The sequence below is a fragment of the Papaver somniferum genome, chromosome 8 (genome assembly GCF_003573695.1).
Source record: "Papaver somniferum cultivar HN1 chromosome 8, ASM357369v1, whole genome shotgun sequence".
Classification (NCBI taxonomy): Eukaryota; Viridiplantae; Streptophyta; class Magnoliopsida; order Ranunculales; family Papaveraceae; genus Papaver; species Papaver somniferum.
The window spans coordinates 14,769,473-14,841,561 of record NC_039365.1 but is presented as its reverse complement, the minus strand read 5'-3'; the positions used below and the strand labels follow the sequence as shown (position 1 = coordinate 14,841,561).

Below are 72,089 nucleotides of genomic sequence, written 5' to 3'. Positions count from 1 at the left end.
TGATGAAGAAGAAGCTGAAAGTGAAATGGAATAAGAAGAAGAAGAATCTAATAAGCAATGTGTTGTGTATAAACAAGGTGCGTTGAATTCCTATTATGCATCAGTTCATAAAATTTTCTTATCATTTACGTGCTTATTAGATTATGTATGCATGATATGTTATGCACTTGACTGTGCGTTTATGTCATTTTAAGAAGTAGTGCATTATAGGTTATGCAGGGTAAACAAAAACCATGCTTAACACTTTGTCATTTTTACATAAGGCATAACTAGTCATGAATTCACATTTGCAGCTGCATAACTAGTTATGCAATTATTTATAGAGGTGCATAACATATTATGCACCTTGTTTCAACAATTATTTATAGTACATAACTGTTTATGAAGATGCCTGAAAAGTAGGCATGAGTAGTAATGCAGTTCTAGACAGCAGTTCTAAAAATGTATTTTTTTTTTGTTCTTTTGTTTATGCAGTAAAAACTAAATCAGCAGTTCAAGTAGGTAATTTTAGAGCAGGTTTTCTAAGGGCAGGTCACTTGTTTGGCAAGATAAGAGAAAGAGGTGATTTGACTCCGTTGCAGGCTAACATGATGAATGTGTTTCCGTTGGGGAAATTCTATAACTGGTTATATGCTGCAAACATGGCGTAATTGGATGGTAAGAGAAACCAGCTGATGGATGAAGTCCTTCTATCATATGACCATAATAATTTGAATCAACATTCATTCAAGGTGTCCGAAAACAAGTCGATACAGTCAACGTCTAGTGAGCTTGCAGTTAATTTTCTGATTCCAAGAATTAAGGAATGCAAAGGAAATGATATTCTTACTTCAAAGAAGGAGATGGACCTGACTCAGTCACATTCCCTCGTCAAGCAATTCCCATTCAAAACAAAGGCAGGTTATATCAGTACAGATCCCAAAGAACAGGTGACAAAAGTGTGGATAAATGATATTGAAAGGCTGGTGTTGGAAAAACTTGATATGAAAGGTCATGAAGAGGAAGTTGTCTGCCTTTACATGCTAGTCGTATTGTTCTTTCGTAGTTCAATGAGATACAATTTGGACGTCTCGTATGTTGGTTTGGTTAAGGATTTGGAAACCATGAACTCTGTATCTTTTCCTAATCTTATTCATGAACACCTGATGAATGGCATAAAGACTGTCAAAAGAAAGAATCACCGTATAAGAAATTGCAGTGGCTGCACTATATATTCTCTTGTGAGTTAGTTTTTTTTTTACTCTCTTAATAAACTTGCATTGTATATTAATTTACAGAATATATTATTAGTTATTGTTTTTCGCAGCTTTGGTTGGCTGAGCACTCCAACATAGATGAGATATCATCCAACATCGTCAAGGTCAGTCCCAATGCTACACCAGGAGTTGCGAAGTGGGAGTTGGCAGCAATGAAGAAAGCAATGATCAAGAAGCATATTACAAGCTTAAAGGTACTTGATTATGAACTTAAAAAAATGAATGCATACTAAGTTATGTTAGCAAAAACTGAAAGTGCATAATAAGTTATGCACCTTAAGAAAAGAATGGATAACATCTTATGCAGCTCAATTATGAATGTAGGAGTAGTTATGCATTGTTAATCAGGGTTGTGTTTTTCAAAAACTATGAATGCATAATAAGTTATGCACCTTAATAAATCAATGTATAACATCTTATGCAGCTCAATTATGAATGCATGAGCAGTTATGCATTGTTTAGAAATGAAAAGTGTTAATCAGGGTTGTGTTTTAAAAATCTATAAATGCATAATAAGTTATGCACCTTTATAACTCAATGCATAACATCTTATGCAACCTAATAAAAATGCATGACTAATTATGCGTTGTTTAAACTAGTTGCATTACAAGTTATGCATATAAAAAATGTTGTTATATTAGTTTTTCATTCCTTTAATGAGTGTTATAAATCATGTCGCAGTTCCATGAGAACTTTAGAGATGAGTACAGTGCAATGGAGTTGGAACTCTGTGAACCAAGAGAACCAAGGAAAAGGTTAGTGATACTTGAACTCGTTGCAATAAATCTTGAAGAGAACAGGGACAAGTATGAAGAAGCATTTCAGAATGCAATAAAGATAATTGAACAAGAAAATTATCTCGCCGAGAGTGCAGAAGCAAGATTGCAGATCATTCAAGCAAAACTAAAAGACATGAAGCAGACTCAGGAGAGGAACAGACAGAGTGGAGGAGACTTCAATGAAAAGTTGTATGATTACGTGAAGGAATTGCTTGTTGATTGTGGGAACGAAGAGGTGCAGGTGGATTCGTCAGTTGGCCATAGCGTTGATGTATCATCAGATGAGCCAAGCGTCCCACTGAGCCAAAACTTGCAAAGGAATGAGACTCTTGTTGAACTGGTATCTTCAACTGAACAACCTACACAAGAATCAGTGCCATAAGTCATCTGACTTGATAGCCAAGAACAAATGGCTAGTCAAGGAATCCAGTCTTCACCTTTCAAGTTCATGGACTTGGAAAAAGCTGTTAATCTCTCCAGCGACGACAAGGAAACAGAAACTCAAGAGGAATTGGAGACAACACCCAATATAGCAACAACACAAGAAATAATTGAATCACAAGAAAAAGATTTTCAGGCCGGTGGTGATGATAACATTCTTCCAGAAACTCAGAATAAAGCAGAACAATTTGAAGTGCCCACATTTAACCTGCATTGTTCACAACCTGTTGCTGCAACTAAAGATGATGCTGAAGAACCACAACAACAACATAAAAATGAATAACCACAACAACCAGAAGATCCAGTGGCTGAAAAGCTACAACAATCAATTGTTGAGACGGTCGTTGAAGCAGAAAAGGAGATGGTTGTTGAGACAGTCGTTGAAGCAGAGAAGGAGATAGTCGTTGAGACGACCAGTGATGTCTTGAAGTATCTGGCAGAGAATCCTCTAACTCCATCCACACAAGATGCTGAAAAAGAAAAAAGCTCGAATGAAGATGCAAAGATAAATACAAAAAACCTGGTACATAAAATATAAACAGATTATGTTTTTTTTTAAGAAAGCAGCATAACATCTTTATATGTTTTTTTTAATGTCGAATGAACTATGTACTATTTATTATTTTAATAAACTACAAACTATTTACTATGTTGCTATTTTGCACTTAATCAACTATTTCAAAATAAATTGTTTATATGTAACATATTTTGGTTACATGAATCTCTAGGAAGAAGAACATGGAGGGGAATTTATACCAAGAACATAATTTTCCAAGAGGTCACTAGTGAAGAAAAATCCAGCAGCAAAGCGAACAGACGATGGGAAGCAGGAACAGAAAGATGAGAACCAGGTGGAAATGGGAAGTAAGATAAAAATAATCAAGAATAGGACATCAGGTGAGGAAAGAATATCCAGTGTACTCCTCAAAGATTGTTATCTAGGGAAGCAGCCGAAGAAAATAGACAAGCCTGCAGATGATAAATTTGAAGAAGTAAATCCTCGTAAATCTGGTAATCCGTTCACAAAATTACCTTCACTGGAAACAATGGAATTCTTTCAAGATTACAAAGATACATTAGAACCAGCCAACGTGGAAGTAATGGAGAGATATTTGAGCATGCCAACATCCTGTGAGTACATCAAACTACTTTATATGCTTGTTAAAAAGTAAAATGCATAAGAAATTTTGCGTTATAAACAAACAATGCATAATAGATTATGCTTTAAAAACATCAATGCAGCACAAGTTATGCAACAAATTATGCTTCTAATATTTCAATGCATAACAAGTTTTACGTACAAAAAAAATCAATGCATAACAGTTTATTACATTTTTTGGGTCACTTAAAAAAAAAAAAACTTATTGTGTCTTCTGCAGCAATTCGGCTTGGTTTATCAAAGAAGGAGAATCAGATGAAGACCCGTACCTATGGGATATTCGGATTCACGGAGATGTAATAATGCAATTGCTGAACAATCAATACCTTAAATAAAATGTATTACGCTTCTACAACTATATATTGTTCCGTAAGCGGAAAATTGAGAAGGATCTGGTGAGTTATCAACATAGGTATACTGAGACGGCATTCATGAGGCCAGATGCTTGGGTAAGTTAAAGATCTGTTACACCCATTTGCTTCAGCTACATAACAACTGCTTTTGCTGCATGAAAAATTATTCATCATTGTTTTACTGCATAACCTGTGATACCCACATTGTTTCTTCTCCACAATAAGTTATTCAGCATTGTTTAATACATTTGTTGTGCACTATTTTGTTAGAAGCAAGGACCTAGTTGGGATTTCCAGGTATGTTGAACAATTCATCTTAAATCTACCTATGAAGGTTGAGAAAATGTTCACTCCAGTGAACTATATCACAAAGGATATCCCTACTGGTTCACACTGGACATTGTTAGAGTATGACTTCTCTGAGGGTGAGTGGAACTTCTTCAATAGTCTGTCGAGCTATAGAGTTAAATGCAAGCATCAAGCCGTTCAGATGGCAACTGTTTGTATGCCTTATTTGATCCAAAGATATGACAACCTGAAACTATCAGCAAATGTCGTGTATATAAAGAGAGAGAAACTTGTATACAAGGATATAGTTTTAAACAAGGTCCATGAACAAGGTTCTTACCCCGACTGCCTCATATTTGTCTGCTACTATATGAATATGAGAATGAAGTTAGAAGGACAAAATAAATGGCAAAAGTTGACGACTGAAGAAGCAATAGCGAAAGTCAACAAGAAGAGACTAAGTTTGGCATTGAAAATGCTGACAGATATTGGTAACAGTTGGGACATAGATGCCAATGAAGACTTCTGGGATGCAATATATGATCTTGGAGTTTGAACTGGTATCTATTTATAACAAGTAAAAACCTTCAGTGGTGTTATGTGTAAAGTTTAACTTCAGTAGTTGGTAAAGCTTAACTTCAGTCTATCAATATTAACTCGCAAGTAGTTGGTGTAATGTGTTAGTTTATCTTGTTATATTACTATGAATATTAGAAAAACTAAATATCTTGTTATATTACTATGTTTATATATATATATTAATGCATGTTTCAGTCCATCTATTTTTTTTTTCAAAACTTAGTTAACAAGGGGGCGCTGTGATGGTATTTTTGATAGTGGTAAATAGAGTTGTCATTCATTCGGACTTAGTTGAGATTGATTCTAGGCTTAAATATAAAAATAAGAAATTGTATACAAAATATGTCACGGGATGAAGAATTCACTTGGGACTCGAGATTTCATTGTTTTTCATATTCAAGTGGTTCAGAAATTAATCCTAGGCAATTATAGCTCCAAACACAAGAAATATTAACTCTATTCTTTGCCAAAATAGATTTCGTAAAACATCAATTGTAAATTACAAGCATAGTGTATCAAAAAAACCTAAGACTAAGCATACACTATCAAACAAGATAACAATTGATTAATAGAAATCATAAATCATTTATAATCGGTGCAAAAAGTAAATAAGAAATTAATTAAATTTACCACATGATGAAATTCAGCTTCGTCCGTCGTCCCAGCGATGGGTTCTAGCTCATCATGTTGAAAACCCTCTCAAAGAATTTATTTATGCTCAAAAATGGTTTACAAATGATGAAAAGGGGAGAAATGATGAAAAACCGGGTTTTAACAATTATGCCTGTTACAAAATAACTGTTACAAAGAACGATACAACTAATATGTCACTGTCACTGTAGCATGAACGACTGTCTACAGGCGTCTTATGTTCTTCGTGTTCATTAATGGAAGCAGCAGCAGCAGGTTTCTCAAACTTGATTTCTCTCCATTCTGTTCTTCCCTCTAACGCTCCATCCTCTTATCTGACTCCAAACTCAACTATATATACACCACAGAACCATAAATCTCTCGAGTAAATACCAGAAAATATCGTAATAAAGTTTAGGAGATTTTATTCTCATTTCCTCTATTAACACGTCTGAGTTGTCCGAAACATTTCAAACTCTCTCTGGATTATATAGAAACAAATTTTCAGAGAATATATCCTCTTAAATCCCACGTAATATGCTCTTATAACTCAAGTGTAATCCAAGAATATTTGTTACCCTGTTTAACGCAACAACCATTCATGGGCAGATTTTATTCCTTGTTTTCCTTCCAAAAACAGGTCCTGCGACCTATTGATTAAGTGACAACATAATAGCAGCATAATATCCATGAAAATCTCCCAGAAATATTTCCCAAAATCTCATCCAGTGGTGATGAAATATTTCCCGCCGAAAATGATTTTCAAATGAAGAAGAAGGGGGTGCCCCCTATCCAGAGTAGGGGCGCCTTTAACAGCAGGGGTGTCCTGGGGTGGACCTTATCCAAAATGAGGGTGCCTTTAGTACTTTCCCGGGGGTGCCCCGATCAACTTTTCGAGCCGAATTTTTCAAAAATACCTACAAACACATAAAATACCATAATAAGTACGAAATCGAGTACCAACAATACAGAACATTGATTACAAATTAGACACAAAAATGTGTCTATCAAATATCCCCCAAACTTATTATTTGCTAGTCCTCGAGCAAAACTAATCTAGAAAAATAAAATCCTTACTCGCTAGGTGGCCCTAGCGACCGAGTTACTCTCGGGAGGGTTTACCAGAGGTGTACCCGCAAAACCTTTACTCCAGACCCTAGCTATCTACGAAAAACCTTGGAAGGCACTAAAGAATCTCCTTGGTTGGCATACTCTCATTGACTATAGGAGGAAGTAACCTGATGCGAAATTCCAATTGTTGTACACGAGTTTGCACTCAACATACTAAAATTCATATATAAGTGACAGAGCTCTACTCAGATAGTTTCTGGACATCATAACCGGAGTCAACCAATCACATGGAAAGATTAAGAAAATGGATAAAGAGAAAAGTAGATGGTTTAAAGTGAACGGTGTTTCCCATATCTGTCTAATATCAAGATGAACCTATCCTAATGGACTGAGATACCGGTCTGACTAATATCAACACAACTGGCATATACAAGGGGACCAGTGGTCGATAAACCTAACTCTATGTCAATACAACTGGCATATACAAAGGCACCAGTGGTCGACTTTATTGAATTTATGTCGGTTGGTCTGGTATGTTTTTTTTTTTTGGTATCTCAATCACCCTAATTCACAATAGCAAAGGTAACAACTTGAATCGTGTGCCCCACCAAGTCACTTAAAAATAAAATAAAAACAGAAGTATTATGATTCAACGAGATATGGCGAAACTACCATGTTTTTTTTTTTTTTAAATTCTAACACCTGAGCTCTGTGCTTTTATGAATAGACTCTTTAGATGTTTCCATCTAATCAGATTGGTTCCTCAACTCCTACAATCTAGATTTTCCCATCCACTTAGATTGGTTAGTGCCAACCTTAATAAGCATAAATTTCTAGGCTTTGGAGTTTATTTATTGCAACTAAAAAGTTTCTCTGATACCCCCAAACTTAAATCTAACATTGTCCTCAATGTTCTAAATATAATATTAAAAGCATGAACAAGGAGAAATTGTTACCATTCGAAACAAAAGAGTTAAGGAAAGATATTACCGTGTTGCATGAGATTTGGTTACCTCCCAAGAAGTGCTAAGTTCAAAGTCTTCAGCTAGACATCGGAAGGAATTAATCACCTCATAGAATCATAAAGTAATAGCCGGAATAACTGCGGATCACCAAAACCAAATAGAGCTATCAAAAATAAAAGGAATCTGCAACATGCCAAGAAAATTAACAAATAAAGAACAACCTTGTCTAGTTTCCTGTTTAAGACAACTACATCTAGTTGTGGTTCAGGTTCTATAACAGGGTCTAGATAAAATATTTCCATGGGTTGCATTTCCTCATAAGTTAGATCCGAATGTTCAGGTTCTAGAGTCTGGAAAAACTCAAATACAAACTTAGAAGAACATAATAATAACCTGGATAACTGGGGATCCTCTAAGTCACTCATATTTGATTCACACATCTGACCACAATGAGAGTGGTGGTGTTCCTTAAACAAATGTGTTGACCCTAATCTCCTAAAGTAATTAGGTTTAGTCTCAAAACTCAATAACTGACACATTTCAAATTCAAACGTTCCCACAATTGGAATAAAAGTTTTTGGTGGGAAAACAAAATCAATCTGGGAATCATAGCCTGGGTAAACCACATCAACCAGAGGATGGGTTTCTAACAACTAAACTTCTTCCTGGACATTATTAGGTTCGGGAAAACGCGTATGAAGATAATCTTGTAAAATGGTTGAGGCACATATGTCAAGTCCCAAGTGAGGGACCTTTCTAAGAGTTAAAGCACATGGATAATGATGATCACCCACAAACTTAGAGTTTCAGTGTGTCTAGAAAGACTAGTCATAACTTTCCTAATTTCTAGGTCATCAGATTCCTGGAAATGATCAATTGATTCTTCTAAGCCAGGTTCATCCTCACTCAACTCTACGAGTTAATTTTCTTCTAAGAGTAGAGTTTCTAAATTTCTAGACTCGAAAACAATATTCTCAGGATAAACTAGTTCCTCTAAACCATCATTGGATTCATAATCAAAAGGAAGTAAAACTTCGTCTAAAACGGTATTATCTCTAGTCAAATTCCCGTCATTTTGAATAGGTGGATAATAATTAAAATTATCGGGATTTGAACCAGAAATATCATTATCATTATCAATCTCAATAGGAGTAACAAATTCCTGATCACCATGCCTAAATACTTCAGATTCTTCATCAACATTGTCCACATCATACTCATCATTATCATAACATGGAAATGGCTGAACCTCATCTACACAAGGAGTATCACCAATTCTAACCTCGATATCTTGATTATGCAAATAACTATCCTCATTTTAAAGAGTATTATTGGATACACTATATTGGAAATTCAAGTCATTTCGAGCAATACTTTCGTTCGTCTCTAACTCAAGTCTACGTGTCGACTCAACTATCCTCTCAAGGGTCTCTTCTAAATAAATCTCCCTAAGTGTTGGATCTAAGTTTTCACTTAACCTATTGAGGATATCTTCCAAAGAAGATTCAGTCGTTCCTGCAGTTCTTTTTTCCATAACTACGTTGTTCACCTCATCTAACTTGTATGTCGATTCAGCTAACTTACGTGATGACTCAGCTAAATTCCTGAGAGACTCTTCTAGAGAAGGAATAGTAACTGAAGGATCATAGAAAGGACTACTTTTCAATAGTTTGATTGTATCCTCTAAATACGAAGAACTAGTATTATAATCTTCTTTCTCGTATGACCGATGCGCGTATGGATAGTAATTGGGCTCACCATGGTATGACCCAAAACCTTGAAAAGTTTGGTGTGCCAAACCACTATTCACACTATGATCATAAGAAGAGTAATGTCCATGTTGTTCAGTTGGATAATCATTGTATTGGGTATACCAGTTCGACATCCTAACTGCAAGGGAATTCTAAACAAGCATAAACAAGGCTGACTCGACCACAACAAGCCTATTTTATCTAGCGAACAAAAATCATGATGGCTCCACTTAGATTGTTTCTAGACTAGCTTCTATTCTTTTGAAAAGTATTTCGTTACAATCTGACCAAACCTCTCTGGAATCAATCCGAGTTGAAGTAAGTTGAATAGAGACGAGGGAAGCTCAGTGGAGCTCTGATAACCAAGGCCTCACCGGCGTTACAAGGCGGCGTATTCAACTCAGAGAAACCATGATGAACTTCAAAGTATGCTCAAAAGAATAACCAATATTTTTCGAACGACTTTCCTAATAAGCTCGTTACCCTATCGGTCTCGTTCTAGTCCAAATTTTAAGGCTTAGGTTCGCGTAGGTTATGTGTTCCTAAGGCGGGAAGAAGGAAATGGTGATGAAATCCGAGTCCTTATCTTGATTTGGCCAGGCCTTGCCCTTTACTAGAAAATTAAATCCGATTTCAGGTCCTCAACATATATGCATACAAAATCATCCAGTAAACCCGCTGACAGGGGATTCGCGGGTGTTTAGAATTATTACCTTCCGTTCCAGACGGGGGATGAACCGTTGAAGTCGACTCGGGCCACCGACTCCAACGTCAGTGTACGAACCCGAGGGACCGAGGCGATATCGTAATCGCCGTCATTCCCTGTGCAGTTTATATTTAAACTAACCCTTCCTTAGGGTTTTAAAAATAAAGTCCAATGTTCAATGTCCAAAACAAATCCGCGTCGGCGCCTTCAAAATGATGGTATTTTTGATAGTGGTAAATAGATTTGTCGTTTATTCGGACTTACTTGAGATTGATTCTAGGCTTAAATGTATAAATAAGAAATTATATATAAAATATGTCACGCGATGAAGAATTCACTTGGGACTCGGGATTTCATTGTTTTTCATATTCAAGTGGTTCAGAAATTAATCATAGGCAATTATAGCTCCAAACACAAGAAATATTAACTCTATTCTTTGCCAAAATAGATTTCGTAAAACATCAATTGTAAATTACAAGCATAGTGTATCAAAAGCACCTAAGACTAAGCATACACTATCAAACAAGATAACAATTGATTAATAGAAATCATAAATCATTTATAATCGGTGCAAAAAATAAATAAGGAATTAATTAAATTTACCACAAGATGAAATTCAGCTTTGTCCGTCGTCCCAGCGACGGGGTCTAACTCATCATGTTGAAAACCCTAATAATGATGTTACAAAGAACGATACTAATAATGTGTCACTGTCACTGTAGCATGAACGACTGTCTACAGGCGTCTTATGTTCTTCGTGTTCATCAATGGCAGCAACAGCAGCAGGTTTCTCAAACTTGATTTCTCTCCATTCTGTTCTTTCCCCTAACGCTCCATCCCCTTATCTGACTCCAAACTCAGCTATAAATACACCACAGAACCATAAATCTCTCTTGTAAATACCAAAAAATATCGTATTAAAGTTTAGGAGATTTTATTCTCCTCTCCTCTATTAACACGTCTGAGTTGTCCGAAACTTTTCAAACTCTCTCTGGATTATATAGAAACAAATTTTCAGAGAATATATCCTCTTAAATCCTACGTAATATTCTCTTATAACTCAAGCGTAATCCAAGAATATTTGTTACCCTGTTTAACGCAACAACCATTCATGGGCAGATTTTATTCCTTGTTTTCCTTCCAAAAACACGTCCTGTGACCTATTGATTAAGTGATAACATAGTCGCAGCATAATATCCATGAAAATCTTCCAGAAATCTTTCCCAAAATCTCATGCACTGGTGATGAAATATTTCCCGCCGAAAATGATTTTCAAATGAAGAAGAAGGGGGTGCCCCTATCCAGAGTAGGGGCGCCTTTAACAGCAAGGGTGCCCTGGGGTGGCCCTTATCCAAAATGAGGGTGCCTTTAGTACTTTTCCGGGGGTGCCCTGAACAACTTTTCGAGCCGAATTTTCCAAAAATGTTTATTTCCGAAAAATACCTACAAACACATAAAATACCATAATAAGTACGAAATCGAGTACCAACAATATAGAACATTGAGGACAAATTAGACACAAAAATGTGTCTATCACGCTGCCCCCTAGACCCCAGATTATAAACATAACATGTTAAAAATCTTACAAAGTATTGAAGTGAAAACAGGATGCTAAAAGAATGAACACATAACAGGTTATGCAATACAAAAAAAGAATGCATGACATATTAAACATTGTAAGAAAAGAATGCATAACAAATTATGCATATTTTAAAAAAAAGCATAACAAATTATGCATCTAAAAATAATTGCATAATAAATTATGCATTTGAAAAACAAAAATGCATAAGACGGGTTGTGCATTTATAAAAAAAAGGCATAACACACAATAAAAAAGAAAGTTCTTTTTCATAAAATCAATACGTAAATGAAATATGAATTAGGTTCAAACGTAAAAGTAATAGTCTGAAGAAACCAACAAGCTAAATGCTCTCCCTTAATTTCCCTTGGGCTTCTTCTGCGTCTTTGGCGGCTTCTTGTAACATGTAGGCTTTGTACAAGTTTGCTTGTTGTGATGGACAATCTCACAACAATTACCACAGCGTATAGTTCTCCTGGGCGGCTTCTCGTAACGGCTCAAATGTCTATTAGCTTGTGGTCTCCCTGGCGGCCTCTTAACATCAGGTACATCGATAATATCATCACCTTCATAAGCTTCAGGCCTGTTGTAGTTCGGAATAGAATGAATTGCATGTCTGTAGGAATTATTGAAGTATGCAGTAGTGAAATAAGGTTTAACAAAATCATATGGATTAGAACCAGACATTGTTATCGACGCAAAAGCATGCACACATGGAAATCCATAGATGTGCCACCTCTGACAGGTACATTTCCTTGCCTCAAGGTTAACACTATGAGAACGTTCGCCTACCTCCACTTCATAAACATGAGTATCGGATTGTATAACCATCCAGGTTAAACCCTCATCAATAAGAGCCTTCATCTTATCTTCATTCTTCGATGTGAGAATTGTTATGAAACTTTTACCAGTATTCCGCCTTTCTGACATCATACTCATCACATCCTTCCTTATCTGATCCAGAAGAGCATTTGTAGGGAGCTTCTTGTGTACCTTCATCCAACTATTGAAGGATTCAACAAGAGTAGAAGATGTCCTACCATACCTACAACCCTGAAAAAAAGGCATTTGACCCCTTCTATGGAGGGATATCTAATATATAGTATGCAACCACAACCAAGACCCCTAATCGTAGCGATGGCAGTTTGGAAACCGTCGGGACTAAGAGCATACGCAGCAGCTTGAAATGAATCAGTAACGGCACCATACCTTTCGTCAGATGCATTAATAGGTAAGTTCATCTTAAGATGATAATAACAGAAACTATGGAAGGATCCAAGAAAGTAAAATGGAATCACTCTCTTTAATCCTTCTGCACGATCAGATAAAAATGTGATTGGCCTTTGATCATGATCAAGAACATTACTCAAATTCCTCATGAACCATTCCCAGTTATCATTATCTTCACCAGGTACCAGGGCCATGGCTAGTGGAAAGAACCCTTCACAACAAAAAATATAAAATCAAGCCAGCGTCTACATGAAGTATGTGCAGCTAAAATGCATAATGTCTTATGCATCTAAACTAAATGATGCATAATACGTTATTCACTTGCATAAAAATGATGCATAAGATCAGAAAAGTGAAAACAATAATGCATAAGACATTATGCAGCTAAAACAAAATAATGTATAATGTCTTATGCATCTAAACAGAAATGATGCATAACCAAAAAAGTGAAAACAAAAAATGCATTAGTGTATTTGAAAAAGAGGGGGTCTAACAACACCACCCAATATTTCGCTTAGCAATCTGTATGGATAAACTCGAATATACTTTTAACAGAATCAACAAGACTCAATCAATTAAAAGTACATCAACGAGTTTATATATCTCTCTCTTGATTTGATTTCCTCAAACAGAAACTGCGAGTACTAATCAAATACAAGTAATAACTTGGATGGTACCAAAGACCAATATCCAAAGATCAATCAATGACAATCAACAACCAAAGGTTGGATTACTCTAATTGATGATCTAACGCATAACCTGTATTATTTCAATTATAAAGATAAAACAATATAATGCGGAAACTGAAATAACACAGACACCAGAAATTTTGTTAACGAGGAAACCGCAAATGCAGAAAAATCCCGGGACCTAGTCCATATTGAACACACACTGTATTAAGCCGCTATAGACACTATCCTACTCCAATCTAACTTCGGACTGGACTGTAGTTGAACCCCAATCAGTCTCCCACTGATCCAAGGTACAATTGTACTCCCTACGCCTCTGATCCCAGCAGGATACTGCGCACTTGATTCCCTTAGCTGATCTTACCCACAACTAAGAGTTGCTACGACCCAAAATACTCAACTATATTAATTACAAGAGAACCCATAATTAATCTAATTGGAATACACAACCAAGCTAATTACAAAAGCAATAAATTTAATTGTCATTTGTTTTGCTCGACATAAAAAAGATTTATGGAGCAATAACTAAATAACCAAACAAGATGATTAATTTAGTTCAAGAATGCTCAACATAAAGTACCTTACAGAACAACCAACAAAGCTAATCAAAAACTAATCAACTTGGTTTTATCGTGCTCAACATAAGACACATTACAGAGCCTCACAGTATTACATAAAATATGAATCAGTGAAGATCAATATTGTGGAATACACAAGGATTCATTCTATCTTCCATCACTAGTTGCATAACGATATTTAATAGACATAATCCTTGAACACAAAAGATTTTAACCTATCTTCCATCAAAGAATTGACAATATAGGCTTAACTATTGTATGCGTCAAAAGTATATTCATCCTTAAATCAATACATGAATACCGATCATGAACGACTTTACTTTTGACATATATGGGACAACATAGTTCACGGACGTAAACACCAATATCCCATAACAACTTGCAATATAACAAATCATAAAGATTAAATACTGCAAACCATCATCCTCCAAATATTTTTAGAATTTAAACCAATAAACCTAAAAAAAAAGAACAAGAAGATGAAAAATAATAGCTATGTGTAGTCACAATCATTCCTATTCAAGCATTAGTTATTCTTCCAACTAAACCAAAAGGAAGACATACTAGGCAACAATATCATTGAGAAATTCCTTATCATTCCCGAACTCCTTGTCGTCAACAGCCATCGGAATATAAGGTTCGTGGAGGAAGGAGTCAATACCAACAAACCGTCTTGGCTGATGATTTCGAACCAGGGACTTTTGAATTTCCAAAGATCTTAAAACGAAAGCCTTTATTTCACTAATCTCCTTTCTTTCTTCCTTCAACTCATCAAAAACATCGGAAAACTTCTGAGAGTTAGAAGGGACAACCCTTGGCTTTCTTGTATTCCCCCTCTTTCTTTTCAATGAAGGAGTTACTGGAGATTTCTGTTTTTCCTTGATTGATAGCTTAACAATCATGTTGACATCTTTTCCATCCAAAGACATGATGCTTAGAGAACAGTTATAAACAACTGGTTTTTGCGAGTGGAGTTCACAATCTCATCAAGCACTCTTAAGATATAAAAGATATCAGAGAGGAAAAAGGAATGTAGGGTTCGCAACCTTTAAACAGGTTCGTGGACGCCCAATTCTAAACCCTATAAAGAGTGGAATTTTCGATAATAACCCTTTACTTTATTTGATAGACAGGAAAAAAAATCCCAAGAAAAAACTTTTCGTAAAGCCTGAGCGGTACACAATCTTTTCTATTTTTGATCAGGCACATGAGACAAGATTTACCAAACAATACAATTAATTTGTGTTGTGGTGAACAAAAATTTGTCCACCATTTTCCTCTTGAGAGGAATCCTCAGACTTCTGTCTATCAAAGCGATTTGACCATACCTTCTTCTCTAATGGTCTTATTTTGTCTTTGGAAACACACTTCTTAGAAAAAGATAAAATCCTACTTTTGATGGTGGTTTTTAGCTTAGGGTTAAAATCGTAAAACCTTGCATCTGGCATGACGTCACTACAACCACTAGCGCATTTATTGAATTATTCAACATACCTACGATAAGATACCAGGGTACCATGTTCCACGGCATAACCCTTAGTATTGACCGACATCATCTTTGTACATACCAAACCCTAATTCTCATGCTACCGCGCCAAGGCATGCCAACCATGCCATCCGCACCACTGTGCCAATGGAAAACCATGCCAGCCACATCTCCGCGCCAAGGCATGCCAACCATGCTAGCCGCAACACTGTGCCAATGGCAAACCATGCCAGCCACATCTCCGCGCCAAGGCATGACAACCATGCCAGCCGCACCACTGTGCCAATGGAAAACCATGCCAGCCACATCTCCGCGCCAAGGCATGCCAACCATACCAGCCGCACCACTGCGCCAATGGAAAACCATGCCATCCACATCTCCGCGCCAAGGCATGCCAGCTGCACCACTGTGCCAATGGAAAACCATGCCATCCACGTCTACCGCGCCAAGGCATACCAACCATGCTAGCTGCACCATGCGCCAATGGAATTCCAAACCCTTGACTCCACCATGCCAAGCCAACCGCATCTTTCCTTGTCCCCAACCATGCTAGCCGCACCATGCACCAATGGAATGCCAAACCCTTGGCCCCACTATGCAAAGCCAACCGCGCCTTGCCCTGGCCCCAACCATGCTATCCGCACCATGCGCCAATAGCATGCAAAACCCTTGGCCCCACCATGCCAAGCCAACCGGACCTTGCCTTGGCCCCTAACCATGCTAGCCGCACCATGCACCAATGGCATGCCAAACCCTTGGCCCCACCATGCCAAGCCAACCGCGCCTTGCCTTGGCCCCAACCATGCTAGCCGCGCAATGCGCCAATGGCATGCCAAACCCTTGGCCCCACCATTCCAAGCCATCCGTACCAAACCCTTGGCCCCACCATGCCAAGACATCCGTACCAAACCCTTGGCCCCACTATGCCAAGCCATCCGCGCCATTGGCCTTGGCCCCACCATCCCGTCCTTCCTTATGCGGCTACCAAAACGAAGGCGTGCGACGATCACCGGACACCCTTCCATCCTTGATGCAAATCCTAGCCGTCCAAGGTCGCCAAACAACGCATGGTAACCTTTGTCCCAAAACCCTAGTTTTGGCCATGCCAAACCGCACCAAGGCATGCCATGCCACATGTGCCAATGGCATGCCAACCACCTTGGCGCCATACCATGCCGACCTTCTCCATGCGGCTACCAAAACGAAGGTGTGCAATGATCAACAGCCACCCTTTCATCCTAGATGCAAATCCTAGCCGTCCAAGGTCGCCAAACAACGCATGGTAACGTTTGGCCCAAAACCCTAGCTTTGGCCACGCCAAACCGTGCCAAGGCATGCCATGCCACATGTGCCAATGGCATGCCAACCACCTTGCCGCGCCATACCATGCCGACCTTCCCTATGCGGCTACCAAAACGAATGCCTGCAACAATCAACGACCACTTTTTCATCTAAGATGCAGATCTTAGCCGTCCAAGGTTACTAGCTAACACATGGCAACCTTTGGCCCTAGTTTGGTCGCTCCTAAACAAAGCCAAAGGACTAACTTTTGGTCGCGCCTAAACTGGGACATATTAAAGCCATACTGATCATACTTTCATGCCACTGGCTACCAAACAAAAGGTTGCAATAATCAACGGCTACCTTCCTCTTAAAATGCAAAATCTCGACCGTTGAAGGTCGCCACCGAGCCGACAAGTCTCCCAAGCTCAACTTTCCAGACAACAACAACATGCTACCTGTTTTCCACGAAAACACTTGAGACATCAACACATGTCACAAAATGGAGGATGCTCATTGGGTATTGGTTTGGAGGTTTACATCTTGCGGCGTACACTACGCTCGTTATAAGAAAGTGTAATAACGATGAGGCGGTTAGTAAATACATGGAGTAATGATGAAACACTTTCTTTTATGGAACATCAATTCCAAGCTTTATCGGTTACCACCTCCTCCCATTTACTCACCCATTTTCCATTTCTTAATGAGACCAGAGTACGTTTCACTTCGACTTGTATAAATAGGCACTCTTTCCACCGAACAACAAGTTCTGGTCAGGAGCATACAACAATCAGAAAACGTTTGCTAGCTTTCCCATATGTTAGATTCCCACTTTCTGATACAAGTCACAAAAAAACTACTCTTCCAGAATCAACTATTCTGGTCTCAACACTCTCTTCGTTTCCCTCCCCAAAACCAACCCTTCTCCTCCACTTTGTGACCGAAGTAAGTATGGAACGACCATTTCTTGGTTTAGGCCGGATTGTACAGATTGATCTCTCGAATCTAAAGTACTCCCTTGCAGTACATTGTTTAGGGTTTAGATTTGTTTCTCAACCATATCACACGAAATTACCGAAACCAGCAGAAACTGTTTTCACCCTCAAACAATTGGTGACCACAGTGGGAGATTGGTATTTCGGTTACAATGTCAATTTTCAATCCTCGATCTCATACTTCGACCCAGACGTCAAGACGGTAGAGGAAAACGATCCACTCAGGGATCGACGAATCAACTACCAGATAGCCCGATACGATCCGCTCAGGGATCGACGACTCAGTTACCAGACGACCCGGTTACCAGTCATGACACGGCAAGGGGCGACTTGGGACTTCCCAGAGGTTAAAAGCAAACGATACGCCCAGGGATTGACGTCTCAATTATCAAGTGGCTCGGGGACGACTGGGGACTTTCCACAATTGCGGTGCTTCTCACAAAACTCGGACTTGCACCTGACTCATTTTTCGTTAGCAGATCCAAAAAACCGAGTAAGTCTTTCCTAGACAAAATACATGGTTTACTATTTTAAGTTTTCACGGGAATGATAAAATCGATATCCATGTTATGTTTCATCCCATGTCATCTACCGACACGCAACATTCACGGTTCCATATCTTCCATGGGATGTTTGTGTCACTTATAATCATAACCAAAAATGGCATCATCCTAAAACAGTTCATCCCGAATAATAATCCAAAACCCTCATAGGTACACTTGTCTATCAACCCAAAAATCCAGAAAATCAAAACCATAAATCCAGGTGTTTCATTTGCCTTTAAAAAAAAACAGAAGAATTTCAGAAGACAGAAAGTGCATTCAAATGAAGCCATTCAACGGTGTTTTTCTCTTATTGAAGAAGGCGTCTTTCGTCATTTGGAGGACCGCCTGTTTCAGCTCCAACTCTTTGATAGCCTTTCGACCTCCGCTTCTTGTTGTTTGACCACGTCCGCAGAAGGACCTTCGGTCACCTTGTCCTGCAACTTTTGGGTCTCAGAGAAACACTAACGCCCAGTTCCTCGTGGAATCAGTCACCTACCCGTACGTACATACTTTGCATAATAATGATTACCAGTCACTATTCATGAGGTAGCCGACGCTACTACAGTGATATTCGAAGAGAAGAACAATATTTCTACAGATTCATGGAAGGCATACCTATGGCTAGGATTTTCCCCAAAACATGAAAACAAATTGAAAGAGAAACGCTGAAGTACATATCTCGAATACGCTTGCGCACTTTATTGCTACCGCGCTACCGCTAACACAAGGACGTGAGATCAAAGATACGAGATAAAAAGGAGAGCCAACCCCTTTCATACGCATAACACTTTTGGAATTTGAATAAGGAAATGATTTCCTGTTTGAGCTACGTATGGAAAGAGGCAACTGGGACCGCAAGAACAAGTCCGCGACACGCCAAGCCAGTGCCGTGCCAATCCAACGCCGTGCCAAGATAACAGTTCGTGCCATGCCCAGCCAACAGTCCGCACCATACCAAATCCAAGCCAGCGTCCACGCCAAGCCAGCGCCCATTCCAAGACGATCCATCGCTAACAGCTTGCATCTTTCCAGCGCCAGCAACTTTCATCCTTCCAGCGCTAACATCTTGCATCTTTCCAGCGCCAACAACTTGCATCCTTCCAGCGTTGCCTTTTGAACACCCAGTAGAAGGGAATTAGCAATCTAATTTCATCACACGTAAAGATCAGGAACGACTTCTTCAAAATCTATGCAAAGAAAATCAGTAACCCCCCTGAGTTCACAAAGGCTCTCTTCCTGTTAGGAGCTATATGATTTCGGGGGACTTAGCCCACAAAATCGTGCAGTCTATGATGAAACACTTATGTGAGATTCTGTAGGCGCAGCGTCAAGACATATTCGCAGCCCTCAACCACACTGCATCAGGGAAGCAGCTGTTTCCAACCAGAGAAATCGTTCCCAAAACCCAACCTCTCCTGGAAAGCACGATTGATAGATGGAACTGGGGACTCCTAACCATTGTTCGCTTGAAGGGTGTCCAGTTTGAAAAAACACTGATTAACGTATCCGCTCCGCTTCAACGTTCTCTCCAACATCCTCTTCACTTCAACGTCCTCCAGCAGCGGCTCCGCTTCAACGTTCGCTCCGACAGCCGCTCCGCTTCAACGCTCACTCAAGCATCCGCTCCGCTTCAGCATTCTCTCCATAAGCTGCTCCAGAATCCGAAGCCGAAGCTTCAGCGTTTGGCTCCTTAAGTTTCACAATCCTTTCCAAGAGCTGAAGCTGCTTCAATGCCGTTTCTTCCTGCAAAGGGTCGTACCACCACGCTCCCCATGTCAAGGATCATGATCAAAGCCAGCCAACCTTCGTAGTCATGACCACATTTTGATCCATCTCGCCAAAACTCGTGATCATGGACAGTTTGCTCGCTTACGCGTCCATCCAATCCTTTTACTTCCATGGATGCCCATACAATTCCAGCCAACCTACTTTGTTACCACGACAATGTAGTCTCTTATGATTACATATGCTACCAAGAACTGTTGCCGCTCATTTTTTGATACCAACCAGAGCTTCACCACAACTGTAATCACTACAAAAGTAACTTGTACTCCTCCATATTTTAAGTTCCACGTGGAAGAAGTAACAAAATCACCAGTACGAACGCACGATGGTGATGTCTTTATCATGGTCAACCCACTGACCATGCAAGATGGAAACATGTAAACCTTACTTGGGGACTGAGGATATACACGGAATCCCTTCACTGTCAAATCTCAGAAGACACGTCCAACCAAAAGGTCATAGCCACAAAAAGGTCATCTACTCTTCAAGGGTTTAGTGCAAGAAAATCATCAACTATTTGTGCAGAAGACGCATTCAACACTTTACAAGGCCGCGGAGGATCCCGAGCCTGCTCAGAGGAAAACAACTTCAGAAACTGAAGAAAAATGCGACTGGGGACTGTTCATCGCAGTCCATCCCGACGACCATCAAAGACTCATGAGATAACTCCAGAGACGCGGCTGAAACATTTTTTTGAAGAAACAGATGGATCCATGATAAACAACATAACTCTCTCATTCCTACCACTTTACTATCCAGGATATTTCATCAAGTGATATTCTGATCACCCCAGCGTCACATCCAGAAGAGTACGATAAGCTTATATCAAATCCCGTGGACGTGGATTCAAGGCGATGCAATAAAAGTAGGATACACATGGGGACTACCAACATGGGACGCTTTCACTCCCCTCAACCAGGTTATTTCTGATTTCAACATCATCACTGTCGAAGTTTTACGAGCCGCAGGAATTTATCAACATGAATCCGTACATGTGCATCGAAAACTCCACATGCACGCCACAAAGATACATTCACATATTCGGCCAAGCCATCGGATCTAACAGAAGCATAACTGAGGAATGCTCACCACATCCCATTCCACATGATAGTCCAAGATTCAGAAGATGGTTCCAAGTGGCAAGTCCTTGAAGACTTTATAGTAGCACATCGCCAACGAAACGTCTCCCAACTCATCTATTTCATCTAGTGTCACCAGAAGATTTCGACCAATACAAGCATCCACAACATATTGTCATCATGATCAGAGGGTCCAGGCACTGAACAACCTAAAATCAAGGATGGACTGAAAACGTAACCACATCCATCCGTCCCAAGAATGCAATGGAGTTTGATAAATCCGAGTTCGTACGATAATTCTACAGCGATTCTAGTAAGGGGCGCTAATTAGGGTTGCAGCATGCTAAAAACTGAAGCAAGTTGTTACCTTCCCGAAGCCATTCGTCACCTTCCCAGGGAACTGAAGCAAGTTGTTATCTTCCTGAAGCCAGTCGTCAAAATCCGAGTTCGTACGAGAATTATACAAAGATTCTAGTAAAGGGCGCTTATTAGGGTTTCGGCATGCCAAACCCTAATTTAGACAATGTTTCCATCATCCCATGAAACTGAAGCCGGTCTTCATCCTTCCACGGAACTGAAGCCAGTCGTCATCCTTCCAAGGAACTCAAGCTAGCTCCAATCCAAGCCGAGCAACGCAAGCAACTCCACTTCAAGACGACCAACACTGACGGATCCCATTCCAAGCCGACCAACGCCTGCGATTCCCATTCCAAGCCGACCAACGCCTGCGACTCCCATTCCAAGCCGACCAACGCCTACGGCTCCCATTCCAAGCCGACCAATGCCTGCGGCTCCCATTCCAATCCGACCAATGCCTGCGGCTCCCATTCCAAGCCAACCAATGCCTGCGGCTCCCATTCCAAGACGACCAATGCCAGCGGCTCCGCTCAAGCTGCACCAACACCGACAACTCGCTAATCCAGCACCTCCGCATTCCCTATCCCAGCCAAGATGACGCGTGACCAAGACAAGCCGACAGTCTGCATCTCAACCAGCAACCGCCTCTACCATTTCAAGGTCTAGCCAGCAACACAACGAGTATAATTTACGCAAGGACGCCCACACAAGAATCACGAATTATCCTTACCTCTCGAAAAAGGTTAGTCGGGACTTCCTGACCAACTTTTCATGATTTTCCATTTCGATTTTGTCCTGGCCAATCACCATCTTATGCTTACCTCGCAACAATGCTCATGTTCCGAACTAAGCACGAGACTTAATGTTGATGGTGGTTTTTAGCTTAGGGTTAAAATCGTAAAACCTTACATCTGACATGACCTCACTACAACCACTAGCGCATTTATTGAATCATTCAACATACCTACGATAAGAATTACCAAGGTACCTTTTTTTTATATACATGTGTCATGTTCCACGGCAGAACCCTTAGTATTGACCGACATCATCTTCGTACATACCAAACCCTAATTCTCATGCTACCGCGCCAAGGCATGCCAACCATGCCAGCCGCACCACTGTGCCAATGGCAAACCATGCCATCCACATCTCCGTGCCAAGGCATGCCAACCATGCCAGCCACACCACTGTTCCAATGGAAAACCATGCCAGCCACATCTCCGCGCCAAGGCATGCCAACCATGCCAGCCGCACCACTGTGCCAATGTCAAACCATGACATCCACATCTCCGTGCCAAGGCATGCCAACCATGCCAGCCGCACCACTGTTCCAATGGCAAACCATGCCAGCCACATCTCCGCGCCAAGGCATGCCAACCATGCCATCCGCACCACTGTGCCAATGGCAAACCATGCCAGCCGCATCTCCGCGCCAAGGCATGCCAGCCGCACCACTGTGCCAATGGAAAACCATGCCATCCACATCTCCGCGCCAAGGCATGTCAACCATGCCAGCCGCACCATTGTGCCAATGGCAAACCATGCCAGCCAAGTCTACCGTGCCAAGTCATGCCAACCATGCTAGCCGCACCATGCGCCAATGGCTTTTGAAACCCTTGGCCCCACCATGCCAAGCCAACCGCACCTTGCCTTAGCCCCAACCATGCTATCCGCACCATGCGCCAATGGCATGCCAAACCCATGGCCCCTCCATGCCAAGCCAACCGCGCCGTGCCTTGGCCCCAACCATGCTAGCCGCGCCATGCGCCGATGGCATGCCAAACCCTTGGCCCCACCATGCCAATCCAACCGCACCTTTCCTGGGACCCTAACCATGCTAGCCGCACCATGCGCCGCTGGCATGCCAAACCCTTGGCCCCACCATGCAAAGACAACCGCGCCTTTCCTTGTCCCCAACCATGCTAGACGCACCATGCGCCAATGGCATGCCAAACCCTTGGCCCCACCATGCCAAGCCAACCGCACCTTGCCGTGGCCCCACCATGACAAGCCGTCCGTACCAAACCCTTGGCCCCACTATGCCAAGCCTCCGAGCCTTGGCCTTGGCCCCACCATGCCGACCTTCCCTATGCGGCTACCAAAACGAAGGCGTGCAACGATCAACGACCACCCTTCCATCCTAGATGCAAATCCTAGCCGTCCAAGGTCGCCAAACAACGCAAGGTAACCTTTGGCCCAAAATCCTAGTTTTGGCCACGCCAAACCGCGCCAAGGCATGCCATCCCACATGTGCCAATGGTATGCCAACCACCTTGTCGCGCCATACCATGCCGACCTTCCCCATACAGCTACCAAAACGATGGTGGTCGACGATCAACGGCCACCCTTCCATCTTGGATGCAAATCCTAGACGTCCAAGGTCGCCAAACAACGCATGGTAACCTTTGGCCCAAAGCCCTAGTTTTGGCCACGCCAAACTGCGCCAAGGCATTCCGTGCCACATGTGCCAATGGAATGCCAACCACCTTTCCGCGCCACACCATGCCGGCCTTCCCTATGCGGCTACCAAAATGAAGGCGTGCGACGATCAATTGCTACCCTTCCATCCTAGATGCAAATCCTAGCCGTCCAAGGTCGCCAAACAACACATGGTAACCTTTGGCCCAAAACCCTAGTTTTGGCCATACCAAACCGCGCCAAGGAATGTCATGCCACATGTGCCAATGGCATGCCAACCACCTTGCCTCGCCATACCATGTCGGCCTTCCCTATGCGGCTGCCAAAACGAAGGCGTGCGACGATCAACGACCACCCTTCCATCCTTGATGAAAATCCTAGCCGTCCAAGGTCGCCAAACAACACATGGTAACCTTTGGCCCAAAACCCTAGCTTTGGACACGCCAAGGCATGCCATCCCACATGTTCCAATGGCATGCCAACCACCTTGCCGCGCCATACCAAGCCGGCCTTCCCTATGCGGCTACCAAAACTGCAACAATCAACGACCAATTTTTCATCTAAGATGCAGATCTTAGCCGTCCAAGGTTACCAGCTAACGCATGGTAACCTTTGGCCATAGTTTGGTCGCGCCTAAACAAAGCCAAAACCCTAACTTTTGGCCGCTCCTAAACTGGGACATATTAAAGCCATACTGATCATACTTTCATGCCACTGGCTACCAAACGAAAGGTTGCAATAATCAACGGCTACCTTCCTCTTAATATGCAAAATCTCGACCGTTGAAGGTCACCACCGAGCCGGCAAGTCTCCCAAGCTCAACTTTCCAGACAACAAAAACATGCTACATGTTTTCCATGAAAACACTCGAGACATCAACACATGTCACAAACTGGGGGATGCTCATTGGGTATTGGTTTGGCGGTTTACGGCGTGCGGCGTACACTACGCTCGTTATTAGAAAGTGTCATACGGATGAGGCGGTTAGTAAATACAGCGAGTAATGGCGAAACGCTTTCTTTTATGGAACATCAATTCCAAGCGTTACTGGTTACCACCTCTTCCCATTTACTCACCCGTTATCCATTTCTTAATGAGACCAGAGTACGTTTCACTTCGACTTGTATAATTAGGCATTACCTATTTCCACCGAACAACAAGTTCTGGTCAGGAGCATACAACAATCAGAAAACGTTTGCTAGATTTTCCATCTGTTAGCTTCACACTTTCTCATACAAGTCACAAAACAAATACTCTTCCAGAATCAACTATTCTGGTCTCAACACTCTCTTTGCTTCCCTCCCCAAAACCAACCCTTCTCCTCCACTTTATGACCGAAGCAAGTCTGAAACGGCCATTTCTTGGTTTAGGAAGGACTTGTACAGATTGATCTCTTGAATCTAAAGTACTCCTTTGCAGTACATTGTTTAGGGTTTAGATTTTTTTCTCATCCACATCACATGAAATTACCGAAACCAGCAGAAATTGTTTTCACCCTCAAACACCTACATACCTCAGCAGTCTTTTGAGCAAGTTTAAGTTTCCTTGCCAATCGATTTGATCTTCATTGAAGTTTGTTGGCGTGCCTCATTTTATGTTTGTACTTGTAACATCTTGATAGTTCATGACCCTTCTGAGAACAAAATGAGCACGTCAAACTTGGATAGTATTCAGGCATCTGTGGTATGAAAGTAGCTAGACACATAGTAGATCCTGAAACATTACAACCAGAGTTTCCAAAGGATGGGTCAATTGATTCTTCCAGCTTGATTGGATTCTCTTCTTCACCGAAACCATCAAGGTTGATATATGTATTGCTACAATTATCAAAATCAATGTTTTCATATAGAAGGCCAACACTTGATTTCCTATCTTCATCAGAATCATAGATCTCAGACATCTCATCAAGTGTTACAGCAAGACCTTTGTTCCCAGTGTATTTTCTATGATTTGGGAACTCGTTTGCAAAATGACCAAAACCTTTACACTTAAAGCACTGTGGCATATCCTCGTCATCAACCTCGTCAGCATCCCTGTTTTTTAGGAGGAACGCGATTGTGAGGTTTATCTGACGACCTAGGTTTGTCTCTTGAAAACCGTTTAATTCTCTTCAATATAAGATCCCTAAAATGTCTTGTGATCAAGGAGACTGATTTGTCAAGATCTTCATCCGAAAAATCACCCTCAGACTGATCATCCTCAGAGACATAAACACTTTTACTTTTATCAAGTAACTTAGTGTTCTTCTGTGCTTTAAAGGTAACATCCTTTCCGATTTTGGATGTATGCTCATGATCAAAGATATTTAGCTTTCCAACCAATGTATCTATGGAAAGATAATCAAGGTTATTTCCCTCGACAATTGCATGCTTCTTAGACTCGTATCTAGATGGCAGCGATTTGAGAATTTTCATCACAATGTCCTTTTCAGGAATAGTTTTACCCAAATCAAAAGATACATAAACAATTTCAGTCACTTTGTGATTAAACTCATCAAATGTATCTTCATCTTCCATACGAAGGTTCTCCCAATCGGAATTAACGTTTTGAAGCCTAGATTCCTTTTCACTGGAGTTTCCTTCAAATACGGTTTCTAAGATATCCCAAGCATCTTTAGACCTAGTGCAATTTGACACATGGTGCTGAAGATTTGGGGTAATGGCATGTATGATGGCATTCAAATGTTTACATCTCCAACTGCCACAACGGGAGCATCATAGCCATTAACAACTTATACCCATGATTGAAAATCACGCGCTTGAAGAAAATCTCGCATAGAAATTTTCCACCATAAGTAATTAGAGCCATCGAAGACTGGTGGTACGTTAATAGAGATAGCACCTCTGTCCATAGAGTCAGATCGCTACAAATACAGACTTGTAAGGTATTGAACGTGTTTACCTGCTCTGATACCAATTGAAAAAGCGGGGGTCTAACAACACCACCCAATATTTTGCTTAGCAATCTGTATGGACAAACTCGAATATACTTTTAAGAAAATCAACAAGGCTCAATCAATTAAAAGTACATAAACGAGTTTATATCTCTCTCTCTTGATTTGATTTCCTCAAACAGGAACTGCGAGTACTAATCAAATACAAGGAATAACTTGGATGGTACCAAAGACCAATATCCAAGGATCAATCAATGACAATCAACAACCAAAGGTTGGATTACTCTAATTGATGATATAATGCACAACCTGTATTATTTCAGTTATAAAAATAAAACAATATAATATGGAAACTGAAATAACACAGACACCAGAAATTTTGTTAACGAGGAAACCGCAAATGCAGAAAAACCCTGGGACCTAGTCCAGATTGAACACACACTGTATTAAGACGCTACATACACTAGCCTACTCCAAGATAACTTCGGACTGGACTGTAGTTGAACCCCAATCAGTCTCCCACTGATCCAAGGTACAGTTGTACTCCCCACGCCTCTGATCCCAGCAGGATACTGCGCACTTGATTCCCTTAGCTGATCTCACCCACAACTAAGAGTTTTTACGTCCCAAAATCGCAGGCTTTGGCAATAAACAAATCTGTCTCACACAGACAAGTCTATCAAAGGATAAATCTATCTCCCACAGAAAAACCTTAAAGTTTTTGTTCCGTATTTTGATAATAATCAAGGTGAACATGAACCAATTGATAATCCGGTCTTATATTCCCGAAGAACATCCTAGAGTTATCAATCACCTCACAACATTATTAATCGCATGGTAGCGAAACAAGATTTTGCGGAATCACAAACAATGAGACGAAGATGTTTGTGATTACTTTTTATATCTTGCCTATCGGAGATATCAATCTCAAGCCAATCAATCCTATTGTACTCGTACGATAGAAGATGCAAGATCAGATCACACAACTACGATAAAAGTAGTATCGGTCTGGCTCCACAATCCCAATGAAGTATTTAAGTCGTTAACCTGGTTTTAGAAGAAGAAAACCAAAGGTTAAAGGAGAAACGACTCTAGAAAGCAAACTAGTATCACACGTGAAGTGTGGGGATTAGTTTTGCACAATACTAGATGTCTCCTTTATATAGTCTTTCAAATCAGGTTTTCGCCTTGGTCACAAAGCAAACAATATTCACCGTTAGATGAAAACCTGATTTAGATTCAATCTAATATTTCTCAACCGTTAGATCGAAAACTTAGCTTGTTATACACAAATGAAATGCACGCTTCTAGGTTTGTTAACCGTACCCAAAAGTGTACATTGTTGGTTCAACAATAGTTAACCAAAAGGTTAGCCATATGAGCATTTCATACCAACCATATTCTTCTTCACCATAACTAGTTCAAATGACTTCAAATGAACTAGTTAGAGAGTTGTTCAATTGCAAGGAAATATTATGTACTACACAAGACACAATTGAAGCAAAGATGATTTGATTCACTCGAATCGGTTCATGAACTTTATAGCCACGGTTTGCAAATTGCATTCGTTAGTCTTTATAAGTTTAAGTTCAGAAATCAACTTCAGATATATAACCTTCTTAAGTTCGCACACTAGGTTCGCGGAATTAAGCAACCGGGTAGAGTTTACAAACTCCAGCAGAAAATCTCGGCAAAGACTTTCCGCCGGTTCGCGGAAGGGTACTCACGCAACAAGTTTGTCAACTCCAGCAGAATTTCTCGGGATAACAAGTTCGGAAGTTCGCGGACTGAGTTCGGGGACTTGGCAACAAGCCATTCTTCCAGTTTCTCTTGATCAACAAAGTTCGCAAACTTTGGTTCAAGGTATAGGACTTATGCACATATGTGTTTCCACAACAATACTTATGTCCATCATTGGTTATGTAATCTAAACTCCCATTCCAACCATTGAAACATTCTTAGAGGACGTTATATAGTTGTTACACCATTTCTCGTCAAAGCAATTTTCAAAGTGATTGAAACATATCATGACTTTCGTCACTAGGTAAAGATAAACATGGTCGAAGTGAAACGCTTACTAACACATATTTCGAGATATAGATAGGCGAGATATACTCGGCTCGAAATACCAAATGTTTATAATCTAAGTCTATATATAGCATACGACTTTTTGTCTCAAGAAGTAGGAGATAGAATAGATAGACTTTTGAGTGACAGATAAGTTCAAGTCTTCACATAACTTTTTGTTGACAAGTTCCACCGGTTCCTTGAGTAGTTCTTCTTCTTGTATGATGAATCGCCATGAAGTCCTTGAGCTCAACTACACTTTCTATCCTAGTCCGAGACTTAGCTACAGTAGACTAGAAATCAAGACTTATAGTTTTGATTACTAACATTGACAAACATGCTTGAGATAGCAACACATGCGAGTTCGACCGAGCAATGCTCTAACAGTCTTATGCATAAGAAATTATGCACTTGCATAAAAAGGATGCATAAGACATTATGCAGCTAAAACAAAATAATGTATAATGTCTTATGCATCTAAACAGAACTTATGCATAACCAGAAAAGTGAAAACAATAATGCATAATATATTATGAAGCCAACATAAATAATGCATGAGACATTATGCACTTATATAAAAAGGATGCATTATTAGAAAAATTACCATTTTCAGCATTGATAGCGGTTGCAGCCATGAGGTGGTAGGCTCTAAAACCTACAATAATAATACTGCAAGTGCACAATGTCTAACTAGTAGAAAAATGGCAAGTACAGGTCGTTCCCACGAGGAGTGTGAAATACTCTACCAACTAATACCAAAAGCTAAATAATCAACAAGATAATGTTTTAAGAATTTTCAGAAATTCGGAACAAAATAAAATAATAATAATTCAGACAATAAACAAAATGGTAACAGGTTGCTAGGGTTTTCGATCTCCACCAATTCAATCATATAAAACTCTACTAATCTCTATTTATCACTCAAGACAAATTTCGAAATCAATCTCATGTCTCGTAAGATGGTATATTAAATTCTAAAATATAGTTGTAATTTCTTTCGCTTCATGAGTAGTGATTCTAAAGCATTACATATCAATCCTAAAGCATATTACGTCAAGGGATTTAACCAAAGAACGAAATATCAATTGAAAAGCATAAATAATCAAGAAAATCACATAAACGATTAAACACCAAGCTATATGGAGAGAAATCACTAATCAATGAATCATTATTAGAAATATCATCGTAGAGTTTATATAAATAAATTGGTTTCAATCTAAACCCTAACAAATAACTTAGCAAATCATGATAAATAAAACTCAAGACACCAAACCCTTGTCGCCTCTTCTCCGTCCAACGGCACTGCGGCCGGCCTCCCTCTTTTGTTCTTCTCTGTTCCCTTATATCTCTTCCAGCGAACAAGTCACAGAAATAAGACCTAGTAGAAATCTGTCAAGGCCCAGTCCAACACCGGCTTTAGACCACGTCCAAATTCTTTCCAAAATCTGGTCACCAACCAATCTGTTCGTCCCTGACCAGCTAGAACATCTTGCTTCACCGTACAGCAGCTTAGTCATTTCAAAACGCGTCTAATTATTATCACCTGCATTAGCACCTAGATTTGCTGCTGCCTTTCCATTCAAGTGCCTGGAAGTTCAAGTACACACCAACCATCACAAACATCAATAACCAACAAATTCCATTGATACACAGAGAACAAACCCCGCCGGAATCGAGCTGGCCATCAACCACACAACCATTACTTGTTGTAACTGCTCTTCTTTGCATCTGCAATTCGTCTTCAATTAGCTCGCAAAACTCATTTACATAGAACCCAATACCACCAGCAGATCCACTCCATCACCTCCTGTGTCTATTGACCAACCAATTCTCGTGGCCACCACTGTCCACCATTTTCCTGCAACTCTTCCAGCCATGACAACCATCTCAGTTCCATGACCTTTGTAACTCCAGTCACAACATCACATTTACCATCTGCAGTAATCTCTCCACTGCCAACTGCCCATTTCAAATCTCAGTAAAGAATCCTTCTTGCATTGCTCATACTTCCATCGCAGGTAGCGCCGAACACCATTTTTCTTCGCCACTGGAGAATACAGCTCAACACTCAAACTTCCCAGAAAAGGCAGCACCCAGTGCTCTTATCTCGACACTAAATCAAGTTCGCAGCACCATTTCCTTTCTGTTTTCAGCCCGTCCAACTCTTGGCACCTTCGGTCGAGACCATTTAGCATAGCACCTTCTTTCTCATGTCCGGGGAAGCATTTATCACTGCCTGAAATTTCATCTTGCCTTCCGTTTGCAGACCTGCATATCTTTCTGCATCTCCGCTGCCTTGAGTCCGTATGTTCACAACTCCATTCTTCTTCTTACTGACTATTCTCCAAGGCTTCACCGATGAAACCCATCTTGACTGCTTCATTCTCTTCTGCTCTCAGCCATGAAGAACAACCAACTCCAATACCTAGCTTTGCCTCCTTCAATATCGAAGTACACCACACAAAACCATTGTTGTTGCTGCTAACCATTTCTCCCAGTCGTCTGCGACAGCTTAACACCGACTACCACCACACTTTCTTTTCCATTCTGTCCATCTGCTACAGAACCCATACATCGATTGCATCCATAATTTCTCCATCTCGAGCTCAGTATTCTTCTATTAGTTCTCACAGATAGCTACCGTATGAGACATAGTTTCGGACAACATCTAATCTTCCCACTGCGATCGATCCATGCCATTAAGCTGCTTCGATGGAACCACATAACTTAATTACCACTGAATTGTTGTTCACCTTTCTCTTGTAAGAAGATTAGCTTCTTGAGACTTTCATCTGGCTGATGAGAAACGAGATGGTGGACACTATCAGACTAGGAGTTTTAGTATAATTGTTCTTCCTTGAAAACCAAGGAGAGACCAGGAGATATTTATATTTATGTGTACACAGAATATCTTACAGGAATATCTTACAGGATCACATATTTGAGGAAAGCCTAAATACTCACTACACTAGTTTCCTTATCTTACAGGATTCTCATAACTACCTATAATCTTAGGATATCTTCGGTGTCGTCATAGTATCCTTGACACGCCCCCTCAAGCGAAAGTCGGTGACAACAAGATTGAGCTTGTCTCGTAGAAGTGTAAAACGTGGAGTAAAAAGTCCCTTGGTTAGAATATCTGCAATCTGGTCTTGGGACGAAATAATACGTACAAGGAGTTCTTTCTTAGAAACCATGTCGCGTACAAAATGGAAATCGATCTCAACATGTCGACTGCGAGTATGGAAGACCGGGTTTGCAGTTAAATATGTAGCTCCTATGTTGTCACACCATAGAGTAGGAGGAGATGTCAAAGGAATGTTGAGCTCACGAAACAATGATCTGAGCCACACCACTTCAGTTGTTGCATTGGCAATGGCTCGATATTCAGATTCTGTGCTTGATCGAGAGACTGTAGGCTGTTTCTTCGAGATCCAAGAGATAAGATTGTTGCCATAGTAAATAGCATATCCCCCTGTTGATTTTCGATCATCCAAAGAGCCTCCCCAATCCGCATCTGTAAATATGGATAATAGCGGTGGAGAATGATGATAAAACTGTAACCCATGGGTGAGTGTATGTTTTAAATATCGCAATATTCTTTTAACCAAAGCCCAATGTTCGGTAGATGGATTATGCATGAATTGACATGCCTTATTGACCACAAAGGCAATGTCTGGTCGTGTGAGTGTCACATACTGAAGTGCACTCACAGTGCTACGATACATGAAAGGATCCTGGAATGGTTCCCCTGAGTGTTTTGTGAGCCGTGTGTGTGCAGCAATCGGAGAAGAAATAGGCTTAGCATCTTTCATGTTTGTACGTGTCAGGAGGTCAGCAATATATTTTTGTTGAGAAATCACCAAACCCTGTGAATTTGTCGTAGCTTCCAGACCTAGAAAATACTTGAAAACACCCATATCTTTGATTGCAAACTCACCACCAATTAACGAGATTATTCGAGAAACCGCAGCAGAGTTATTACCTGTAACCAGTAAGTCATCAACATAGACCAAGAGATAGACAACCACCTGGTGTGTCCTATATATGAACAAAGAAGGATCAGTTTTAGACCCTTGAAAACCAATGGTGAGGAGAAACTGATGGAGTCGAGTGTACCAGGCCCTAGGAGATTGTTTTAATCCATAGATGGATTTTCTTAGTTTACACACATGTGTAGGATGTGATGAATCGATAAACCCTGGTGGCTGGAGCATATAAACTTCATCATCCAGATGTCCATTGAGAAAAGCGTTGTTGACGTCGAGTTGTCTAATCACCCAGTTATTAGACACAGCAAGTGCGATAATCGTTCTCAAGGTTGCAAAATTTATCACTGGGCTAAACGTGGTCGTGTAATCAACTCCATATTGCTGGTTAAATCCCTTCGCAACTAGCCTGGCTTTGTGACGAGCTATGGTGCCATCAGGATTATGATTTAAGGTGAAAATCCACTTGTTGCCAAGGACGTTCATAGAAGGAAGGCGAGGAACTAAAATCCAGGTTCCCTGTTGAAGCAATGCATTCAATTCATCAAGCATTGCCTTTCTCCATGCGACGTATTTAAACGCCTGGGAGGCACATGTAGGCACCATCTCAGTTGGCGTAACTGCGGTAGAAAGGGCCAGTGGATACCGAGTCGCAGCAAAGACCTTCTTTTTAAATATCCCAGATTTGGATCGTGTGTGCATCCCCCGAGTAGGAGAAGATGTTGCAGAGACAGGAACTGTAGGATGGACAACATCCAGTGGGGGATCAGCATCAGATGTTGGTGGTAATGCAGAGCCTATGCTGGATGTGGGAGATGATTGTGGAACTGGAGACGGTGGTATGTCATCCACAGTGTCAACAACAGGTGCAACATCAGTGGGATGTTGATGGACAACCAAAGAGGGGAGCTGCACAGAAGTTACTGGCAGTGATGTAAGTGGAGAGACTGTAGTGTCTGCAAAAAGGAAGACAGACTCGTTAAATACAACATGTCGAGCAATAAAAATTCGTCTTTGAGTTGGTTCATAACACTTGTAACCATGGTGCCGTGAACTATATCCCAGAAATATACACCGAATGGATCGATAGTTAATCTTGTGTTTATTATACGGACGTAGGTAGGGGTAACATGCGCAGCCAAACACTTTGAGAAACTTGTAATCCGGTGCTCGTTGAAACAAGACTTCAAATGGTGATAAATTGCGCAGTGAAGGAGTGGGTAATCTGTTGATGAGGAATACAGCAGCTTCGAAGGCATGATCCCAGAAGTGAGTTGGAGTATGAGAGTGATCCATAAGTGTGAGCCCTGTATCAACCACATGCCGGTGTTTTCTTTCCACCGCACCATTTTGTTCGTGTGTATGAGGACACGACACACGATGAGCAATGCCAAACCGAATAAAGTATTGTTCTAGTTTTTGAAATTCACCTCCCCAATCAGATTGGACTGATTTTATAGTGCGAGAGAACATGTTTTCAACCATTGCCTTAAACTTCTCGAAAATACGAAACACATCTGATTTAAAAGTGATCGGATAAATCCAAGAATATTTCGAGAAATCATCCATAAATAAGACATAGTATTTGGAGCCAGATGTTGATATAGTAGGTGAAGGACCCCAAACATCTGTAAAAATTAAATCTAGAGGAGCTTGAGAGATTGAGTGAGTCATTCTTAGTGTTTGTCGATGACTCTTACCCAATTGACAAGCTTCACAGAATGAAGAACTCCTATTGTTACTCACAGGTAACTTATTCTTATTTAAAACTATTTGAACAATATTATGTGCTGGATGTCCCAGCCTATGATGCCATACTTGTTGTGTTGTTTTCTCCCCAATTCCAATGAAAGCCTTCCTCGTTTTATTAGGTATAGTTGAAGGAAGGTGGTATAATCCATCTTTACTCTTGCCGACTAGAAGAACTTTCCCCGACATACGTTCCTTGATATAGAAAACATCAGGATGAAATTCAAAATAAGCATCATTGTCTCTGGTAAATTGTTGGACTGATAATAAATTTTTCTTAACTGTAGGAACATGAAGTATATTACGCAATGTAAAAGTACGAGAACGTGTATCTAAACAAGAAGACCCAATATGAGTTATTGGCAAACCTGATCCATTGCCAATAGTGACAACATCATTGCCGTTGTATTCAGCACAGTTTTGTATGTTTCTCACATCATGAGTAACGTGATGAGTTGCTCCTGAATCAGGATACCAAGATGGATCCGCATAGTTATATCCAGGAACATGAGCTGCGACATTTGCAATAGCCTGCTCAGCACGATGGCTTCCTTCATTATAGCGGCTGTAACAATTGATGGCAGAATGACCATATCGGTTACAGATCTGACATACAGTGGGAGTATATGCGTTAGAACTATAACCAGTGTGGTTGTTGAAGCCACCACGACCACGTCCACGACCACGGCCACGAGGATTGAAGCCTCCACCTCGATTAGTCATCGGCTGTTGTTGACTGCGATTCTGATTTGGAGCAGCAGAGAATGAGTGTCGCTAGGAATTGTTGATGGAAGGAGCAGCGAGTTCAGTAACATGTTGATCAGCTAAAAGGATTTCATGGCTAAGCAAGTATCCTTGGAGATCAGCAAACAACACAGGTTCAGAACGTATAGTCATAGCAGTAACAAAAGGGGCATATTCAGGACCTAGTCCATTCAAAGCATATAAGACAAGTTGTGAGTCTGAGATTGGCTGAGAAATAGCAGCTAAACTATCAGCATAAAATTTCATTTTTGTAAGGTAGTCCAAGATATTGAGGGCTCCTTTCTTAGTGTTTACCAACTGCAGCTGGAGCTGCATCATTCTAGCTTGAGATTGTGAAGCAAAGATCCGTTCCAGTCTTTCCCACGCCTCTTGAGAGGTTGTGACTCCAAGCATCTGAGTGTGCACACTTTGTGATAAAGAAGATAAAATTCCACTAAGCAACAATTGGTCTTTTTGCTGCCATGTTAAAAAGGCTGGATTGGGGCTTTCGATGGTCTCCTATGAGTCTGGTACGTGTAGCATAACAGTTGGAGGTGGTTGTGGATACGTTCCATCGAGAAATCATGTGTAGCCATGGCCACGAACGAACGCCATCATCTGTGATTTCCATAGCAGGTGGTTGGTATCATCCAGCTTAATGGTGAGTACATGATTAAAATTGAAGGAAGAAGCCATTTGTAGGTAAAAAAAAAAATTGTATAAGAAAACTGATAACCACAGGCTATCTTGATACCATATCAGACTAGGAGTTTTAGTATAATTGTTCTTCCTTGAAAACCAAGGAGAGACCAGGAGATATTTATATTTATGTGTACACAGAATATCTTACAGGAATATCTTACAGGATCACATATTTGAGGAAAGCCTAAATACTCATTACACTAGTTTCCTTATCTTACAGGATTCTCATAACTACCTATAATCTTAGGATATCTTCGGTGTCGTCATAGTATCCTTGACAGACATGTGACACCACTTTCTTGTCCACGCCCACTAGTGGGCTCATGATATAACAAAGAAAAGCTATTCTTTGTTTCTTTTTGACAGTAAAATGGTTGTGGTGATAAATAGGTAGCCTAACATCCCCCTTTGTCTCAGGTCGGCACAGTGCGTAACTATTATGGTTGCTGATACATGGAAATACCAGGCTAACCATTTTGGTTGATGATATATAGAAATATCAGGCCAACTCCATTTCGTCATCGTGGTTGCTGATATATAGAAATACCAGGCCAACCCGGCTGCTGATACATGGAAATACCAGGCCAGCATAGTAAGTGCTGCTGATATATAGAAATACCAGGCAAGCATAATAAGTGCTGCTAATATATAGAAATACCAGGCCAGCATATTTGATCATTGTGGTTGATGATACATGGAAATACCAGGCCAACCACATTTCATCATTGTGGTTGCTGATATATGGAAGTACCAGACCAACCACATTTTGCCACTTTCGTCGCAAACACCATTAAGTCTCACATTTTGCTGTTTATTCGCTGGATGATCGAATTCACTTGTACTTTATACAAAAGCACTAAAATAGTATTAGTAAATAAAATATTATATCCTAGTTAATATAAATATGGGTATAAAATGTAGCATTTACATGCTTATCAACACCCCCACACTTATATTTTGCTAGTCTTCGAGCAAAACAGAGATATTATGCAATTGATTTTTTTTTTAATTCCTAAAAAAAATAAAAATCTACAAAAATATGGATAATTACCCACTCCCCCACACTTAAACATTACATTGTCCTCAATGTAATTGACTCATTCAACGTAGAAATTAAGATGGGAAATGCAAAAAAAAAATAAAAAAAATAAAAAATAAGAGATAGAGTAGAGAGAACAAATCTGATGGGTTGACTCCCATGAAGCGAAAGGTATATGTTTCCTTGCTTTCAGTAGCGCGTAATTTCACACAAAATGAGGTTGATACCCCAAAGTAAGTTGCGAATCATATATATAAAGCATGAAGAGTTGGGGATCAATCCAACTAATCCGATTAGTCGAAAACATGAACCTGCAGTAAGAAAGACTAGTACCCAGAGAGCTAAAACTTAATTCAATCTTATTCAAAACATAATTCGAACCTTGAATATGAAGTAAATCAGGTTCGCAGATGATTAGTAAAGATTGTCTAAAGAATTGAACAGTTGTTTTACTCCCTAAATCTGGTTCTAAGTCAGCGGAAATAACTTCCACGACTGATATTGGTTCAAATTCAGCTAAGTCGGGCACACGATCATATGTTGGTTCAAAATCACTCGTTGAACAAGGCCTCAATGGAGTGATAATATCACGACTAATAGACCGATTCTCATCCACAACAGTTTCATTATCAAGATGAGAAAAATAAGACCCTGATAGGTCAGGCAATGGATTAATGTTCAAAGTCGGAGCTTTCTCGACTGATGAAACTAGTCGAGACTCGGGAAAAACTAGAGGTTCTAGTCTGGGCTTCCATTTATTAGTGTCTAGCAGTGGTGTGGAGTCTAATAAGGCATTGACTTCACAAATTACACTATCATCATCAAAATCATACCCAAACTGAGCTAAGCAAACCTCTAATGGATCTTCCGAGTGGCTCTTGCAAAATCCCTGCGAGTGCATTGTCCTTTTTCGCCCACAGCACTTCAGGCTAAGGTACCTAAAAAAAATCAAATAAAATGTGTAAAAGGAACCAAAAGAAATCTAAAAGAAAACAAAATAAAATTATGTACAAAAAGATATCGATCAGAGAGTATTTTGCAACCACTCCCCGGCAACGGCGCCAAAAACTTGGTAGGCTCTAAAACCTGCAATAATAATACTGCAAGTGCACAGTGTCTAACTAGTAGAAAAATGGCAAGTACAGGTCGTTCCCAAGAGGAGTGTGAAATACTCTACCAACTAATACCAAAAGCTAAGTAATCAACAAGATAATGTTTTAAGGATTTTCAGAAATTCGGAAAAAAATAAAATAATAATAATTCAAACAATAAACAAAATGGTAACAGGTTGCTAGGGTTTTCGATCTCCACCAATTCAATCATATAAAACTCTACTAATCTCTATTTATCACTCAAGACAAATTTCAAAATCAATCTCATGTCTCGGAAGATGGTATATTAAATTCTAAAATATAGTTTCTCCGCTGTAATTTCCTTCACTTCATGAGTAGTGATTCTAAAGCATTACATATCAATCCTAAAGCATATTACGTCAAGGGATTTAACCAAAGCACGAAATATCAATTGAAAAGCATAAATAATCAAGAAAATCACATAAACGATTAAACACCAAGCTACATGAAGAGAAATCACTAATCAATGAATCATTATTAGAAATATCATCGTAGAGTTTATATAAATAAATTGGTTTCAATCTAAACCCTAACAAATAACTTAGCAAATCATGATAAAGAAAACTCAAGACACCAAACCCTTGTCGCCTCTTCTCCGTCCAACGGCACTGCGGCCGGCCAAAGAAAAAATCTTGCTTCACCGTAAAACAACTTAGTCATTTCAAAACGCGTCTAATTATTATCACCTACATTAGCACCTAGATTTGTTGCTTCCTTTCCATTCAAGTGCCTGGAAGTTCAAGTACAAACCAACAATCACAAACATCAATAACCAATAAATTCCATTGATACACAGAGAACAAACCCCGCCGGAATCGAGCTGGCCATCAACCACACAATCATTACTTGTTGTAACTGTTCTTCTTTGCATCTGCAATTCGACTTCAATTAGCTCGCAAAACTCATTAACATAGAACCCAATACCACCAGCAGATCCACTCCATCACCTCCTGTGTCTATTGACCAACCAATTCTCGTGGCCACCACTGTCCACCATTTGCCTGCAACTCTTCCAGCCATGACAACCAGCTCAGTTCCATGACCTTTGTAACTCCATTCACAACATCACATTTACCATCTGCAGCAATCTCTCCACTGCCAACTGCCCACTTAAAATCTCAGTAAAGAATCCTTCTTGCATTGCTCATACTTCCATCGCAGGTAGAGCCGAGTGCTCTTATCTCGACACTAAATCAAGTTCGCAGCACCACTTTCTTTCTGTTTTCAGCCCGTCCAACTCTTGGCACCTTCGGTCGAGACCATTTAGCATAGCACCTTCTTTCTCATGTCCGGCCAAGCATTTATCACTGCCTGAAATTTCATCTCGCCTTCCGTTTGCAGACCTACATCTCTTTCTGCATCTCCGCTGCCTTGAGTCCGTATGTTCACAACTCCATTAACGTAACAGAAGCAGATCAAAAATAGGAGTGAAAAAATAAATCAAACAAAAAATCGAATAAAACAGAAGCAAACCTAAAAAATTGGTGTATCAACATCAGAACATGAAATCGAAACAAAAAGATTGAATCGAAAAGATCTACATTGATCGTAACAATTTCAGAACCTAGAAAAAAAAAATCAAAAACAAGCTTAAAAGATCTAAAAACCGATTCGAAAACTTAAATTAAACTTCGGAAACCTAAAATAATAGTTCCTAATCTTACATAAACTAAAACCTAGAATCGAATCAATATTAAACAAAAATCAGAATCAAGATTGGAATGTAGATCGAACGAACCTGAAGCTTGAATTTCAGAGTAAATTAAATCTCTCAATCAGCTCCTTCTGAATCTCTCAGCTATCAATCTCTCGAAACTGAATCTCAGAAACTGAAAGTGAGGCTAAAGCTTGAATTATCTTCGCTGAGTAAATTCAATCTCCCAAATCATCTCCTTCTTCAGCTCTCGATAATTGAATCTCTCAGCTCTAGCTGATATTCTATCTCCTTCTCCTTCTTAATTGCTCGCTGGTAGTCTATCTCCTTCTACTTCTCAATCGCTCATCTATAAATCTCTCTCTCGAAACTGAATTTCTCAAAGCTGAAACTGAAACTGTGAACTGAATTTTTGTTTGGTGAAGTTAAATTGGGAAATATAAAAAAAACGTAATTTTGAAAACTCTGGTTGACGGAATAATTTCCACAACCGGTTTGGGTGCGCATGTGATATTTCACGCGTGTGGGTTTTACAGTAGGAAAAAGTGTAAGGATGGGTCTCCCTGTAGTTTTCACAAATTAATAAGAATGAAATAAAGGGCTCGTAACAGATTACAACATTTTAACTAAATTTAAATTACTTCACTTCTGGCATTTCTATTCTCGGCAGAAAACCGGGTTAGTAATTTAAAGTAAAAAACATGCAAATAAATAAATAAAAATTGGTTGAATTCATCTCATCCTCCACTATTATAAAAAGATGTCCCACCCAACCTGAAAATTGCACTATCATGAATTACTTGACTGATTTTTCTAGAGTTTATAACAACCAGTGACACATTATTGAATAATTACTTAATAATAAGAACATCCTTGAGTTCTCCATCTTCCTGATGATAATCATCAATTTTCTTACAGTTTTCCTGTCGCAGCAAAACCTTGTCGATCTCTTCAAGTTGTAACATTTGGGTCTCTGGAACGTAGAAGTAGATGAAAAAACCCACTATTGCTGAAAACAAACACAACAAAAAGAGCATTTGTGCAACTGAAAGATAGCTCCCCAAGCTGTCGAAGAGCAAATCTTGCACAATCATCTTTGAACACCAGTAAGCAGTGTTGGCCATTGATGAACAAACAGTTTTATATTTCATTGGATATATCTCGGAGTTTATGATCCAAGGAACTGTTCCAATACCCAACGAATGGAAAATTATGTGCATTGCTAACGCCAACAATGCTAACAATCCCATACATGTTGCTCTTTCTTCATCGGTATTGTACCAAAAATCTCTATTCTCATCTCCAACACTACTGCTCCCAATACAGAGCAACCAAGATAATAACCCGAGAGATAATATTATTCCGGACATGCTAACAAGAAGAAGTCTTCGCCTCCGGAAACGATCAACTAGATTGGTACAGATTAATGTACCAACTAGAACAAGGGAAGATGTGATGAGAGGGATCTCCTTAGAGGACATCATACTTGTACCGTTTACTATTTTACTATTACACCGGTTGGTCGTTAAGCGAAATATCGTGTAGCTGTAATGCATGACCATGCTTATACCCACAAGTTGCTGAGCCACAAGAGAACCAAGACCAACTATGATTCTTCTAAAAGGAACTTCCTTAAGCAAAACATCCTGAGGTGTCAGTTCGTTTTCTTCTTGTGTTTCGGCTACTTCATCAACTTCTTCAACTAACGGTAACTCCATGGCTGTTACTTCTTTAAAAACTTCACAAGAAGATTGCCGCATCATCTTTAATGATACCTCCGCTTGTTGTTTGTAACCATTTCGATAGAGCCACCTAGGAGATTCAGGAAGCACTCCTGCTATGTAAACAATAATATGAATTATAGGAAGAACAGTGGCTTGCAGCCAATGCCATGTATGGATTTCCTGGGTGGTGGAGGAGCTTATACAATTGAGAAGATGATAAAGTACTTGCCCCCATCTGTTGGAGTATGTGGCGCGATGTAAACTACATATGTAGCTAGGATAGTAACACATGGAATAAGAGGAAGTACATGTGCTTGGGCATCTCCTTACATAGCACCGAGGTCTTCTAGATTAAAATCCCACACCTGCTGCAACAGATGTTTAAGTGGGGACAATATCGGTGCTATGTGGTCGGGCCCAGAAATAGAATCCAGCGGTCCGTGAAGATCCTAACACAATCTATAAGAAAACTATACTAACGAGGGCACCTATTTTGGGAGAAGGAGAAATTTCTGAGATGTAAATTGCCAGAAATATTAGAATTTGTGCTCCGCCAATACCTAGATACATTAATCCTATAATCTGCCAAGGCCAAACATCAGGAGAATACATTGCCAGGCAAATCCCCGAAAAAGGAAGGACGAAAAGGAATAGCACATCACTACAGAAAAGTAACGTTAATGGCTTAATATTTTGATAAGAACCGGACAACGATAAAACACCAGCAACAGCAGCTCCGAATTCCATTAAAATCAGCCAATTGATCTCTAGTTCCCGTATGTATGTCCATGGAGATCTTTTAACCTCCTCTGGAGCATAAACAGTTGCACAAATTATTGTTCAATAATAGCCGAAGAGGAGCGCAGGTATACCAGCTGCACAGACCACGAATTGAAATCTTTTCGTATTCATGGTCTGATCCCGATGATGACAATGACCGCTGTGCAAACAAGATTGACCTTGATGGTAATCCTCTAGCTTGCGTTGAATATATAGCACTTGCTACAATATATGTTGGCCTCCAGATGCTCAGGAATCCCACATCTAATCTAATTAGTTCTTTGATTCACTTTCAACCACTTAAACGAGATTTATAGTTGTATTTTTTTGTACAGTTTGAGCACACACAAAAAGGGATTCAGCATTATCCCATGCTAATTAGTAGGAAGCAGGGGCCTATTTTCCATTCAGCTCAGACTCTTTGTCAAAAACTGTCAATTCGTATTGGAGTTTAATACTACTAAAGTGTCTTTAATGGCCAGACTTTTAAACTGAATGAGGTGATTCGGGACATCAAGATTGATACTTTCAGCTGGGTAAAGGGTCTGGATTAATGCTTCAAAGGAGTCAATACTTCACTTGTTCTCGTTGAGTGGAAAAATTTCTTTGTAACACCACATTAATTCTCTGTTTCAAATTGAGCCTGCGTGCCTTGGGTTATTTTTTGTTTTTCCCGTCGGCATGTCTGTTGAGCTTGTCTAGCCTTTTTTGGCCGGTGGGTTTGGTTATTCTTTCATTCTCTCGATCTAATTCATTACTTAATTTGCCGAGCAAAAAAGTCTAATAATACTAAAGTGTCGGTAACTTTGCCGAGCAAAATATCAGCATGGCCCAGATGACCCCACATCCCCTGCAGCTGGGAGAAAAAAACGGAAAATGATTAGGAACATCTCCAGCCGAATATTTAATCCTTTTGATAAGCCACCGAGGGTTTATCCCGACTCAAAATCCGCCTGAAACAAATTTCTGGTGGGGCCCGAAACCCACACCCCTATTGTTTCCGGTGGTCTGAGGGGCTGTGAGAGTTAGGACGCTGTGCGGGATGAAGAATCGGTGGCTGTATATCTCCCGAAAAAAAAAACAAAAAAAAACTCGGATTTTCTCCACTGAAAAGAAGTCAAAGTCTAAAACTCTCTGCAACTTCACTGATGGCGGACCCAAATTCACCAAACCGCACCACTCAAACAAACCACAATTGAATCATACATGCGAAGTACGACGCTTAGTTACCATTGCGGATGTATTCACAAGTGACGCTGTCTTGTCCTCTTTTTTGGGATGACACCACTTTTGGAGCTAACCTATGGCATAGATGTAGTTGTCCACCAGATTATCTAGCTCCCAAGCTTAATGGTAAACTATTCAAATTTCGGCCTTTTTAGTCTTTGGTTGCCCTTCCTTGAATTTTTTTCTTCCTTTTAATCTTCATGCTGTAGTCATGAAGAATTTTGCCAAGTACTCTTTTGGAAAACTTCCAGTCGAATAAGATGGCCATTTTTAACTTTCAAAGTGGTCTCACAATAATACACTCTACTACTGTTGATATGGTTAAGAGATTTTCTTGATGAGCAGCATCGAAAAATGCAATGGAGCGAAAGACCATAATTTACCAATTAAATGTCAATGATATACAGAAGACCGCGGCGAACTCCATGATTGGATATTCATTTGATGAAAATTATGTTAAAATTTATGGGAACGAGAAGTACGGTGCGCAAGTGGAGTTACAAACCTTATGAATTTCCAATTGTCCATAGTAATAATGCATGCAGGTCCAAGTCGGTTTAAATATTTTATACTACTCTCTCTGTACCTGTTATATCGGCGGAATGTGACATTTTCTTTGTACCATTAGATAGACGGAGTGACAATTTTAAGATGATTTTTATCCATTTTACCCCTATTTATGTTGCTTGGTTATCTCACATTTAAATTTATGTTCTAACACAGGGAATATAATAAGAAGTAAAACAGAAAAAGCCATGAATATTTATGAAATCAAAAATTATTAATCTAAGAGATTTGATCCCTTCACCTATATATGTGGTAGGGAGGGAGTAATAATCTAATCTTGAAATTGTCAAGATTTCAAAAGACTGAGCTAGGCGTAATTAATTTGAATTTATCACAAGTATATTACGTTCTTATATATTATTATATTAGCAAGATAGGGGTGAAAACAATGTGACAAATTCTTTATAAAACTTCATTCTTCTAGAAATGCGATAATCTTAGTTTGTTCATTTTAATTACAAAAATTCCAGTTCAGCGAAGACTTTAAACTACTACTATCAAGTTAACAAAAGCCAAGTATCAATATGCCGACATTAGCATGAATATATATATATTACTCCAGGCAAAAAAATCAAAGATTACAATCTTTTCGTGGGGACGATGACTATTGCTTTTGTTTGTCCTTAATCAAACTCTTGGAAGAATTAATTATCCCTAATTAATTTCAGACATGTAAACACATCACCTGAGTCATATCTCTCCGTATCTCGGATCTCTGTTTGGACTTATCAAGCACCTACACTTTTGGTGAAAATTAGATACTGTTAATATGCTTCTACGTTGATGAAGTCTATAGGATGCAAGGGAGCTTTCAAGATTAGAATGTAACCAGAAGTATGCAACGAATAGAAAAGAAAACAATGAAAGATTGGGTTGAACTCGTACTAAACGGCTGCAGGATGCAGGCAATTTTCTCTTGCCTTGTTTTGTGTTACTTGGCTAGCTGTTCTTTGAGTTTTGGCTTGTTAGCTCGCTCTTTTCTGTGTTGCTTTGTTACATGTGTGTTGTTTCTCTTTTTTCTTTTTATCAATAATATTTTAACGTTTTATTAAAAATAAATAAAACTTCTATTGTGATTTTATCAACAAATATTTCAGCCTCTTCTTTTATTATGCACAAAATTGGTTAAAAAGACCAAAATCAACAATTCCTGGATAAAAAGGACATTTAGATTTTGATACTATTTAAATGGACAAAAATGTAAAAATATTCAGGATGTAAACAGTTTCATCCTACCCATTTTTAAATTTTTTTCTTATTTTTAATTTACATCAGGATGCATCCAGTTTCATCCTTCCTATTTTTTAAGTTCAAGTCAGAATGAATCCAGTTTCATCCTTGTTATTTTGTTGGTATCCATTTCACCCATAATAATTTTTCTGTCCATTAAACATGTTTTAAAAATATTTGGACAAATAACCAATTTTCCGTTTACTATAGAACCATCAAAATTATCAAATTTAATTACAAAGCAAACTCCACTGAACATCAATAACAGATAAACTAGCAAGCATCTACAACTAACGCTACGTTGTCACACCAGAGACTAGAGAGAAATGGAGAGAGATTGTTCGAAGAATCCGAAGATTTCAAACTCACACAAAAAGATGCTTCAAGAAGCCATTAATTAAGTATTGTTTTAAGAACAGGAGCCAGCAGGGTGATGCAACATGGTTGAGTTGAGTCTTGACAGCTAAGAAGCACCACCTGACCACCTTACATATGTAGGTGGATGCGGGTTACTGCCTAAATGAGCTAAAAAAACGGGAGTGGAGGATCTAGTAATTATAGCATGAAAGGCTAGCTAGCCTCTTGATGATAATGCTACATAGTATATACATGTCAGAAAGCCAAATAAAGTAGTGATGAGCTTCATCCATGTAACGGCGACATGAAGATGAACTAAACTCGAGTCGGATACTAATTCTTCATTATTTTCGCTTGATCCCTTAAACAACTGAACGCAGACTCTTAACAAGATCCGTCACTGTTATACAATGTTCAGCATTCATCTGCACAAAATAAGACTGTGTTTTAACTCATGAACCATATGATTGCAACTCTGCACTAACGTACATATTAAGCTGTATCTAAAATATTAAAGAATAGAAACCTGTGCCGTTAAGGTTATAGCAAGAGATGAATTATCAAATGGTATGGCATTTGAACTGATAATAGAGAGATGAAGTTTCTCAATCTGTGAAAGTATTTTAACAAACACTCCGTTTCTTTTTTGACAGTGAATTCTTATCAAAACAGTCTTGTGCGAAGCACTTGCTTCAATCTCAGGTAATGGTTCACCATATGTGGATCCAGCGACGGAATTTTCACTCGAGGAAGATGAGTCAATATCATCAGCAAAAATTTGAGTTTTCTTCATAAAGATTACTGATTCTAATGTTTTCTTTGTAGTTTGCTCCTCGAGTAGTTTCACTTTTTCTTGAAGCTGTTTTATGTACTTTATAGCATCCCCAAGAACTGAAGCCTTGTCCATCTGTGAGATAAGACGTACATAGATGAACGACTGAAGGAAATTACGCATCATGCGCGTGAATTGCTAACTTTATGTCATGAGTGTACTGAAAAGATAGGGTACCTTTTTTAAGCCTGGAACTACAGCAGACAAAGCTATAAACCTCTGGTTAAGCTTCTCTCTTCTCTTCCTCTCCGCCATTACATGATCTTTATTAGCACAAGACTTTTCATTATCTTCCGTAGCAGCAGTACTAGTCTTCTTTTTCCCTTGCTGTTCGGATGCAGAGTTCACGTTCATGTAAGAAACATCAGATGGGTCCATCGTGCTTTTGTTTCCAGCTGGAAGAACTACCGCCTCTTCTTTAGGGTTGACAGGACCACCTATATTTTCACAGACCTGGGACGCCTGATGAGGAATTGTTGGCGAGGTCTGACCATTCTTATCGAAAGAAATCAAGTTGGATAGAGAAAAAGACTCGGGAGGAGCCGATATGTGCTGATTATTGTGATCGGCGGCAGTTCTCCTACATGAAGTCCAGCTATCAGTAGTTTTGAGTTGCTTTACAGATCTCTGGTGAGTTTCCATAAATGCTGGATAAGTTGAAAAGCTCTGGTTAGAGGAAAAATATTGTCTAGTGAAATTTTCTCCAAATGCAGCTGCTATTTGTTGTGCACTGAATTCATCTATGGTGTTCATGTATGAATATTGGTTGTTAAATATTAGATCCTCCATTCCCTACACAAAATCAAAAATAAAAATGGTCGATCTTTAGAGACGACAAGAAAGAAGGAGCCATATGAACTAAGAGTACTAAATAAAAGATAAATACCATGTCTGATAAGCACTGAATGGACGAGTTCTCCATTGTTGATGACTGACTACTATTATGAGAAAACAAAAGAGCTACTGTGTAAGTCAATGTTAGTAGGTTTTAAAAGCAGTAGCATTATTAGGACAATGAACTCATACCTTAAAAAATGATTGAAGATTTTGAAGAGTTTGTCAAATCCATAAAGTTGGTTTTATACCTCAGTCGACAGAGCTTAAGCACTTAAATTTCAACATGTGAACACATCAGTTGTCTTGACATTGTTTCCACTCCTGTTCTGCTGTTCATACTATGTCTGTTTCTACTTCTTAAATCAATAATTCTCACGCTAACTGATGGCGTGATTCGATTGGACAGCATATGTGCTTTCTACTTTTAATTCTTTTCTAAGAAATTTCTTTCCTAGAAAAATTAGAATTTCTTGCTGAGGACCAAGGAGATTAATTAGTGGATGCAGGCGGCAGCCCCAAGAACACAGATTTTTGTATGTTTAAGTTTTTTGTCGTCACCTGTTTGTATGTTTAAATTTTTGTCGTCACGTGTGAACGGTGAATTACACAACCTAATTCATCGCATATTTTGTATGTGGTGTGTCGACTGTTGACAGCAACGTATAGCTCATAATACATGAGTTTTGATTTTAAAATATAAACAGATCTCCTACGTACTGTAGTAAATCGCACATTTTGAATTGCTGTCATCATAAATCATTTCTAAATTGTTTTATTCATTTTACGCGATAAAGATAAGGAAATGTAACTTAAATTAATAACATTTGGCCCATGTGTGCTATAATCTAGTTATATAAGTCCTCCTGTAGAGCAAGCCGTTTTGCGATGTGATATTCAAGTAATTTTCAAAAGCTGGACACAAATGCTTGTATTTTCAACCTCCCTGTATACATCAACAACCAATTTAGGAAATACAAATTCTACTCTTGAGATCTAGATATCTGACCATCAGACTTGCCTTGAATGAAAAGATTGGCTGAATTGTTCTTAAATAATTTAGTAATAATGTCTGAATGTTAGCTACTACTTGGCCAGATGATGAGGTTAGATTTGGTAAGGTATACTCGATGTTTTTTTATTTTTTTGATCCCCAAAGTAGAATGCATATCCTGGATTTTATATATACTAGTCCATGGATCAAGGTCATGTTTCACCGGGAATTTTTTCCGCATGTAACAGGGTAACAAGAGAGTCTTTCTTTTCTTTCTTTTTTCTTTTTAAAGGTTGTATTTGTATCTGTTATCCATACCAAGATGTACTCTCTGGGATATCTGTTTATTAACTTGTTACATGAGTTCTACGGAGCGCTGCTCTACATTATTTTATCTGGCTTGATTAGGATATAACCAAATTAATTGGGATAATACCAATTTTAAACCCATTTAAGATAGTGTGTTAAGAGGTGTCTAAAAGATCAAATTGTCTTAACTATTTTCAACCAAATTTAAACCTTGCTGACTAAAACCTAAAACCTGTCAAAAAAGAAATTCAAAATCTCTTTAAGAATGGGTATGATTTCAAAATCTCTACATGATGAAATCAAAAAAAAAGAAAAATGAAAATGAAACAAAAAAAACATACGGGTTTTGATATTGAGTATAATACATACTCGAGTTGAGATTGGGTACAAAATCATACCCAATCTCAAATCCCGTATGATTCAACATTTTTGCTAAAAGTCGGCAGGGTATTTTTTGTCGACCTTGCCGACTAATAGTAGTCGGCAGCTTCCTAAGTTGAATATCATGCCGACTTTTCATCTCTGAAATTAGCATTTACAGGGTCGGCAAAATATTCATCCTTATACCTTGCCGACTATAGTTTAGTCGGCAGGTTATGAAATTAATAACTTTCCTACTAATCATGCATTTGTAACACCTTTCTATGTACTGCAAAAATCCTATAATCAGCAGGGTATTTTTCTGTCGACCTTGCCGACTATAAGTTAGCCGGCAAGGTAAGAAATCAATAAGATGCCGACTAGTGAAGCATTTACAACAGTCTCCTGTGTGTCAAAAAAAAAAGGTCGGCATCTTCTTCATCCGACGACCTTGCCGGCTAAAGTATAGTCGGCATCTTCTTCTTTCGACGACCTTGCCGGCCAAAGTACAGTCGACATCTTCTTCATTCGTCGACCTTGCCGACTTTTCATGGTTTCAGAACTGAAAATGTTGATTTCTTTTATAATTTTGAGTATGATTTCATATATCATCTTTGCAATCCCCTATGTAGAAGTGTTTGGGTAGTATGCTTCCATTTCCATTGCAAAAACTTTTTTCGAAACAAAATTTTTTCATCAAAAATCTTCTCACATGAGTTCAATCAAAAACAAAATTTCATAACTTAAATTCATAAATTTTAATCTACTCATAAGTTTTAATCTAAATTCAATCAATTAATCTAATTAGATTTTTTTAGTGTTAATTAAACAAGAGTATATTAGCCATTTAGAAAATACAAGGTTAAGGGGTATCCTATTTTAATTCAAAATGATCAAAATTTTATCTCATTCGGGATACTAACCCCAATCTCGCCAGGTTATTTTACCCTCCAAATAAATAAATTTTATTCAATAAACTAACAAGGTCAAGATAGTAGATAGATATGGGAGTCTATTACAGACTGCATTCATACGTATGGTCTATTCCATTTTTGTATTAGAATCCAAAATTCATTATTTGTTAAAAGATATTTCAGATACGTATTTTTATTATTATTATTATTGCATTAACTAATACTTATCACAAATTCGAAGAGGCTTGAAAATGTTTGTTAATGACCCTGATCAATTTGTTTCAGTTTATTCTTGCCATCTAGTACCCTCTACCATTAGGTAGACGCATACCAAACATCTGGATAATTTTTTTCTCATCATGTTCGGTATGTGAAGACAGTATAAGATGATAAAAATGGGAAGCAATTACTCCAAAAATGGGCGAATGTGGGTCTAACTAATTTAGTTGGCTCTGTAGGAATTTGGTCTCAGCTGAATTTGTTATATTTCGGTGAGAAAAACCGTTTTTTTCTCTTAGACAAAAGGTAAAACAAAACAAAACAAAAAAATTAAAAAACTGTTTTAAAGACAAAACTTAGAGCGGATATATAAAATTTTCAGACAAAACCGATTGTTTAATCTTCAGACAAAAGTTTCCGGTGTTTTTTGATGATATTTTATTGCCTTGTGAGGGTTTAGCTGTTTAGAAACCTCGAGCAGACTGCTCGCGGATTCAACAACAATTTTTTTGACAGAAATAGTGAATATGTCGAATTATATAACGAAGTAGGATTTTCAGCATTGTTCCCCTCAAGTGCCACCACATATGTTAGCCCTTGCCGACCCGTGACCTCAAAATCTACAAGCTAACCAAGTTGAAAAGTACTTGCTTCAAAGTGGGTAAATCAGAAGATGGATTTATTTATTTGGCCAAATAATAAAGTTTTATTACCATATTACTAACAAAATCATTTACAAAATTGATAACAAACATAAGAAACAATGAGATACTGAAGAAATCTTACGATTGAGGTTTCTAGTCTATTCAAAAAGCCTGCAGGTTGACTTGGGTCTTCCACCAACTTCATTGTTGAAATTTTTACCATCATTTCATGAACGGGATGTTTCTTAGGGGATTCCGCGTATACAAGTGAATTCTGATTCTAACAATCTGATCGCTGATGCCATCAAATTAATAATTGGCCTACTTTTTTACCCGTTCCCACCACATCTCTTCTCCGCTCTAACTCATCTCTACAATAATAGACCTTCACAGGTGCTGGAATTGTGCCAAATCCGACCGACCGTCTGCCAGTTCCCGAACCTGACACAACCATATCCGCAACGGAATTGATCGTTCTCTTGTACATGCTAAGCCATTTCGCTTGCATATACCCATTTCTTCTCCACGGTGGAATGTGCATATCATTTTTCTCTAACGATTGTTTACTACCCTCGCACATTATTCTCACTACTTGTTTTAGTTTATCCGGTTTCCCAACAAAAATTTGAGGAAACGCTTCGAGCAAAGTAATGTAACGATTTGTTGGTCTAGCAATGGTGAATTCTCCAACAAGATGTACTTCAACAATGTAACGGTTTCCTGAGACAATCACATCTACATACTCGAACGTTCCTGCTGGAAACCGACCCGTTTTTTCCCATCTTGATTTGCAAAGACCTGAATATGTCAATACATAGAACAACCATAAGCATAAAAAATACACCCTTTAATAGTTTGACATTTTTCCTAATATTGCAACAACAAAGTAAATGAAAATAAGTACCTGCATCAAAACCTCTTTGACGTAATCTAGTCATTAATCGTCTTCTAAATCCATCTTCTGAAGAGCTCATTCTGGTATCTTTAAAAGCTAATTCCGTTTCATCGCGAATTTTTCTTCGAACTTGAGAATCCCCATCTTGGGATCCTAATAACAGGTCTTTTAACATATCTTTAGTTTCAGAATCATCCATAAACTCATCCAAATCATCATCATCAGATCCTTTCTTCTTCTCTTTAACTTTAACTACCTTTTTTTCATGTTCTTGAAACTCAATTTCATTATCATCATATCCTCGCTCAAGAAACAAATCAACCAAGTCAGAAAGATCATCAGGTGAAGTATTATTATCCCCTACTGCTGAATGTTCACTTCCACTACTCTCTGCACACATTCTTGCCTTAGCTCCTTGATTAAACGCTTCTGCTATTCTCTTAAATCTCATTCCTAGATTTTTCCCCATTGTTGTTGATGTTGATTCCATCAAGTACAATTACGTATACTTTTCTAAATAATCTTTTGATTTTCGGTTTCTTTTTTCCTCTTTTGGGTGATTGACTTGTTAAGGAACTTGAGATGCTTATAAGTTTATATAGTGATTAAGAAAGAGACCAAATTCACGTCCTTGAATCAATGAGACCGTATACACGTCTATGTTCATTTATCTCGTTTGAAGGGAACCGATATTATGAATGCAACAACAGTGTCTAATGCAAACAAAGATAAGTTTGTTATTTAGAAGGGATATTTATTTGGTTCTCTTGAAAGGTAAACGAATCTAGCCTTGTTTGTGTCCATATTCATAATTAACCCTTGAAATTTGAATGTACCCTCTTAAAAGCACAACTCTCACTACATCTGTCCATGACCCCAAAATTTAATACACTTCATAGCCTAACCTCGTTAAAAAATAGGAAGTACAGTACTGCTGTACTGGGATTATACAAACACGGGATTTTCTTGCACGCATGTGACATACGCTCAAAATGCAGGCTTACTCCAGATGGTCGAATCGTTTCTTGCACGCATGCGACATACACTCAAAATGCAGGCTTACTCAAGATGGTCGAATACGGAACGATACTGTATCACTGAGTAAAGAACATAATCAGACAATTTTTATTGCATATAGCGCATTTGGATATTAAAAGTACGAGTGCTTCTGCTAGAAGTAAAATGTTCTTGATTCATAAAAAGTTGACTTTTCTACTCCTAGAGGTTGTTCTGAAATTTTACACCCAAACTAACTTCTTACTTTTTGATTTTTAGATTTCGAAAAGCTATTTCTGGATATGTACCAAAAATAAAGAACACAATCAACCACTATTTATTACTTATAGCGTGTTTGGATACCAGAAGCAAAAGTGCTTCCGCTATAAGCAAAATGTTTTTGCTTCACAAAAAAGTTGACTTTTCTGCTTTTAGAAGTTGTTCTGAAATTTTACACCCAAACTAACTTCTTAAATTTTGACTTCATAGAAGTTGAAAAGTTACTTCTGAATGCGTATCCAAACACGTTTTTAATAACATAAACATCACTAAATATGAGTCATATTATAACAACCCAAATGCTATTCTCCTCCCTATTCTATGTGGCGAGCTGAGTGGACAAAAAATTACAACCTTCTCTCTCTACATGTGAGCTGAGTGGACTACTTCTTCTGCTCTTCTCTTGTTCTTCTTCTCTCTTTCTTTTCTTAATCTCTGATCATAAATGTTTCAGTTACTGTTGCAATCATTCACAACTACAAACCCATCTTCTATTAACTTCTCAAACCATTCTAGCACCTCCATTCAGCTGATTCAATACCTGAATCATACATCCACAGAACCCTAATCGATTATATCCATGAATCACAAAATCAACAGCAACAACAGTTCTTCTTTATAATTTTGGGCTACAAACACCACTGCAACACCATCTGTATCTTCTTCAAATCATGGCATCACTTAAACCCAAATTCCCATCGAGTAGCACCATCAATCCATGAGAAACATCAACCACCAGATCAATTCCCTCTCTGATCTTCTTGAGCACCATTGATTTTCAATTATCAATCAACAATTAAAAACTCTTTACTATTTCTAAGAATCTCGTCGGTCACTTCCATTACTACCATTACTAGTTTACGTCACACTCACCACAACATCAAAAGTCAGATTATTAATTAAATTGCATATGACTCATTTGTTTAGAATCATTATGAACTAATGAACCAAATTGTTACCATAAACCTATTTCGGATCTTGATTTTTAGTTTTCATCATCTTGCTTTTTAATCAAACTTGTTGTGGTTGTTACCTTCTTTTTAATCGAACTTGTTGTGGTTGTTACCTTCTTTAGATCAATTCCAAAGCCCTTATCGATATTCTGTAATCATGCCAGTAAAATAAATCCAGAAAAACTAAGTTTTCCAATGAATTAATCAATTTAGATGTTTAGATCTAGTTTTTATTTTTGTTGAGATGAAGCAGAACTTTGAAGGCCTGTAGCAGATGATTTTGAGCCGTCGATCTATAACAAGATCATGATTCCAATGACTTTAGAGTTTAATGTTTTTTCCTTCCTATTTAGAACTTTCTTTTAAGTTTCTACCCAACAGAGAAAGAAGAAGATGAGAAGGGAAAAGAAATTCGAAGGATGGAATTGTATTAAGGATATTATATGACGTGTTTTTTTATTTTACTTATTAGGTGCCACATGGAAAAACACCTAATCAGGAAGGAGAGTATGGAGGTGAAGGGGGAGGTGTATAGCACTGCTGTTATGACAACCCTAAATCCCTGATTTTGATTTTAGGTGTCACTTACGATTAAACAGCTGTCTGGAATAAACTTTAATCTTATTGGAAGTCTTTGTTGTCTTGGACTTCTTAACCGTTAGGGAAAACACACTTTTATGATTAGTGACTATCTCTGCATTGTTTTTGGAATATGGTGCATATACTTTTCTGAAGCAAGTTACTTCACATGCATCAAGAAACGTACGTAGAAGATTCCCGGGAAGAGAAGACTAAGTCAAATATCTTGAAGATATTTTGTAATATTTTACGTTTTACGGATAATTATTCTCGTACAATTTTAGGATATCTTTAATACCTTCCGCAACTCTATAAACATAGAGTTCTGGATAAATTATAATCATCATCTTATCTCTAGATCAATAATATATCATCAAATCTATAGGGTTTCTCCGCGAATATAGGTCCAGATGACCAAACCACGTTAATCATGTCTCCATAATAATTTTGGCATGTAGATTAATTATTTTATTTTATTTACTTATCAATGATTGATTCTTATATTATTTTTCATCATCAATGATATCTATCTTAAATTTGATCTGCATATCAAAATTAAGATGCTATCAAACTAGAAATACTCGATCAATTGATTTTGTATCCATATCAATTAAATAAAATGTTCATTTATGTTTGCGGAATAAATATAGTAATATAGTGTTTTATGGTGATTTTTATGTCTCTTCCGTTATTTTTACTTAGAACATTATGGATTTGGATGAGTAAGCCTTAGACAATTAAATTGTCCATAACATCTTTAGATATTAAGGATGTATTATTCTTGCACTAAAAGTGTATTATTATGACTTAATTCATTATTATTTTTTATCAGCAATATTAGACGCGATTAAAATTTGGTTATATATTCCTGGTAATATATCTTATTTCCGAAAATATGTATCGTGTATTTTTGAAGATCAATCCAACACATATACTCACTCTTATCTCGAAGAAAATATCGGTATATTTGGAAATATACAAACATAAATCACTTCAAAATGATTTGGATTTTCCAAGTTGATGTATATATCTTCTTATCAATATCTTTTGGCATGAGTAATCTCATTAATTACTTATACTAGTGTCCAAAACATAGTAAAATCAAATACCGGAGGTATTTTTCATTCTGGCATATCCGTCACTCTATCAATCATATATATTCTTCCAAAAGATATATCTTATCTAAACGATTAATTAGTTTTGTTAATTATTTCGTGGTCGAGCCATACATTGCCATTTCAATATTGATTCGATTTCGGAAAAATTTCCATGACATTAATCATTATTTTTGATATGAATTTCCATTTCTGAAATTCTATCTAATGCTATTGATATTATTTTTATAAGGAATACCAATTGAATTCCAAATATCATTTAGTCTTATGATATTTCAAAACTTATGAAAATATTGTTTATCGTATTTTCTCGAGTTGCGATTTGGCCCTAGAATAAGCCAAATTTTTCCTTAGAATTCTTACCATCTCCCGTGATCATGTGTCATTTCCAAAAATTTCTCTATGTTGGATTTGGTACCATCATAATTAGCCTGTTAAGCATTTTTATTTGATTTGATTTGATGAATAATTTATTAACCGAAATTATTTTTAGAATATACCATCCATTTTTGAGAGTGTGTAATTACCTGTAATAATAATTTCATATCTTGGCAATTCGTTCTAGATGCCTCACTTGTACTCTTGTCAGTCTACTACAATGACTTTCGGTTATTTTAATAAAAATAAATAAATAAACAAATAATAGATAACTTTTTTAAGGAAGTCTGTCATGAAGCTAAAACCGATGGTCCGCGATCGAAGAACAACACAACACTTATCGAAGTTCAAGAACTTCATGTGCATCAAGGCACCTATGTATAAGATATTCCGGAAGAGGAGACTAAGTCAAATATCTTGAAGATATTCTATAATATTTTACGCTCATAGATTATTTCTCATTCAACTCTAGGATATATTTATTATACCTTCTCAGCTCTACAAATATAGAGTTTCGTGCGAATTATAATCATCCTATTATCTCTAGATCCATAGTATTTCATCAACCCATAAGATTTCCTCGTGGACGTAGTTCGAGATGACTGAACCACGTTAATTATGTCTCTATAATGGTTTTGGCATGTTGATTAATTATTTTTTTTTGTTTATTTATCATTGATTAATTCTAGTATTAATTGTCATCGTCGATGATATTGAAAAAGTGGGGATCTAAAAACCACACACAATATTTCATTAGACAATCTGTATGGACTAACTCAGATATAATTCCAAAAGAATCAACTAGACAGTCAGAATCAATCAAGAAAAATATATCCAAGAGTTATATCTATGTTTGTCAATGCAATCAGCAAATCAAACAGATAGGAATCCTCGAGCCTGATTATTATGAGAAACAGCTTGAACGATATTCAAGACCAATATTCAAGTGTCAATCAATTTCAATCAACAACCAAAGGTTGGATTTACCAATTTATTGAACTACACATAACCTGTGATATTTCAATTATATAGAAAATATAATGCGGAAAAGAAATAACACAGATACCAGAAGTTTTGTTAACGAGGAAACCGCAAATGCAGAAAAACCATGGGACCTAGTACATATTTGAACACCACACTTTATTAAGCCGCTACAGACTCTAGCCTACTATAAGTTAACTTCGAACTGGAATGTAGTTGAGCCCTAACCAATCTCACACTTATCAAGATACAGTCGCGTTCCTTACGCCTCTGAATCCCAGCATGACTCTACGCACTTGATTCCCTTAGATGATCTCACCCACAACTAAGAGTTTCTACGACCCAAAGTCGAAGACTTTTATAAACAAATCTGCCTCCCACAAAAAAGTCTATTTTAAAAGATAAATCTGCCTCCCACAGAAATACATATGAAGTTTTTGTTCCGTCTTTTGATAAGTCAAGGTGAACATGAACCAATTGATAATCTGGTCTTTTATATTCCTGAAAAACAACCTAGAAATATCAATCACCTCACAATAACTTAACTATATGGTAGTAGAATAAGTTATTGCGGAATCACAAAGAATGAGAAGAATAGTTTTGTGATTAATTTTTATATCTTACCTATCGGAGATAAATCTCGAGAAAATCTTAGAGAAGATAGTACTCAATACGATTGAACAAGTAAGATCAGAACATGCAACTACAGAGAAAATAATTGGGTCTTGCTTCAGAATCCCAATGAAGTCTTCAAGTCACTAACCTATAATGATTTTAGGAGAAACTTAGGTTAAAGGAGAATCGACTCTAGTTGTGACACTCCGTGCCATTTTCTCAGTTCGGTTCAAAATAATAAAATTTCTATTTGGTAGTGTTTAAGAATCCTTAATTAGGATGCTTCCATGATAGTATGAGTCTGCCCAAATCCAAAATATAGATTTTAAAGAGAAACTAGTGGCTCTAATCCTAAACTTGGGTGCCTAGAAGGCTCCACATGCAGTTAGACATGTGTCATTTTTTTAAGAGAAAATAAATAACAAGAAAACGGAGAGAACGAGGAGAGGGAGGGGGTGGGGGTGGTGGAGATTTCCTGTCTTCTTTCTTTTCTCCTCCTCGGTTTGTCGGTGCGACAGAAAAATCTTGATTTGGTTGAAATGATGCGTGCATGAACCTGGTGGAGATACAGCTAAGTTTGGCTGATCCCGTAAGCAGATTGTTGTTCCCGCTGGTTGGTTTTATAAAGGGTGTGGAGGAATTTCTGTGGATCAACTTGGGAATTTGATTTGAGGCAAGTGTTTCTCACTCAACTGATTGAAATGACTCGTTTAAATCTGTAAGTGTGTATCACACTCGATGCATGTCTCATTAAGTATTTGTTATAAGTTCTTCTTTGAATTAATGGAGTTGCAAAACATGGAAATTAGGGTTCATACTCGTTTTGGGGTTTTATTATAATTTGATGATTAAACTTCTCAATTCAAGCAATATCAAAGCATGGGATAACTGTATTTTACGGTAACTTGAGGATTTTCAAAGTTGTATAGTTGAAATTGATAAATTTGGGGTTTATGAAATTTGAGGCATTTTCTTAAATTTGTTGGAAATGTCTAGCTCATGCTAAATGCTTCCATGGTTATGAAAATTTATTTCATTATGTGTACAGTGGTGATACTGAGCTTAATTTCTTATATATGGGATTGGAGACATCAGTTCTTATTTTCTTTTCTTTCTTCTTCTCACTCTGGCAACTGAAATTGAGAGGAAGTGACTGAAATCACGCGCAAGTGATCAACTTTGGGGATACATGAGTTTATTGAGCTGTTTTCCATGTTGGCTAGTTCCATAAACGGACCAAGGAAATTTCTTACTCCTGATTTTCATCTTTATGGGAAACGTTTGAGGTAATCATTTCTTTACTTAATAGAGCAAAACGATTTTCATCAATTGGTGGGTTGGTGTTTTTGCACTTAATGCATGTTTTGAATATACACTTTACTAGTATTACTTCTTAAAATTCGAATTGTTACAAACCCAAAGAAATTTGGGTTCATTCGAATGTAGAGTTTTGTAGAAATGGTTAATTAAACTTCAATTCAAAGCATGAAAATAGCCATAAGAAGAATGCGTACATATTTCTTTGGTTTTATAAAATTTCCGCCAACTAAACGAGATTGTTCTGTACTATGAATGAGGAAAATGATTTCAAGTGGTTGTGCTCACTATTTTTAAGGAGCTCAAGTTGTTTGCAGAAATGATAGTTAGGACCTTAATTCTTGTATCACGAGTTTTGTAGAATTTCATTATGATCTTCATGAAGTGGTTTATGGGTTGATTTGTATACTACATATATTTTTAGTCTTATGTGGATGCCTATAAATTGATGGAAATGCTCTGATGTCATGCTAGTGAAATTCCGAAATTTGTCATCGTGGTTCATAATATGTTTGTTAAAATGTATCAAAGGACATTAACTGATGCATGTCCCTAGTTTGCTGACATTTTTTTTATGCTTGTTTAGAGACAATATAACACCTGAACTAACCTCATGGTTTAACTAAGAAGTTGTGAGAGATTGTCTAATTTTTCTGAATGTCATTACTTGTTAATTTGGGACTAACAGGTTGAAAAAATATATTCATTTAGTCCATGTTCCGATGAAAATTGGACAAGTAAACAAACAACCTTTTTAGGCCAGTATCCGTGGGATTTGATAAAGAGTTAGCCAATGGTTTCTTCTTGGAAATTATTTGTCTCGGTGTTTTCTGTGACCTCTTAAAAAGGCATGATTTTTAGGCTTGCGGTTTGGAAATCATGGCTCATAATGTTTAGGCAGTTGTAACTGGAATTTCTGAAAAATGCTAACGTTCCTTGTGTTGTCGCGATCTTTTAAGAAGTCAGTTGATTTTATTATGCCTTCTAATTCTCGCCGAATCTGTCTCATTTTAGCACTTGGAGTTTCTAGCTCCTGAATTCTTGTTTTATGTGGAATTTATGGTTAAGGTTGATAAACTTTAACTAATGAATAATTGTCACACTGATTTTCATATTTTTCTTTATCTCATTGACTGATGAGTGTAGTTCTTGTATAAGACTTTGATTTTGGTTGGTGATTGTGCTAATGTTTCCCAACAATGGCGGCAGCTGCAACGCTGATCCAGATAGGATACGATTTCAGCGTATTCAGGGAATTGTTGGGTTCCATAAAGATGTAAGTAGCATTGCTAATGTCTAACCCTTAATTTGTGTTCTACTATTTTTAGTTGGCGTTAATGGTAAAACGGACGTATGTGTTCTGTGTCAGCATGGGGTGATCTAGTTTTGTGGAATTTTTCTGATAGTGATTAAGATGATTGGTTTAAGGTGATGATGTACCCATTTGTGTACGGCAGGTTGTAGTCATTTTTAAAGGGACATAAATTGACGTTATCAGTGGATTGATTAGTCTAACTAGTTAGCTGGGAAGTGGTTTCGTAAACTAACTTATATCTTACTAGCTCACTAAATATAAGATTAGTTTGAGTTTAATTGGTTGATTTAAAGTTCAAAGTTGAAGTTTAAATGAGACATAGAAAAAGAGACTTTGTTTGAGTAGTTTTCCCACACAGTACATTTTGAGGTCTTTCCTTTAATAGGATTTAGTAGCTTTGGGGTTTCTCTTCAGTTTCCTTTTTGATTTTAAGTACTTGGAGACATTCGGTATCAATATGGAATTTTGCTATTAATATTGTGGCTACGCAATTCATACCATCTATAGTAAGAGATAATTGCTACTATTGAAGGTAGTTCATATTATCTAAATAAATAGCTGACGAACTACGGTCGTGCCTGATCCCTTCGAGCAACAGAGAGGGTACGTAGGCAGCCGTTATGCGGTTCATCACAACTCTACAAGGTTGTTCATATCATCTTAAAGTCTTGATTATTGCTTTGCAGTACATACCATCTATTCAGAGATGATTGCAACTTTGGCAAGTATATATCATGGGAAATTGGTCGTCTGTTATTTTTGGGCAACTGGCCCGTGTTATTTTTGGGCAACTGGCCCGTGTTAATTTTGGGCAACTGGCCCGGTTTACTTTTGGGCAACTGGGCCCTATTATTTTTGGGCAACTGGCCCGTGTTATTTTTGGGCAACTGGCCCGTGTTATTTTTGGGCAACTGGCCCGGTTAATTTTGGGCAACTGGCCCGGTTAATTTTGGGCAACTGCCCGTGTTATTTTTTGGGCAACTGGCCCGGTTAATTTTGGGCAACTGGCCCGGTTAATTTTGGCAACTGGTCATCTCTGAATTTTGGGAAACTGGCCCTGTTGATTTGTGCTTGCTTTTAATGTAGCTTGGGTAATTCGAGTTCAAGTTGCTCAGAAGAATTTGAAGGTCCGGTCACTTGAGTGGCGTATCGGAGAGTCGGAGTTCAAGTTGCTCAGAAGAATTTGAAGGTTTGGTCACTTGAGTGGCGTATCGGAGAGTCGGAGTTTGCTAAGTGGGCTGAAATCCGATTCGCTGGGAGTCCAGATTTTCTGATCCGTCACACTAGTCGTAACTAGTATCACACAGGAAATGTCGGGATTAGGTTTCCCAGTTATTTCAGCAAAAATTCCTTTATAAAGTTCCCAGTCAGCCTCCCGATTTTTAAGGAACTGAACCACCCATAAAATTAACGTACACAGAGTTAGTTGGATTTGTCCTTGTTTTTTCTGCGTCCGATGACCTGCCATATTAAATACTTCCTCAGTCCCATTTCAGATTGACCTATTAGTACAATAGAAATGATTTATCTCACAAACTATAATACGGATATTCGTAAATTTATTAATGACAGTGGGACAAAATATAAAGTTATTTGGTTGCTGATGGTCTCAGCAAAATGGTATATGACTACAGGAATGATACATTCACCGGGAGAATGTACAGTGCATTCTCCTGCGTCTTAACGGTTAGCTCCTGGTGGGGCCCGGGGCTCCCTTTTTGTGAGACGCGGGAGAATGCACGGTACATTCTCCCGATCAACGTAGCATCATCCATGACTCCATCGTAATTTGTAAGTCTGTGAATAGTTTGGGGGACCCCAATACTACGAGTGCAGCGCGTAATGCAAACAGACAGTTTATTACGCAAGGGACTTTCAGTTCTTCAAAGATTAATGAACCCACCCTTGTTTGCGTCCATATTCTTAGGATTCAATGATTAACCTGACCATGTTTCGATAGACTCCCGGCACTCAGCAGTACCAACCTCACGGTTGTGTATACTGTAGGGATTTAAATCATTAAAACCCAAGAATAGCAAATTTCTCGTAAAACCATGAAAAATCGTACTCACAACGTTTGTATATGCATCGAGTAAAACTAAAGGTCCGTTTGGTACATGATGTTAGATTTTATTTTTTGTTCAGATTTTTTTTTTTTGTAACTGAAAAGTTATCGGAAAAAGAAAGACCGCTAGAACTCCACACTCAAAGCCCAATTAATTAAAATTACATATTTGGGTGCGCTCAAGATAGCCTCCCACTCCCAGTCCCAGCTAAGAATTAAATCCTTGAAAGTGTAATCCTTGAACATGGACAGACCCATTGATAAATAAATCATTTTACTTCATTAATCATGGTTTATATTTCTCTATGCCTCTTCTTAGCCATAACAGGCCGGTTCCTTTCGAGCCAAATGGTCCATATATTGCAAAGGGAAATATGTTTCATATTTTCTTTGCAATTCTCTTCCTTGATACTGTATAAGAGTCCATTCTTCTAGCTGCTTTTTTATGGTGTTTTTATGAGACCGACATTGTTCATTCTTGATGTGGAGTAGCTCTGAATTTCTTTTGAGAAGTTGCATTGAAAAAAGCAGGTGATTCACATCTTCCCGAATATTTGCACATATATTGCATTGAGTTTCAGTTACGGTGCATCCTCTATTATGAGGTGATCCGCTGTAGGGATAACATTTTGTACCATCAACCAAGCAAAGAATTGAGTTTTTTTAGGAGCAAGGTTTCTCCGGATGAATTGAAAATCAGAAGTAGAGGTCTTTGTATTTGTTTTCATCCACCATTCATAACCCGCTCTTGAAGTATATTCTGAATTGGATCTGCAAGATATTGTATCCTTTCCTGAATCCAAAATTGGTGGGTCTCCTAGTGACTGAAGTAGCGTAGTGAATTCTCTCATCTCATCTTCATTAGGTTGCTTCTTCAGCTCAATGTGCCATTTCCCATTTTGAATTAGATTGCATCTTTGTCAGCTGTTAATTTGAAAACTTTTTTGTGTAAGAGAAAGAAAGGTGCAGAGTCCAACCATTTATCCTTCCAAAATTTCACTGACCTTCAATTTGAAATTTCTATTGAGCAGCATTCTTTTTTTCTTTTCTTTTTTTTTTTTTGATACTAAATAGGAATTTTATTAATACGCTGCATTGCAGCTATAATCATTTTTCACCAGTACAGATATGTATTCTGGAAAATTTGACATATAAAAGAAATTGGCTTCCTCATCTCTTGCTTTACGAGCTAAAGAGTGAGCTACATTATTGCCAAGTCTATGGATTAACTTAAAAAACCAAAGTTTATTATTATTACTACTTTTAATTTTAATTCTTTCAACTATGCTTGAGTTGAACCAGTGAACATGCGACTGATCTTCTATGACCGACTTTATCACATTGTCACAATCCATCTCGAACACAACTTTTTCTATCTGCAACTCTTCTATCCAGTTAACTGCCACTTCCAATGCCTTACATTCAAAGTGTTCTGCTCCATAGTCTTCATCCACCTCTTAATCAAATTTCATACCTTGAGCACCTATGCAGAGACCTTCAAAATTACGAATTATCAATCCAATGCTTCCTTTTTTAGTTACTGGTATGAATGAATCATCAATGTTAATTTTCACAAAATCTTTATCAGGAGGAATCCAATGTTTAATCTGAAACATGTTCAGTGTAGAAGTCATAGTAACAGAACAATCAACACATTGACTAACAAGATTATGAATTTTAGAGATAACACTTTGAAAATTTGGTTTAACATTCTGAAAGATAAGAGAGCACCTATCCTTCCAAATATACCACATAGTACACATAAGTCTATAGACATAGTTAGCATTCTCTAGGCATAAAACTGAATTCCTGTTATCAGCCACAGTAAACCAAGATAGAATCCAATCTTGGACAGTAGAGAAGCTTCCTGCAATAATGTCAATGTGAATATTCATACTTAACCAGATGGATCTTGTTGTATTGCTTTCCAGTAACCTTTACCATGAAGTTTTGTGTACTTTTGAGCCTTTAAATCTTGAGCATCTGTTCGTATTTTAACTTGAAACACTTTCCTCCAGAGTGCATATTTTTATTGTGAGTATCTCCGTCCTCATTCGTTTAATAAAGTTTTATTTGTCGTTCTGATATTTCTCAAACCCATGCCGCCCATCTTATTTGGTTTGCTAATCCTATCCCAAGATATCCAACTAATTTTATTTTTCTCCGATGTACTTCCATATAAGAAATCTCTCATTATCATTGTCATTTTCTTCTATTCAGATGCAGGAATCTTCATCAATGACATGAAGTAAACTGGTAAGGGCTCATTTGATGAGGGTAATATTTTTATTCCTTGATAGAAACCTTCTTCTCCATAAAGCTAACTTCTTTTGAAATTTGTCTAAAATAATCTCCCAGATTGAAGTTTTTATCCATGAGATACCAAGTGGCTTTCCAAAATATTTGAAAGGAATTTTTCCATTTTGCACTTCATGATATTAGCTAAATTTTGCACCTTGTTATCTGCTCCAATGCTGATAATGGTGCTCTTCTCCAGATTCACTCTCAAGTCTGTTATTGCTTCATAAACTTGAAGTATCATCAACAGATTTTCCAATGCTTCTTCCTTAGCTTCTAGAAATATGAGTGTGTCGTCAACAAGTTGCAAACGAGACACATTGGTTTCCAAGTTAATGCGGAAACCTGATAACATGTTCAAAGTTTTAGCTATTTTAAGTAGCTTAGTGAGTACTTCTGCCACAAGAATGAACATAAAAGGAGATAAAGAATCTCCTTGTCTTAGGCCTTTATGACGATGAAATTTGGTCGTGGAGCTACCATTTACAAGGATTAAAGACTGTGCAGATGAAAGGCACCAAGAGATCCATCTTCTCCATTTCATTTCAAAACACGCTCCAGCTAGGAGGCTATATCAACATAGTGTCAGCTTCCAGGGATATTGGATTTCATCCTTTCATCTAATAATTCTCCTGCAAATTAAGAATCTATATTTGTTTTCGTCTTATGAAGGCTCCTTGATGTTCTGAGATGAGTTAAGGAAGCACATTATTTAGTTTTTCTGCTTATAGCTTGGAGATGATCTTATATACTATTCCAACTAAGCTAATTGGTATGAAATGATGAGGTAAATATGTTTACTCTTCTTATGGGATATTAAGAAAATCAATGCACAATTCATCCTCCATTTTAAGTTCTTTTCTTAATAGAATTCATGAATTACTGCCATGAGATCCTCTTTTTTCTATTCTTGATTTTTCTTAACGAGAAGTACGGTACAAATGGATCGGTTTAAGAAAAATAAATCAAGTTTGATCTTTGTTTTAGCTTAACGAAAAAGGTAGGTTGTATTGTTTTAGTCAAATTGATTCCTAATAAGAAAGACTAAGTTAATTCTGATCTTAATTTAGGATTACATCGAAATAAGGTACGATATATTCAAGTCTAATCGAAATAAGGTACAATATATTCAAGTCTAATCGGATCCTTGATAGAAAAAAATAGTTATCTAACCTAGTTTGTCTTGTCTAAATGAGGTACAATTATTTATGAATAATTGGATCATGATAGCAACCGAGTTAATTCATATCTTTTTCTGACTCATCATATTAAAGGGAAATTTTATTTGTGCAATTGTTCCCTTGATAAGTTACTAAAACAAATTACTTATGTAGTTTCGGTTTAGTATTGCTTGTCTAAAATGGTATGTTAAACCTTCATGCTTAACACTTATATGTCGTATGAGTTCTTATGAACTTGTAAGATCCTTTCGGTTTGCTCTTGTATTTTTTCATGTCTTTGTCATTCTTGTGATAAAAAGGGGGAGAAATATATGGAGTATACGGGTGATTTACAATCACTGATAAATGATATATGTTCTGAAAAGTATATTTCTAACAACAAAGTAAAGCATAAACCAAGGGGGAGAAAACATATTATCTTGATGTGTAGTATTTCATACTACAATAGAAAAATAACAAATAGGTTCAGATTGAATATCTACCTAGCTTTTCTTCAGGCTGATCTAAGCTTTTGTTATTCAAATGCGTCAACAACAATATTTATTTTTGAATATGTGCAGATTGTTGTGCTGCTGAAACTTGAAATCAAGCATACGAAGAATGATGTTATGTAATGTCATACCAATATCTTTTAATTCGTGTATTCTCCCTCTTACTAAAGAAAAGAGGTATTGTTGGTGAAGCCTTGGTCTAACCCTGATATTACTAATATGAATTTTAATATAAATTATCAATTCACAAATATTTAAGGGTAAAAAGGTACACTAAATCAATATTTACATATTCAACCTTACATATATTTAATAGAGTGTTCTCACTAAAAATTGACAAAGAATGAGATTGTTACAGCACTGCTCGGTTGAGCCCACCAAGTGTTGGTATGTCAATGTTGGTTGTCATATTTTAGTGTCAAAACTCATAGGTCGCTTGATTAAATTACTAGAGTCACTTTATTTAGGTTAGAATAGAAAGTCTAGAAGTTTTGAGAAATACAAGTATTGCTCTGAAAACCTAAAGATTCTGAAGACGTATCGACATCAACGACGATATCATCCTTCCACTTGAGGTTGGTAATTAATACATAACTTGACTTGTTTCCATATCTATATCGTAAGCTTTCAAGTCGTTTCTGATTGAAAACACAACATGGGAAGTTATATATATGAAATTCTAGTATTAAAGACTTGATCATCATATTGTGATCAAAGTGTAAATGAAAAATATATCAATAGTTATGAATGCTTTAATTCTTATTGGTGTATTGAATTACGAAGTATAACGTTTATCTTTTGAACTTCGTAATCGTGACACCGACATAATCTTTGTAAAACGTTACTAGATTGTGTGGTGAACATAGTTTTGATTTCATACCTAGAAATATGTATTTAAGTTTAAGAAAGTAGACGTACGAACTTGTTTCCTAGTTCAAAGGAAATCAATAGGATTGAAGTTCCAGCTTTTATTGAACAACTAAGGTTAGACCGATCCTTACTTATATAGGGAATCAAGGTAGAACCACTCCCTACTTATCTTGGGAGTTAAGGTAGCACCCATCCTAACTTGTTTTAGGAGTCACGGTAGAACCGGTCCTAATAGGAAAAACCGATTTTCATAAGTCATGTATACTTTAGGGTTTGTGTGATTTTAGAAATTAGGTTTCCAAAATAGGAAAGTTCAAGATGTCGAAATAATGGGTAATTTAAAAATGGTTTGAAATCTTATTTATTAATTGTTCAAAGATATTCTTTGATACTCAAGGTAAGATCCCAAACTGAAATATTTGAGAATCTTTTGAGATTTTCGAATTATATATTTTTGTTTTACCAGCAAACAAAACATATCTCTAAAAACATACACTCCCTCTGTTTCAAAAAGACCGTCCTCTATTCCATTTTGGTCTGTTTCAAAAATGTGTCCAACTTCTGTTTATAGTCATATTTTTTCAATGAACTCTCTAACATACCCTTAAATTTTTCTATATTCATAAATTCTTTTTTAATGGAACCCAATCTAAAATATTAATGAAATTTGTATAAATAAGGAAACAAATATATCCTTCATTCCTTTTCGAAGGGAAATATATATGGTTCCAAATTAAATTCCTTATAAAAATTATACTCCAATATTTAGAATATTTTTTCTTTTACTTTATTGACACTCCATAAATCGATATGTTTTAGTTTTTTTATTTATTTTCTGTTTACAATCCCATAACAATTTTTGGTAGTTTTTATTACTAACATTTTTATTCAAATAAATTAGGAAAGTAATTAAGGGTAGAATGTAAACTATTATGGTCTCCTTAATATCTTGACAAAGTCAAACCAGACTGTCTTTTTGAAACGGGGGAGTATTAGTTAAGTTCTAGCTAATATTGAGTTTTCCAAAAGGGATGTCGGTTATACAGCTGGATATCGGTTGGAATTAGAAGGAAAAAAAAACGAATTTAGGTGCTTTATTGCATATCTTGAGAATATTTTCGGTTATGGAAATTGCTTGATTTCCAAACTACCTTGGTCTATAGATAGTGAATTTTGTTCTTCTTACAAACTCATCCTGAGGCAGGCACTTCTTTTCGTAGTCACTCCTGTGGACAACTAATAGTATTCTCGTAATATTATCTTGAAGATGATAGTAACCTAATTAGGAGAAATCTTTTACGTCCCCTAGTTTAAAGACTTATTTGGGATAAAGAAGTGTCTACTAGTATCGTTGGTCGTAAAATAAAATTGCATTGTTATTTTAGTCTACGACTATTGATTTGATTGACTAATGGTTTGTTAACTCTTGATTCCACCTAGTTTGATTATTTTTGAGAGCATTCTCTTCTGACATAAAGTCACTCAACTAGATCAAAAGATTAACGGTAGTTCAAATCTGATTTTAGATCTGAAGTTAACTTCTGATGATCAACTGTTAAAAGAATCTTTTCTGTGTGTGATCGATCATAAGTTGGATTAATAAAGTTTGTTATTTTGCAGGTACAGAAGACTATTACAGATTTGAAAACAAGAACATTTTTTATTGGTTTCGTATCTTTGTGATTTGCTTCGTGCACAAACTTGATTGGCTGGGATCTGGCTAGATCTAGTTTAACTTTTGATAGACTTGTTATTAGTAGTCCTAGTTAGATCGACAAGCTATCATTTTGCGGTACTCTTTAGCATCCTAATCTAGTGGTTCTGTTTGATTTGATCTGGTTAACTTGTTTAATCCAGATCTTGAAAGATTTAAACCCGACAAAGGAGTTTAATTGATTTTAGATAGAAAATCCTTTGTCACGCTCAACTATTATATCTCTGATTAACTTCATAATATAGGAGAATGGTTACCAAACAAATTAGTCTTTTGTTGTTTGAAAGACAATTGAAAGGGTTGAGTGCTTAAAGTGTTCAGAGAGGCTAAAGCAACTTAAGAAAAGTCGAATCTATCTTAGGATTCACGTCTGTTGGCGAGATTGTTTGTAGGCGTAGGGATAATGAGGAAACTAGGTAGTTAGGGGTAGTTTGCTTGGTCTCAACAATATGAAGTTGGTAGTGGTCTTTGTATAATGGATTAATTTTGAGTATTCAAAACTAGACTAGGTCCCGAGGTTTTCCTACATTTTACTTTACTTTCCACATTATAATTTGATTAAGTTATAATTAATGTGATTGCACTTCCCAAAAACTTGGGTGGTTGTGTTCGGTTTCGAACTAGAACTATATACCAAGTGTATACCGTGTGGTTTCTATCTTCTTGATAGTCTACGTCTATATTAGATCACGCAAGGTATATGACTTATTGGTTGATATCGAAAAAATTATGGTGTACTTGGTACCCTCATCATTTCAAATAGCTCTGTGAAGTGGTTCAGAAATTCTTACTTGTCCTCTTGGTTGAAGTTGTCAACACCATTTACGTATACCTTATGGATTTTATTTCATCTTCTTCTACTATTTGCCAGTTGATGAAGATATTTGGTATTACTATCTCCCCCTTTAAGATATTTTCCTTTTGATCTTGCAAGCCATCTTATGTGATTATCCAATCTGGATTATTTGAGTTTCAACTTTCGTTGCACCCTACATACGAACTCAACAATACTAAGCATCATATTTTGTTCTTTTTCATTTAAAGCATCAATCTTCTGAATTTGTTCTTGTTTAATGCTTGCAAGGTCACCATACTGTTCTCTGCTCCATTTTCCTACGAAATATTTAAGGTTTTGAAGTTTCCTTGCAAAGGAAAAACTTGGAGAACCTTCAAATTTCATTGTATTCCACCACGTATTCAAGTTAGGTATTAATTTTTTATTTGAGAGCCAAAAAGGTTCAACTCTTAACAGAAGATTGTGTTTTTGAATATTGCAACTAGTGAGTAACACTGGAGCATGATCTGACATATTTCTAGAAAATAAGGTTTGATCAGTATTTCGGTATTTAATTTCAAAATCTGTCTAACCTGCAGAGGATTAGGTTTGGCTGCGTATTTGATCAAGAGTATCGTCCCCCTCCTACTGGCATTGCAAGAGGGGGACTATATGCAGTTGCTTGCTGCAGGTAATTGCAATTACATGACGTTGGAATTACCGACATGGGTTTTTTGTAAACTCTCATCCATACCTATGTCATCATCAGTTTGTTTTTGTTTTCAGTTTTTTCTAGATTTTTTGAATTAATTTTCTACAAATAAGTGACAAGTGTATCATATATATATATATATGGATACAACTACCATTATAGATACTTATCAAAACACAAATTTTAATTATATTCTATGTTATTAAATACCATTTTTTGTAGGTCTCCATATAGGATAAATATTCGTACACCATTGGAGATGCTCTTATTTTTAGGTATTTTTTCCTGGCTAAATTGGGGCATATGCCACTTAATTGGGGCCTATAACTACATGATAAAATAGGGTTATTGGGAGAAAATTCATAGAAACCCCTTATCAAATATTTATATTAATGCCCAATATATCCTTATTAAATTAGTGCTAATTCGGATTCTTAAATAATGTTTAATCAAGTTAATCCTGAAATTAACTTTCATTAATCGATAATCAAAACTTGTAAAAAAAAATAATTTTTACTCGATCCAGAATCGGTTTATGTTAGTGCATTTGTAAACCGATTCTGGGTTGAGTTTTATGCTTAGGAAGATGTAAACCCAGAATCGGAGTTTGATCAATACCCACATAAACCGATTCCAAAAATCGGGATTTTTTAATGCACATGTAAACCGATTATTCCTTACTTTCAGAAAAAAAATATTCATTACATAGTTTAGGAAATTTGCCCACTACATATATATAGGACTCAGTATGGGAATTATAGAATTTGGCACATTAAATGCTCACCAATGAACCTCCGAGCACGTCGGTACAACGTCGTATATTCTTTGTGGTGTATGAACTTTCTTTCCCCATTATGAATTCTCCATAGCCCGTTGAAACGTTCCAGCTGAAATTCAATGAATTCTTATATGTTAGTATGTGAACTAGTGTAGTTGACATGGGTATAAAAATGATAGCATTACTCACTTTTTCTCCAAGAGGAGCTCGTGGATGATAGTGGTAAACCATATTTCTAATAATTACGTACTCTCGCATTGCGCCTTATTATGTAGTTGAATCGAAAATCCAAGTCTCTCCATTTTCGGTTATTGGGGTTCGCGGTACGCCAGTAAAAGAACTCTTTAACTCTCTTCCAAAAATTGAATAGATTTCATTCGTATGTTTTCGGATCGTATTATCAAAGGATTTTACCATACACAAATCTTCAAACGGTTCACATTCCATTTTCTAGGCTAAGTTTGTGATGTGGGACTGGCTCAAAGAGGTTGTCCTTATATAGATGAAGTCTCAACGACTATTTTTTTTAACTCAATTCAAACAATCAGATTTTATATGTTATCAAATAGACCTATTTTGTCCTTACAAAATCATATAAATTTGCCTCTAACAAATCGGGCTTTTGGAAACACATGTAAACCGATTGTAAAAGTTACAAAACTTTTCTTCAAGAAAATCGGATTACATATTTGTACATGAAACCCGATTCTAAAGCTGAACATTTGGGAAACTGTCAGAATCGGTTTACATATAGTTATATGTAAGCCGATTCTGACAGAAAAAATGCTAGAATCCTCCATTTTTTCTACACACATTAAGTC

At 37.7% G+C, this 72,089-nt stretch overlaps 2 protein-coding genes and 1 long non-coding RNA gene across 3 annotated transcripts; 1 reads left to right on the top strand and 2 right to left on the bottom strand.

Moving 5' to 3' along the window:
- Positions 1–45,680: 45,680 nt before the first annotated feature.
- On the bottom strand, positions 45,681–47,764 carry LOC113304004 (transcription factor bHLH18-like). The gene is made up of 5 exons (XM_026553102.1): positions 47,714–47,764; positions 47,574–47,625; positions 46,865–47,479; positions 46,382–46,762; positions 45,681–46,280 (listed from the first exon to the last, which is right to left on the bottom strand). Exons 2-5 carry the CDS (start codon positions 47,607–47,609, stop codon positions 46,218–46,220), a joined length of 1,095 nt encoding a protein of 364 aa, XP_026408887.1. The 5' UTR covers positions 47,610–47,625; positions 47,714–47,764; the 3' UTR covers positions 45,681–46,217.
- A 3,271-nt stretch (positions 47,765–51,035) lies between these two features.
- Positions 51,036–52,355, bottom strand: LOC113301472. The gene is made up of 2 exons (XM_026550246.1): positions 51,866–52,355; positions 51,036–51,759 (listed from the first exon to the last, which is right to left on the bottom strand). The coding sequence occupies exons 1-2, from the start codon at positions 52,344–52,346 to the stop codon at positions 51,266–51,268; spliced, it is 975 nt and encodes a 324-aa protein (XP_026406031.1). The 5' UTR covers positions 52,347–52,355; the 3' UTR covers positions 51,036–51,265.
- A 5,850-nt stretch (positions 52,356–58,205) lies between these two features.
- LOC113301933 lies at positions 58,206–61,817 on the top strand. The gene is made up of 3 exons (XR_003336551.1): positions 58,206–59,038; positions 60,279–60,345; positions 61,471–61,817. It is a non-coding gene; the product is annotated as an uncharacterized LOC113301933 (long non-coding RNA).
- The last annotated feature ends 10,272 nt before the right edge of the window (positions 61,818–72,089 follow it).

Bases quoted from the DNA above. Each gene is read 5' to 3' on its own strand.
- LOC113304004 (XM_026553102.1), bottom strand. From the start codon at position 47,609: ATGGAGAACTCGTCCATTCAGTGCTTATCAGACATG. The intron at 47,480-47,573 runs GTATTTATCTTT...GATTTTGTGTAG, and splicing joins TTCAGTGCTTATCAGACATG to GGAATGGAGGATCTAATATT. The intron at 46,281-46,381 runs GTTTCTATTCTT...TATTTTGTGCAG, and splicing joins CTATAACCTTAACGGCACAG to ATGAATGCTGAACATTGTAT.
- LOC113301472 (XM_026550246.1), bottom strand. From the start codon at position 52,346: ATGGAATCAACATCAACAACAATGGGGAAAAATCTAGGAATGAGATTT. The intron at 51,760-51,865 runs GTACTTATTTTC...TGACATATTCAG, and splicing joins TCAAAGAGGTTTTGATGCAG to GTCTTTGCAAATCAAGATGG.